At 33.4% G+C, this 72089-nt stretch overlaps 1 protein-coding gene and 2 pseudogenes across 1 annotated transcript; 2 read left to right on the top strand and 1 right to left on the bottom strand.

Annotated features, from left to right (window-relative positions):
* The first annotated feature begins 15534 nt into the window (after nucleotides 1–15534).
* On the top strand, nucleotides 15535–19725 carry LOC127904800 (uncharacterized; annotated as a pseudogene).
* Nucleotides 19726–28940: 9215 nt separating this feature from the next.
* On the bottom strand, nucleotides 28941–36751 carry LOC7453560 (protein TORMOZ EMBRYO DEFECTIVE-like; annotated as a pseudogene).
* Nucleotides 36752–57909: 21158 nt separating this feature from the next.
* On the top strand, nucleotides 57910–59162 carry LOC18108288 (inositol-tetrakisphosphate 1-kinase 1). The gene has a single exon (XM_024591861.2). It carries the CDS (start codon nucleotides 57983–57985, stop codon nucleotides 58979–58981), a length of 999 nt encoding a protein of 332 aa, XP_024447629.1. The 5' UTR covers nucleotides 57910–57982; the 3' UTR covers nucleotides 58982–59162.
* The last annotated feature ends 12927 nt before the right edge of the window (nucleotides 59163–72089 follow it).

Genomic DNA, 72089 nt, shown 5'->3' with positions numbered 1-72089 from the left:
GACTTAACTTGATTGTGTTGTTCAATGTTAGAGCTAACCATTGGAACATTTTCCACAGAAGAACATAGAGACATTATGGTAGCATACAAATACTAGAGAGAACAAAATTCTAAGAAGATAAACTGAGTCCAAGAAGCAACCTAAACTCAGAAATAACAGCAACCTAACTCATAAACAACAAGATGCAGAATAGTTCATGAAGGAAGGAGAGAATTACATAATTACGAGGCCAATATCTCCCAGCACACTGATTATAACAATGATCCGTTCGGTCAAGATGTAGAGTAGGTTCCGAAGAACAACATACTAAAAAATGGTAACAATCCAACGGTGAACAAAGGAGATCAAGCTATGACAAACCACTCTGAAACTAGCAAGAAAAAATGAAACTTTTTCCAAAGAACTGTGATTTAATCTTCACATATGGCAAAGGCCTTCATGTCTATGACAATCCATTCACTATGCTGCAACTTCACCACTTCTTCATAGTTCCAGAACTGAAAATGCAGAATAGTAGAAATATTGCGAGATCAATATCTCTTACCTCGTTGTTTGGATAACAAATCCGTTCGGTCAATGTTGAGAGAAGGTTGGAAGGAACAACATAGTCAGAAATGAGAACAATCCAACGGTGGACGGAGTAGATGTAGCTCCGACAACACCACTCTCTCTTTCTCTATTCCACGTTAAATCTCCTAGTTCTACAAGGATCTTTAATGGGCTGCAATATAGTTTTCAAGTGTAGCAAGGATTCATAAATGTTTTAGAATCCTTTTCTTACAAGGATTCCTTATTCATCCTAGCTACAACAAGGAAAGAAGACTTCAGAATTAATTCTACCTTCAAATCAGATTTTCTAGTCTATCTGGAACTTCTTAAGGGTGACAACTATGATTCTAGCATATTGAGGATATTAATTTTTGGATTTTTATTATTTTCTTCTTAGTCTTTGGGTTATTATTACTTATTTGGGTCAATTTTAAGAAGGCCTCATATAAGTCCACATAAGGGGGGGTCCATTAGAGTCTATTTAAGTCTAGAGTTAGTATAAAAAAAAACATAACAAGATATGTAAGTTAGACAATTCAGATTAATAGAACTTCTTATTTGTCGCACTTTGTGTGTGTGTTGGTGGGATAATCTCCCTTTCTTGGTTCTCTAAAGAACTGAAAAATAACTTATCAAAGAACAACTAGCTTCATGGCGTCATCCTTATACTTCTCGTTCACGAATCAATATTCGTTGGGTGGGGGGGTTTTTCGTTTCCAATAGTGCTTGTGTGTACAAGTTATGTTTGTGTTCACACTCCTATCAAACTTGATTTACTTGGCTTTTCAGGAATTGATGTGTTTGTGTGTGGGTTGCATGATCACGAGGTTATCATCACAATTCATACGAATTTGTATTGCTACTCGCGAAGTCATAATTGTAGTTTTGTTTTGCTTTGTTTTTAGTATATTTATTGATTCTTGAGTCTTAAAATTATAATTGGAGTGCATTGCAAAAGCTATTAACTTTGATTTGTTGATTCTAGTTCCTAAAGAACCAAATGAATGCAAGTGGTGAGGTAAAAGGTGTCGTGAGCTTATTAGAGTGAAAAACCTTAATTGTTTTTTTGGTGTGATACACGAGAGGTGTGAGGATATATTTTGTGCCATTAACCAAATTTTTTAGATTCAAATAATGTCTAAAAACAATGACTCAGCGACACAAAACACTGACGTCGCTTTCCAATTTCGAGCTATAGGCCAGCAACTCGAGCTGTTGTCTAGGATGTACAATGATCTGAAAGATAAGGTGAATTTGATAAAGCAACATAATAGTGGGGTTGATCGCCGAGGAAATACTGTTTGTATGGCCGTAATGTCAGATCTGATTTTGAAGAGTTTGTTGACAAAAACATAGATGCGGGTGAATATGACTATGATTGTGCATCTGCTGACCAAGAAATCAGGTCTGGATTGAACAGGGTTAGGAGGAAAGTGAATTTCCATGGCATTGGGAATTATGAAGATGTGGTCGGGGACCTGGACTTTTAATTTTCAAGGTAAAAATGATCCCCAGGCTTATCTAGAGTGTTAGAAAAAGGTAGATTGGATTTTTTTATTGTCATAGCTATTTTGAACAAAAGAAGGTGAAATTGGTGATAATTGAGTTTACGGATTATTCATTGATTTGGTGGGATCAGATTGTAATCAGTAGGAGGAGGAATGAGCGACCCATTCAGACTTGGGGGAGATGAAAATCTTAATGTGGAGACGATTTGTTCCTTAGGTAGATATCTCTATGGACTTTATTTTAGGTTTACCCAGGTCAAAGAAAGGTAGAGACTCTATTTTTGTTGTGGTTGATAGGTTTTCTAAAATGACGCATTTCATTGGATGTCATAAAACAGATGATGCATCTCATATCGCAAATTTATTCTTTAGGAAGATTGTACGTTTGCATGGCATTCCTATGAGAATAGTGTCAGATCGTGATGTTAAGTTCCTTAGCTATTTTTGAAAGATTTTATGGGGAAAGTTGGGAACTAAACTCTTATTTTCAACAATATGTCATCCTCAAACAGATTGACAAACTAAGATAGTGAATATAGAACATTATCCCAACTTTTGCGTGTTGTTATTCAAAAGAATTTGAAAAGTTGGGAAGAATGTTTGCCTTTTGATGAGGATCAGCCCAACACCAAGTGTAATCATGCCAACGACCCATTGGAGGTGACAATAGGACCAATTACAAGAGCTAGGGCAAAAAAGCTTAAAGAAGCATTGAATGAGTTTGTTACAGAACATATGGAGCAAGATGGACCTAGAGGGGCTTAGGACATTTTAGGAGCGTGAAGGACAACCTTTAATTCATCTAATTCAGGTCCAAGAAGAGTCCAATTCATGTGGAAAAAGGGGTTGATGTGTCCGGCCCCGTACCAGCCTTGTTAGGCTTGTTTTTTCCTAACGCTACAAGGATAGAAAATCAGCAATTTATTCTCCAAATTAAGTAAGGAAATTGACCAGATCTTGTTCCTAAAGAAGGGAGGATTATTTAATGCTTTTCCTAACCTAGGAAGGAAAGTAATTAAATCAGCAACAAAGGAGAAAATTTGTTTTTTTATTTGTCCAAGTTAAACAAGAAAATCCAAGCTAATCAAGGACATCAAAGGGGGCAGCAACACAAATTTTCCAAATCAGATTTCTCCTAGTTTATTTGGGACTTCTTAAGGGTGAAAAATCTGATTCTAGCATATTTAGGATGGTAATTTCAGAGTTTTATTATTTGTATTATTTTCTTCTTAGTTTTTGGGTTATTATTACTTATTTAGGTCAATTATTAGTGGGCTTCATATAAGTCCACCTAAGGGGGCTCCATTAGGGTTTCTTTAAGTCTAGAGTCAGTATAAATAAATGCATAACCAAACATGTAAGATTACGTAATTTTCAGATCAAGAAACTTCTTTGCCGCACTTGTTGTGTGTTGGTGGGATAATCTCCTTTCCTTGATTCTCTAAAGAACTGAAAACGACTTATCAAAGAACCACTGGCTTCGTGGCGTCATCCTTATACTTGTTCGTGAATCAATATTCGTTGGGTGGGGTTTTTCGTTTCCAATAGTGCTGGTGCCTAGTTACAAGTTATCTTTGTGTCACAATCCTATCAAACCTCATTTACTTGGCTTTCCGGGAATTGGTATCTTTGCATGTGGGTTGCGTGACTATGTGATCACGAGGTTCGTATTAGTTAGTATCAAGGCTAGGCTCCAAAGCAAGGTCATATCCTTCTATTATTTTTGTTTTTTTTAGTGTTCCTTTAAGTTTTTCAGTGTTTGCGTCCATCTTCTTGTTCTTCGTGTCTGCGTCATCTAAACAAAACAAAAAACAAAAAGCGTTATATTTCATCTTGTTACTATCTCTAATCATATCAGTATATTAAAAAGAAAGAGAGAGAGAGAGAGAAGGATTAGTTGAAATTTGAAGGATCATTCAATTTTTACCGCAAAAACACAAATCTTGGTGAACCATAAGCCAACCACCTCAGAATCAATTGAAACTTCATATTCAGTCTATTGGGGGTGAAATCGCATCATATGTCAAATTTGGGCTTATTATGATATTGTTTGCCTGAGGTTTTAAGTCGAGGGTCAATTATGCCGCAGAAGCACTACTCTTAGTGAACCATAAGAAACCCATCTTAAAATCAATTGAAACTTCATATTCTGTGTATTGGGGATGATATCACACTATATAATAAAGTTGGGCTTATTTTGATATCGTTTGCTTGAGGTTTTAATTCAAGCTTCAATTCTGCTGCAGAAACACTACTCGTAGTGAACCATAAGTCAACCCCCTTAGAACCAATTTGAACTTCATATTCTGTCTACTGGGGGTGATATCGCACCATATATTAAAATTTGGCTTTTTTCAATAACGTTTTCATAAGGTTTTAATTTGACGTTCAATTCTGCTGTAGAAACACTATTCTTAGTGAACCATAAGCAAACCACCTTAAAATCAATTGAAACTTCATATTATGTTTATTGGGGATGCGATCGCACCATATACTAAATTGTGGTCTTATTTTGATATCGGCTTTTGAAGGTTTTAATTGGAGGTTCAATTCTGTCATAAACTGATCATATAAGGGGTTTGGGTACCTAGACATAAGAGAACGACCTATAAATTGAGTTTTAGTGTTTGTAGTATTAGAATACTAAATATTGAATTTGACATCATTTCAAGATCGTTTGGTTTGGGTTTCAATTATGTTATGTAAAAATTGCGTAACAGGTTAGATTTGCATCAAGTTTCAAAACATGATCCTTACTGTTTATTTTTGTCCAAATCTTTTTGTTTCTATTATATTTGGGTTATCTAGGAGTCAAGTAATTGTTTTCACTAATATTCACTTCTGTTTTATTTCGTGTCTTCGTTTCGTCCATAATTTGTACGAATTTGCATTGATACTCACGAAATCGTAATCTTAGTTTTGTTTTGCTTTGTTTCAGTATATTTATTGATTCTTGAGTCTAAAAATTATAATGAGTGCGCTGCAAAGGCCATTGACTTTGATTTATTGATTTCAGTTCCTAAAAAACCAAAAGAAAGCAAGTTGTGAGATAAAAGGTGTAGTGAGCTTATTAGAGTGAAAAGCCTTGATTTTTTTACGTGATACACGAGATGTGTGGGGATATATTTTGTGCTACTAACCAAATTTTGCAGATTTAAGGAATGTCTGAAAACAATGAGTCAGCGACACAAAACGCTGACGTAGCTTTCCAATTGCGAGCCATAGGCCAGCAACTCGAGCTATTGTCTAGGATGTAGAAGGATCTTTAAAATGAGGTGAATTCGATAAAGCAACAGAATAGTGGGGCTGATCGCCGAGGAAATACGGTTTGTATGGCCGTACGGAATGTCAGATCTAATTTTGAAGAGTTTGTTGATGAAAACACAGATGCGGGTGAAAAGGACTATGATTTTGCATCTGCTGCCCAAAGGATCAGGTATGGACCAAACAGGGCTAGGAGGAATGTGAATTTCCGTGGCATGGGGAATTATGAGGAAATGGATGGGGACTTTGACACCGTTAAATTGAAAATTTCTAGCTTTCAAGGTAAAATGATCCCGAGGCTTATTTGGAGTGGGAGAAAAAGGTAGATTGGATTTTTTATTACCATAGCTATTCTGAACAAAAGAAGGTGAAATTGGTGATAATTGAGTTTATGGTATGCATTGATTTGGTGGGATCAAATTGTAATCAGTAAGAGGAGGAATGGGGAGCGACCCGTTCAGACTTGGGGGGAGTTGAAAGTCTTAATGAGGAGACGATTTGTGCCAAACCACTATTACAGAGACTTATATCTGAAGCTACAAGGCCTGATTAAGGTTATAAAACAATAGATGAATATCACAAAGAGATAGAGATAACAATGATTCGGACAAATGTTGCTGAGGAGAAACCACCATGGTTGGATGTTTTAATGGGTTGAATCGGGACATTGCCAATGTTGTTGAGCTCCAGCACTATGTAGAGCTAGAGGACATGGTTCACATGGCTACGAAGGTGGAGAGACAACTTAGGAAGGGACATGTTCGGCCAACGTTTAATTCAGGTTCTTCATCATCTTGGAAGCCAAATCTAAAGAGAGAGGGTACTGTCCAACCGAGGTCCTTTGTTCCTTCTAGAATCGAAACACTAAAGGCTAAAGTTGATGTCCCTACTAGTGCCAAAGGTAAATCTCAAACTCAACCTAAATGTACTCATGATGTTACAATTTTCAGGTGTCAGGGACATGTTATGCTTCAGAGTGTCCAAACAAGAGAATTATGATGATTAGAGATAATGGTGATATGGAATCTGAAAGTGAAAAATCTGATTGTGAAGGCATGCCACCATTGGAGGATAGTGATGGGGATGAGTTAGCATTACCGGTTGAGGAGTCCTTAGTTATAAGGCAAACACTTCAGGTTCAGGTCAAGGAAGATGAAACTAATCAACAAAGGAAGAACATCTTCCATACGCGTTGTTATGTACAAAGCAAGGTGTGTGGTTTAATTATAGATAGTGGAAGCTGTGTTAATGTTTGTAGCACCACCCTTGTTAGTAAACTGAATTTGTGTACTGTTAAGCATGCTAAACTATATAGATTGCAATGGCTGAATGATTGTGGTGAAGTGAAAGTGATTAAACAGGTTGTGGTTCCATTTTCGATTGGGAAATATATTGATGAAGTTCTGTGCGACATGGTACCAATGCAAGCAAGTCATATTTTGTTGGGGAGACCATGGCAATATGATAGGAAGGCAATTCATGATGGGGTTAAAAATAGGTATACCATTTGTAAAAGATGGTAAAACCATCACTCTTGTACCTCTTACACCCAAACAGGTGTATGATGATCTAATAAAGCTAAAGAGTGAGCATGAGGATGTGTGTTGATTGCCGAGCCATCAACAACATAATGGTAAAGTATAGACACCCCGTTCCTAGGCTTGATGACATGCTAGATGAGTTACATGGATCCTGTATTTCCTCCAAAATTGACTTGAAAAGTGGGTACCATCAAATTAGGATAAAAGAAGGTGATGAGTGGAAAACAACATTTAAGACGAAGCATGGTTTGTATGAATGGTTAGTAATGTCGTTTGGACTTATAAAATGCACCTAGTATGTTTATGCGTTTAATGAATCATGTGTTGCGTGCATTCATCGGCAAGTTTGTGGTTGTGTATTTTGATGACATTCTGATCTTTAACAAGAACTTAACTGAGCATCTTGATCATTTGCGTAATGTACTTAGTGTGTTGCGTAGTGAGAAATTGTATGCTAATCTTAAAAAGTTTGCCTTTTGCATGGAGAAAATTGTGTTTATTAGCTATGTTGTAACTGCACAGGGTATTGAGATGGATGAGGAGAAAGTTAAGGCCATCCGGGATTGGCCTACACCCAAATCGTTAAGTGAGGTAAGGAGTTTTCATGGGTTAACTAGTTTTTACAGGTGTTTTGTGAAAGATTTCAGTACAATAGCTGCACCCTTAAATGAAGTTGTTAAAAAGTCAGTTAGGTTTAAATGGGGGGAGGAACAAGAATTGTCTTTTGTTCTCTTGAAAGAGAAATATGTTCTGCACCTGTTTTGGCTTTACCTGACTTTACGAAAGCATTTGAAATAGAATGTGATGCGTCTGAAATGGGAATAGGTTGTGTTTTGATGCAGGTTCGGAGACCTATTGCATATTTCAGTAAGAAAGTAAAATTGGTAGTCATCGAATTCACGGATTACGCACTGATTTGGTGGGATCAGAATGTGATTAGTAGAAGGAGGAGTGGAGAGAAGCCGGTAGCGTTGTGGGAGGAGATGAAAGTGTTGATGAGAAGGTGATTTGTGCCTAACCACTATTATAGAGATTTGTATATGAAATTGCAGGGTTTGAATCAAGGTTCTAGGTCCGTGGATGAGTATTTCAAGGAGATGGAGATTGCAATGATTCGGGCCAATATGATTGAGGATAGGGAAGCTATTATGACTAGATTTCTATATGGGCCAATATGATTGAAATATTTATCTTAAGGTTAATTCTTATTATTTTGCTTAATTATTTTAGGTACTTCACAATCTCAACAAGGATAGTCTTCCATAACTATATTTGTTTTCCCATCTAAGTGGGTATTGTACATGCACTAGACCGTAGTCTTATGTATGAAAAAAAAAAAAAGTGGATTTCCCTTTTGTTATGTTGGACAATTCACACTTTTGTATGTAAGATGCATGTTAACGACTTTTAATCAATGTATGAAAGTAGTATTGTATCAAAGAAACATGTATGTTTCGCATAGTATGTATAAACTCTTATTGTTTGTGAATTTTAAATCATATTAATTAGCAAAAAAAAAATAGAATTAATCTGAGGAGTGGATTGATAAAAAGTTCTGGATGACTAGACTTTTGATGATAATTGAGTTGCGAACTTAAGAGACATTATCGATAACATGAGAAGGAAAAGATGCAAGGGAGACTCTACTGAAGATTTTTTTAAAAAAAAAACTATTCACGGAAATCTAAATTAATGAACCATTAATCGGTGAATTATAAGGATAATTGATGCGACTCGTGATCATGTGGTCACGCAACCCACAATCAAGATTGAGATCTGATCCCGGAAAGCCGAAATAGGTCTGATAGGAGTGTGACACAATGGAAACCTGCCCCAAGGCACCAACACTATTGGATTGAGTAGAATGACGTCACGAAGCCAGTTAATCTTCGATAAGTCAGATTCAGTTTGTTCAAGAACTGAAGAATGCAAGAATCACTCTCACACGTTAAAACTGAAAAATTCAGAAGTAATTATCATCAAAGCTGCCGAAATTTTGGCTTACATGAGTTTAAATAGTTCTTGAAAAGTTAACCCTAATGGACCCCTTATGTGGACTTAAATGAGGTCCACTCAAAGCTGACCCAAAACCCTAAACTGAAAAGCCCATAACTTAATCCATACAAGCCTTGGATCCTAACTGAAAACAAAGTATTAATTAAACCCAAACAAGCCTTGGGCTGTAGCTAACAAAATAAAACAAAGCCTATAATATTAAATCCATGTTCTGTCATGAGAAGAAGAGAAGGAAGTAAAATATTATAGAACTGATTCAAGGATTATTTATAACCTTCCATGCAGCCCCTTAATCCTAGAAACAAAAGGAAAAGGTAGCCACCCATGTTGTTTCCAAGTTTTAGAAAGATTCTTTTGTTTCCTTTGCTGTCCTCACCTCATGGCCCAAATAAGGTTGTGTTGGACCCCTCTTGCACATGGATAAGATGTACTTGGGTCTCCTCTTGATACTCTAATGGACCTTTCAATTCTGACTTGGTTGAAACATTCAAAACCAATGCATTCAATGCCTCTTTCAATGCCTTTGTCTTGGACCGAGTCATTGGGCCATTTGGAACATGTAATGGGTCTTTGCTTGTGTTTCCGGGCTGGTCCACATCATCCCCTCTCTCCTCGAAAGGATTCGACCTCGAATCAAAATCTGTGTCAAACAATGTAAGATCAGCAACATTAAAGGTAGCACTAATACCATACTCACCTGGAAGGTCAATTTTGTATGTGTTGTCATTGATTCTCTCTAAAACCTGAAATGGACCATCACCACGAGGCTGTAATTTTGATTTCCTTTGGTTAGGAAATCGTTCCTTACGCATGTGCACCTAAACCCAATCACCGGGTTGGAAAACAACCAGTTTACGTCCCTTATTTGCTTTAGAAGCGTAAAGTCTGTTCTTTTTCTCTATTTGCAGTCGAACTTCCTCATGGAGTTGTCTCACTATCTTTTCCTTCTTTTCACCATCTAAACTTACCTTTTCTTTAAAAGGCAAAAGAATTAAGTCCATAGAAGTCAGTGGATTAAAACCATAAACAATTTCAAATGGAGAAAAACCAGTGGTCGAATGCACAGTTCTATTATAAGCAAACTCAACAAAAGGCAAACATTCTTCCTAACTCTTTAAATTCTTTTGAATTATAGCACGCAAAAGTTGGGATAATGTTCTATTCACTACCTCAGTTTGTCCATCTGTTTGAGGATGACATATTGTCGAAAATAAGAGTTTAGTTCCCAACTTTCCCCATAAGGTCTTCCAAAAGTAGCTAAGGAACTTAACATCACGATCTGACACTATACTCTTAGGAATGCCATGCAAACGTACAGTCTCTCTAACAAACAAGTTTGCGATATGAGATGCATCATCCGTTTTATTGCATGCAATGAAATGCACCATTTTAGAAAACCTATCAACCACAACAAAAATAGAGTCTCTACCTTTCTTTGACCTAGGTAAACGTAAAACAAAGTCCATAGAGATAGACCCAAGGTTCAGTAGGCACAGGTAATGGTGTATATAGTCCATGCGATTGTACTCTAGATTTTGCCTTTCTACAAGCAATGCATTGTTCACAAATTCGTTGCACATCTCTTTTCATCTTTGGCCAATAAAAATGCTTATGCAATACATCCAAGGTTTTCGCAACCCCAAAGTGACCCATTAAACCACTCCCATGTGCTTCACGAACAAGCAATTCACACAGAGAACTAGCAGGAACACACAATCTATTCTCTTTGAACAAATAACCATCCATCAAATAAAACTTACCAAAAGCCGAATGTCCACATGCATTATAAATCTCGGCAAAGTCAGAATCATTATCATACAATTCCTTCACATATTCAAAGCCTAGCAATCTAGTATTCATTGTGTGTAAAAGAACATACCTGCGCGAAAGTGCATCAGCTACGATGTTCTCTTTGCCTTGCTTATACTTGATTACGTAAGGAAAAGTTTCATTGAATTCAACCTATTTTGCATGCCTCCTATTCAACTTACCTTGTCCTTTCAGATGTTTCAAGGACTCATGATCCGAATGGATTACGAACTCTTTTGGCCACAAGTAATGTTGCCATGTCTCAAGTGCTCTTACCAATGCATAGAGTTCTTTGTCGTAAGTGGGATAGTTCAAGGTCGCTCCACTTAACTTCTCACTAAAATATGCAATAGGTCTCCGATCCTGCATCAAAACAGCACCTATTCCCATTCCAGATGCATCACATTCTATTTCAAATTCTTTCGTAAAGTCAGGTAAAGCCAAAACAGGTGCAGAACATCCTTCTTAGGCACAAGTAGCACGGGTACAGCACACATGCTCATACTCTCACGAATGTAGCCCTTTTCCATCAGCTCATCAACTTGCCTTTGAAGCTCCTTCATCTCCTCGGGATTGCTTCTATAGGCTGGTCGGTTAGGAATTGAAGCTCCGGGTACGAAATCAATCTGATGTTCTATGCCCCTTAATAGTGGTAATCCGCTAGGAGTATCGTCGGGGAACACATCATCAAACTCCTGCAACAAAGCAATAGCAACAACACTAGGCACAATATGATCAAGATCATTAGTATTAAAGTAAGCCTCTTTGTACACAAGTAAAATCATTGGCTTGTTAGTGAAAAATGCAGATCTGACGTCACTCTCTCTAGCATAAAAATTGGGTTGTTTCTTTAGTTTTTCCACACAATTCTCATCACCCTTGCTGACTTTCTTCACTCCTCTTGTCTTACCTCCACTCTCGGCTAGATTTGGGTGTTTTTGAGTTGTGGTCGAATGGTTTGATTTGTTTGGAGTGTTGGCTGAATATTTGTTTATGTTTGGATGGGTGGCCAAATGGGTTGTAGTGGTTTGAGTTCTAGCCAAATCTGATGGTCTTCTCTCCCCTTGTTCCTCACCTTGATTTTCTCTCCCTATCGCCTCATGCTCACTTTTTAGCTTTATTTGATCATCATACACCTGTTTGGGTATAAGAGGTACAAGAGTGATGGTTTTACCATTTTTTACAATGGTATACCTATTTTTAACCCCATCATGAATTGCCTTCCTATCATATTGCCATGGTCTCCCCAACAAGATGTGACTTGCTTGCATTGGTATCACGTCGCACAGAACTTCATCAACATATTTCCCAATAAAAAATGGAACCACAACCTGTTTAGTCACTTTCACTTCACCACTATTGATGCGATCCAACATCAAAGGATCCATTGGAGGTTCAAGTTGGTCCAGTTACTACTAGGCTCAGGGCTAAAAAGTTCAAAGAAGCTTTCAATGGACTTCTTCAAGATACATGGGCTAAGGTGGACTTCAAAAGGATTTGTAATAATAAAGAGCAAGCCTTGATTAATCTGATTCATGTTCAAGAGGGGCTTGTTGGTGGAACCAAGACCATTACACAAGGATTGGGAGAAGAAGACTAGATTCGGACAGTTTGACCTTTCATTACTCTTTTAGTCATAACTGGAGTTACAGATCGAATTTTGATGTGATTCTAGTTGGCCTGGAAACTAGACTTCCATACCTTTCCAACGGTATATGGCACGCCTTCTAATTCATTAAGACGAGAGAGAACCATTTGTTTTAAGTTGAGCCTTGCTGCTGCCAGACAGAATGCGGAAACAACGAACTTGTCTTATTTAATTAGTTGGGCTATCAAACTTTAATTATTTTGAGAGGAGACAATTTGTTTGGGTTTTAGACTTGTTTATTTTGTTTATTTTAATTAGTTTGGGCTAGTTTTAGCTTGGGTTGATTATTATTTAAATTGGGTTTATGTAAGACCCATTAGAGAAACTAGGGTTTTGGCTTGGAGTATAAATACTCTTTAGGAATAATTTTAGGTCAGACTTTTGATAATATTTTCAGCATTGTAGCCGACTTTTGGTTGCTCAATCTTGGTTCTTGATTGAACTTTCAACTCTTCAAAGAATTGACCATTCTTTGTTGTGAATATATACTTCCTTTGCTCATCTCCAGGTGTAGGCGTTGTGATCGAGTTGGTTTATAGTCTTGTTGCCTTGGAGCAAGTCTTCCATTGTGATAAGCTCATTCAAATCTCAACAAACTTGTGTTAGATTGATCTTGGGGTTGCGAATACCATTAAATTCCACTAGGGTTCGTATCAGTTGGTATTAGAGCTGATCTAATCACAGGTTATATCCTTCAATTTGAGTCTTTATTGTTTCTTGTTTGATTCTTGATAGATTTGGCCACCTATATATATAAAAAATAGGGATCTTACTTTTTATTGCTTTGTTGAATACTTAATCATAAGTTAGTGTTCTTTTGTTTATGCTTCCTTAATCAAAATCGGCATACACATAAGTTAGAGTCTTTATTGCTTTGTTGGGGCTAAAGTGGCTTGAGATCAGGTATGTCTTCCAAAAAAGGAGGGGGGGCTAGGAATAAAAAGCATAACAGAATGGAACAAGATTGCTTTGTTGAAACACATTTGGAACCTGTGCAATGACTCAGATGGCTCAATATGGTCTACTTGGATCAGATCCAATCTGTTACGAGGTAGGAATTTCTGGACAATCAAGACGCCACAGAATTGCTCTTGGGCTTGGGGAAAGATTCTAAAGCTCAGATCCTTAGCATGGCCGAAGATGAAGTACATCATAGGAGATGGAATGACAACCTCTCTATGGTTTGATAATTGGCATCCTCACAGCCCACTCGCGGATTCTTACGGGGAAAGATTCATCTATGATTCAGGTATGGCCAAGAACGCGAAGGTGAATGTGCTAATTCAAAACTCAGAATGGAAAACTCCTACCACCCAAGCTATTGGTTGGCACCCCATTATAGAAGCTATTCCTTCCAATTCTAATCCTAAGATGGGGCAAAAGGATGAGATAGTTTGGTTGGACTCGCCAAATCACAGATTCATGGTCAAAGTAGCTTGGGAACAACTAAGACGTCATCGTCAGATGGTTGAATGGCATGACATTGTGTGGTTCAAGAATGCTGTTCCAAGACATTCATTTCTTCTATGGATGGTTGTCCAACAGAAACTCACAACTCAAGATAAACTTCATCGGTTTGGTATACATGGTCCCAATAGATGCTCACTCTGTCTCCGCAACAATGAGGATCACAACCACTTGTTCTTTGAATGCTCCTATACTAAAGCGATCTGGTGGGATGTTTGTGACAGATGCGACATTCCAAGAATGACAAAAGGCTGGGATAAATGGATTCGATGGGCCACTGTCTCTTGGCATGGCAAGAGTTTCGTCAATTTTTCTCGTAAACTGAGTTTTGCAGCTACAGTGTATCATGTATGGCAAGAACGGAATGCAAGGATCTTTGCTGGAATGTCTAGAACTCCGAATTTGGTCCTTAATCAAATCGAATGTATCATTCGTGATAAGCTTGATTTGATGAGGAATGTCGTACCAACAAATGAAAACACAAGGATCCAACGAGCTTGGAGGGTGAATACCATAGACTCTTAATCTGTTAGTTAGCTGGTTGTATTGGTTTCCCTAACGAATCTAGTGAGGTTTCAGTTTTACGGTCGGTGGCTAGCCTGTAGCCATCTGTTGTTTTATGTTTCTGTTATCATTGTAAATCTGGGGTATGCCCCTTATAATGTTTGTATTTCTTTTAATACATACGTCAACTTACCAAAAAAAAAAACGGCATACACACCTAAGTTCTTGCTGATATATATATATATATATATATATATATATATATATATATAAGGAGGCTTGATCTTGAAATCTTGATTGTTGCCGCACAAAAAAAAATCACTTTTTTTGTTTTGGCCGAATCTTTTAGTAGTCTTGTTTGTGTTTCTTGAAAATTTGGGTAGTTTAGTTGATTTTCTTAAGTTTCTGGAATTTTTTTGAATTAAATCCTTAGTTCTTGATAATTCGTAATTGTTTATCTCTTTTCTGATTTTTTTTTCGTGTCTTCAAATTGTTATATTATTCGTACAAATTTGCATTGCTATTCGTGAATTTGTCATCGAGTTTTGTTTTGTTAGTTTCGTAATTTCTTGCTTCTAGAGTCTATATCAAATTTATAAATTCAATGTATAGGTGGTTGTTTTTTTTTTTTTCTGAATTGTTGCTAAGTGATTTCAAGAAATAAAGAAAGGCAATTTGAGTGGAAAAAGGCATAGGGAGCATATTCGAGTGAAAAGCCTATAAATTTGTGTGAAACATGAGTGTGTGAAGTGTTATTTTTATTGCTAACGATTTTTATACAGGTTTTTTTAAAAAAATGTCTTCTAATAGTGTGGCACAGAAGAATGGTGAAATCCAAGAAAATGGGCTTTCGAGAATACAACAACAGATGGAATTTATGTTTGGTGAGCTGATGACTAGGATTGAAAAATTAGAGACTAGGTCTGATGGAGGGCGTAGTAAAAGGGGTAGAGAAGCTAGGAAGGAGGAGAGTGTTGCTGGAAACTCTACAGATGAAGTCGAGGATGATCTTAACCGTGGTGGTGGGTTCCGTACACATGGGGGAGAGAGGTATAAGAATCGGTCAAGGAGGGGACATATTCGACCACATAGGGATTTTGAGCACAGAGGGGATTTTGATGATTTGGGAGATATAGACCGAAATTTGGGTAGTACTAAGTTAAAAATCCCAGCCTTTAAGGGAAAAACTGATCCGGAAGCTTATTTAGATTGAGAAAAAAAGGTGGAGATGATTTTTGACATCCATAGGTACTCTGAAGAAAAGAAGGTTAAGTTAGCTGTAGTGGAGTTTACTGACTATGTCATGGTTTGGTGGGAGAGATTGGTGGTAGAAAGAAGAAGGAATAGAGAAAGACCAGTTAGCACATGGGAGGAGTTGAACAAATAATGAAGAAGAGGTATGTTCCTAAATATTATTATCGGGAGTTGTTTAATCGTTTACAAATGATTACACAGGGTAATAAGAATGTGGAGGAGTATCAGAAAGAATTAGAGGTGGCTATGATTAGAGCTAATGTTAATGAAGATGGGGAAGCTACGATGTCTAGGTTTTTGAATGGCTTGAATAGAGACATAACTAATGTTGTGGAGTTGCAATCATATGTTGATTTGGAGGAGTTAGCACACTTAGCCATTAAGGTTGAAGGACAGTTGAAAAGGAAGGGTAATACACGATCTGGAGCTTATACGGGGTCTTCTTCGGGTTGGAAGATGAATTATAAGAGAGAGGGTAGTGCATCATCGAAGCCTTTGGTGACTTCTAAAGTTGCCGAACCTAACTCCATGAAGAAGCAGGTTTCGACCAATGATCAAAAACTTAAGAGAGAAGTTCAACCGAAGCGTAATCGTGATATAAAGTGTTTCAAGTGTCAAGGATTGGGACACTATGCATCAGAATGTGCAAATCGTCGAGTTATGATTCTAAGGGATGATGGAGAGATTGTGTCCACTAATGAGGAGTCTGATTGTGATGACATGCCCCCACTTGAGGATGCTAGTGATTTAGAGTATGTTGTTGGTGATAAAGTTTTGGTGATTAGAAGGTCACTTAGTGTTCACACTAAGGAGGATGATGTGGAGCAATAAAGGGAGAACATCTTCCATACTAGATGCCTAATCAACGATAAGGTATGTAGTATGATCATTGATAGTGGTAGTTGTACTAATGTTGCTAGTGTTACTTTGGTTAGAAAGTTGGGATTGAATACCATAAAGCATGAGAGGCCTTATCAACTTCAATGGTTGAATGAATGTGGTGTTGTTAGGGTGAATAGACAGGTGATGATTTCTTTTTCAGTAGGCAAATATAAGGATGAAGTGTTATGTGATGTTGTGCCTATGCATGCTACTCATTTGTTACTAGGGAGGCCTTGGCAATTTGATAGAAAAGCCAAGTACGATGGGTTTAAGAACAAGTATTCATTAGAAAATGATGGAAGGATTTATACACTTGCCCCACTCTCACCAAAGCAAGTGTATGAAGATCAAATTCAATTGAAGAAGGGGTATGAGGAAGAGCAACATGTTTCGGCCAAAGTGGAGGAACAAAAAGATTTGGCTAAAATGGAAAAACAAGCTGAACAACATGGTGAGGATGTGAGGAAGAGAGAAAAGAAAGTGAGCCATGAGTTGAAAACAAAAGGGAACAAAGTTTTGGCCCTTAGGACATTAGGGGAGGATCATGGCCAAAAACAAAGGGATGGAAAGAAGGCCGAGAGTGGAGAGAAAATGAGTGGAGAGAAAAGAATAGTGTGTAGAAAAAGTGGGGAAACACCTTAATTTTTTTTGCAAAATCTAATGATCTTAAACATGCCTATCTTTCTGACTTGCCTACAATTTTACTTATGTATAAGGAGGCATTCTTTAACTCAGATGATTTAGATTCTTGTGTTCCTAGTGTTGTTAAAGTTCTTTTGCAGGAATTTGAGGATGTCTTTCCGGATGACATTCCTAGTGGTTTGCCGCCAATTAGAGGTATTGAGCATCAAATTGACTTTGTTCCAGGAGCATCTATACCAAATAGGCCGGCTTATAGGAGCAATCCTGAAGAGACTAAGGAGCTTCAAAGGCAAGTGGGGGAGTTGATGTCGAAAGGATACATTCGAGAGAGCATGAGTCCTTGTGCAGTTCCCGTGCTTCTTGTTCCAAAAAAGGACAAAACTTGGCGAATGTGTGTGGATTGTCGAGCTATCAATAACATCACTGTAAAGTATCGACATCCCATTCCTAGATTAGATGATATGTTGGATGAATTACACGGTTCTAAATTGTTTTCGAAAATTGATTTGAAAAGTGGTTATCATCAAATTAGGATGAAAGAAGGGGATGAATGGAAAACTGCTTTTAAAACTAAATATGGATTGTATGAGTGGTTGGTTATGCCTTTTGGACTTACTAATGCACCTAGTACTTTTATGAGATTGATGAATCATGTGTTGTGTGCTTTTATTGGTAAGTTTGTAGTCGTTTACTTTGATGATATCTTGATTTATAGTAAGGAGATTAATGAGCATATAAGTCATTTGAGACAAGTTTTTGATGTGCTTAGAAAAAAGTCCTTATATGCTAATTTGAAAAGGTGTGACTTTTGCATGGATATGATTGTTTTTCTTGGATATGTGGTTAGTGCAAAAGGTATAGAAATGGATGAGGCTAAGGTTAAGGCTATTCAAGAATGGCCTACACCAAAATCCATAACAGACGTTAGGAGTTTTCATGGTTTGGCTAGTTTTTATAGGAGATTTGTTAAAGACTTTAGTACGATAGCCTCTCCATTGACTGAAATTGTTAAGAAAGCTGTGGGTTTCAGGTGGGGAGAAGAACAAGAAAATGCTTTTAGCTTGTTAAAATCACAGTTGATTTCGGCACCTTTACTATCTTTACCTGATTTTAATAAAGCTTTTGAGATTGAATGTGATGCTTCAGGAATAGGTATTGGAGCCATTTTAATGCAAGAAAAACGGTCTATCACTTATTTTAGTGAGAAACTCAATGGTGCGACTCTTAACTATCCCACTTATGATAAAGAGTTGTATGCAGTCGTGCGGGCTTTGGAGACTTGGCAACATTATCTGTGGCCCCGAGAGTTTGTCATACATACTGATCACCAATCGTTGAAACATTTGAAAGGTCAAGGTAAGTTAAGTAGGAGACATGCTAAGTGGGTTGAATTTATTGAAACTTTTCCCTATGTGATTAAATACAAGCAGGTCAGGAAAATATGGTCGTCGATGCCTTGTCGCGAAGGTATGTTCTTCTTAATACTCTTAATACTAAATTGCTAGGATTTGAGTATATTAAGGAATTGTATCTTGATGATCATGATTTCGGTGCTATATATGACACATGCAAGGTTTTGGCCATGGATAAATATTTTAAGCATGATGGATTTTTGTTTAAGGAAAATAAGTTATGGTGCCTAATTGTTCTTTACGTGAATTACTTGTGAGGGAAGCACATGGAGGAGGTTTAATGGGGCATTTTGAAATTACTAAAACTTTGGAGGTTCTCCATGAGCACTTTTATTGGCCTAATATGAAAAGAGATGTGCAAAGAATGTGTGATAGGTGCATAACATGTAGACAAGCTAAGTTTAGGGTAATGCCTCATGGACTATACACACCTTTGCCTGTTCCTAAGGAACCTTGGGTTGATATTTCTATAGATTTCATTTTGGGTCTACCTAGGTCTAGGAAAGGGAGAGATTCTATATTTGTTGTTGTGGATAGATTTTCTAAGATGACACATTTCATTGCTTGCCATAAAACTGATGATGCAATAAATATAGCTGACCTATTCTTTAGAGAGGTCATTCGGCTACATGGTCTTCCTAGGAGCATTGTATCCGATCGAGACTGTTAAGTTTTTGAGTTACTTTTGGAAGGTTTTGTGGGGTAAGTTAGGAACTAAACTTTTATATTCTACTACTTGTCATCCACAAACAGATGGGCAAACTGAAGTTGTTAACCGGACTTTGATTCAATTGTTAAGGGCTATCATTCAAAAGAATCTTAAAAATTGGGAAGATTGTTTGCCATTCATTGAATTTGCATATAATCGTAGTGTGCATTCTACTACTGATTATTCCCCATTTAAGATAATTTATGGTTTTAACCCTTTGACACCATTAGATTTGATTCCTTTGCCTGTTGATAAAAGGGTTAGTCTTGATGGTAATAAAAAAGCACAGGTGGTGAAAGATCTCCATGCAAAAATTCGGCAACAAATAGAAAAGAAGAATGAACAATATGCAAACAAAGTCAATAGGGGATGAAAATTAGTGAGATTTGAACCAGGTGATTGGGTTTGGGTGCATATGAGGAAGGAAAGGTTTCCTGAACAAAGAAGATCAAAGTTGATGCCTCGAGGAAATGGTCCTTATCAGATCATAGAAAGGATTAATGATAATGCCTACAAAGTGGATCTACTAGGTGAGTATGGTGTTAGTGCTACATTCAATGTTTTTGATCTTTCTTTGTTTAATGTAGGTGATGATTCGAGGTCAAATCCTTTTGAGGAGCGAGGGGATGATGCGATCCAACCATCAAAAGATCCATTGGAGGTTCCAGTTGGTCCAGTTACTAGGCTTAGGGCTAAGAAGTTCAAAGAAGCTTTCAATGGACTTCTTCAAGATACATGGGCTAAGGTGGACTTCAAGAGGATTTGTAATAATAAAGAGCAAGCCTTGATTAATCTGATTCATGTTCAAGAGGGGCTTGTTGGTGGAACCAAGACCATTACACAAGGATTGGGAGAAGAAGACTAGATTCGGACAGTTTGACCTTTTGTTACTTTTTTAGTCATAACTGGAGTTACAGATCGAATTTTGATGTGATTCTAGTTGGCTTGGAAACTAGACTTCCATACCTTTCCAACGGTATATGGCACGCCTTCTAATTCATTAAGACGAGAGAGAACCATCCGTTTTAAGTTGAGGCTTGCTGCTGCCAGACAGAATGCGAAAACAACGAACTTGTCTTATTTAATTAGTTGGGCTATCAAACTTTAATTATTTTGAGAGGAGACAATTTGTTTGGGTTTTGGACTTATTTATTTTATTTATTTTAATTAGTTTGGGCTAGTTTTAACTTGGGTTGATTATTATTTAAATTGGGTTTATGTGTGACCCATTAGGGAAACTAGGGTTTTGGCTTGGAGTATAAATACTCTTTAGGAATAATTTTAGGTCAGACTTTTGATAATATTTTCAGCATTGTAGCCGATTTTTGGTTGCTCAATCTTGGTTCTTGATTGAACTTTCAACTCTTCAAAGAATTGACCATTCTTTGTTGTGAATTTATACTTCTTTTACTCGTCTCCAGGTGTAGGCGTTGTGATCGAGTTGGTTTATAGTCTTGTTGCCTTAGAGCAAGTCTTCCATTGTGATAAGCTCATTCAAATCTCAACAAACTTGGGTTAAATTGATCTTGGGGTCGCGAATACCATTAAATTCCGCTAAGGTTCGCATCAACTATCATTCAGCCATTTCAATCTATATGGTTTAACATGCTTAACATTACACAAATTATAATGTTTGTATCTGGGGTATGCCCCTTATAATGTTTGTATCTTCTTCTTTTAATACATACGTCAACTTACCAAAAAAAAAGGTTTAACATGCTTAACATTACACAAATTCAGTTTACTAACAAGGGTGGTACTACAAACATTAACACAGCTTCCACTATATATAATTAAACCACACACCTTGCTTTGTACATAACAACGCGTACGAAAGATGTTCTCCCTTTGTTGATTAATTTCATCTTCCTTTACCTGAACCTGAAGTGTTCGTCTTATAACCAAGGACTCCCCAACCGGTAATGCTAACTCATTCCCATCACTATCCTCCAATGGTGGCATGCCTTCACAATCAGATCTGTCACTTTCAGATTCCATATCACCATTATCTCTAATCATCATGATTCTCTTGTCTGGACACTCTGAAGCATAATTTTTACGTAACAGAATTGAAACCCAGACCAAACGATCTCGAAATGACCTCAAATTCAATATTTAGTATTATAATACTAAAAAAAAAACAAAAATCAATTTATAGGTTGTTATTTTATGTCTAGGTACCCAAACCCCTTGTATGATCAGTTTGCGGCAGAATTGAACCCCCAATTAAAACCTCCAAAAGCTGATATCAAAATAAGCCCAAATTTAATATATGGTGCGATCTCATCCCCAATACACAGAATATGAACTTTCAATTTATTCTAAGGAGTTTTGCTTATGGTTCACAAAGAGTAGTGTTTCTGCGGCAGAATTGAGCCTCGAATTAAAACCTCAAGCAAACAATATCATAATAAGCCCAAATTTGACATATGATGCTATCTCACCCCTAATAGACTGAATATGAAGTTTCAATTGATTCTGAGGTGGTTTGCTTATGGTTCACAAAGAGTAGTGTTTCTGCGGTAGAATTGAGCCTCGAATTAAAACCTAAAGCAAACAATATCATAATAAGCCCAAATTTGACATATTATGTGATCTCACCCCCAATAGACTGAATATGAAGTTTCAATTGATTCCAAGGTGGTTTGCTTATGGTTCACCAAGAGTTGTGTTTCTGCGGCAAAAATTAAATGATCCTTCAAATTTCAACTAATCCCTATCTCTCTTTCTTTTTAATATACTGATATGATTAGAGACAGTAACAATATGAAATATAATTTTTTTTTTTTGCTTAGATGACACAGACACGAAGAACAAGAAGATGGACACAAACACTGAAAAACTTAAAAGAACACTAAAAAAAATGAAAATAACAGAAGGATATGACCTTGTTTCGGAGCCTAGCTCTGATACCAACTGATGCGAACCTCGTGATCACGTGGTCACGTAACCCACAATTAAGATTGAGATCCGATCCCGGAAAAGCCGAAATAGGTCTGATAGGAGTGTGACACAATGGAAACCTGCCCCAAGGCACCAATACTATTGGATTGAGTAGAATGACGCCACGAAGCAAGTTAATCTTTGATAAGTCAGATTCAGTTCGTTCAAGAACTGAAGAATGTAAGAATCACTCTCACATGTTAAAACTGAAAAATTCAGAAGTAATTATCATCAAGGCTACCGAAATTTTGGCTTACATGAGTTTAAATAGTTCTTGAAAAGTTAACCCTAATGGACCCCTTATGTGGACTTAAATGAGGTCCACTCAAAACTGACCCAAAACCCTAAACTGAAAAGCCCATAACTTAATCCAAACAAGTCTTGGGTCCTAACTGAAAACAAAGTATTAATTAAGCCCAAACAAGCCTTGGGTTGTAGCTAACAAAATAAAACAAAGCCTATAATATTAAATCCATGTTCTGTCATGAGAAGAAGTGAAGGAGGTAAAATATTATAGAACCGATTCAAGGCTTATTATATAGCCTTCCATGCAGCCCCTTAATCCTAGAAACAAAAGGAAAAGGTAGCCACCCATGTTGTTTCCAAGTTGTAGAACGATTCTTTTGTTTCCTTTGCTGTCCTCACCTCATGGCCCAAATAAGGTTGTGTTGGACCCCTCTTGCACATGGATAAGATGTACTAGGGTCTCCTCTTGATACTCTAATGGACCTTTCAATTCTGACTTGGTTGAAACATTCAAAACCAATGCATTCAATGCTTCTTTCAATGCCTTTGTCTTAGATCGAGTCATTGGACCATTTGGAACATGTAATGGGTCCTTGCTGGTGTTTCTGGGCTGGTCCACATCAATAATCAACTCAAAAAAATTTAGATTTCTCCCCGAGAAGTGGGTGTTACAAAAATTACTTGATTGCTCTTGGAATAAAAAAAATTTAAGTTGGTGTTAAGGGGCGTTTATGTCTTTTTATTTCAAATACACAACAAAATATCTAAATTACCCCCAAAAGGTTAATTCTTATTCACTAATGGTTAGGGGTATTTTGATTTTTTTTCCATTATGGTTTTTTATAGTAATATGTTGGTGGGCGGTGGTGAAATTTTGATTTTTAATGATAGTAAAATTACACTACTACCTTCGGGATAAAAAAATCTAAAGCTTCCTTACAAGGGCTTTTTGATGAGGATCAGCCCAACACGAAGCTTTATCATGCCAAAGACCCATTGAAGGTTCCAAGTCGGCCAATTACAAGAGCTAAGGCAAAGAAGTTTAAGGAGGCATTGATGTGCATCATGGGAATTATAATCCATCTTGTAAAGCTAAATCTAATATGCAAGATGATTCAGATGGTCCAATGACAAGAGCGAGAGCGAAACAACTACAAAGGGCCTTGACGAGTCAAATTGGAATGATTGAAGCTGTGTCGGAGTTAAAAATTAACAATCAGTTTGAAATTGGTTCAAAGATGTTTATTTGCCTACAATTGGAACTTGGAGATGGGAAAAGCCCTTAATGGTTCTTTTGATGCTGGGCTACTTGAATTTGGGTTGATATGCAAATAAGTGAAGGAATTGGTGCTGTTTATGGTCAGAACAGCAAATGAATTTGAACCCGAATTTGAAGTCATCCATTGCATGTGAAAACAACACTAATCTAGGTGGATTTCAAGTTCAGAACGTGCTCTTTCTAGATTGTCCAACCATGACTGCATTGGACTTTTGTGTAAGAAGATATGGTTGTTTTAAATTTGGTCTGTTTATGTTAGAAAGGTCAAAAAACGTGTGCTAGTTAATTTGTCTAGGTTAGTTTGTCAAAGTCTGTTTTTTGGGCTTGACTTCTGCCGTGTTGAATTTTTCCTAACTTTGGAGGGATATTCCAATTATAAATATAGTATCAGAATATGTAATAAAGGACTTTTTTGGCCAAGATTTGAAACTTAATTCACAGAATTAAGAGTTGTTCTTCCAAATTGATTTTGTGAAGAACCCTACCTGACTTATCACTCTTCAATCACAAAGAGTGTGGCGTCGAAATCCTAGATTGATCTTTGTGGCGTCCAGATCGACTTATCAAAGTATCATTCTAGTCTATCCTCCATCTTATTTACCTTGAAATCACTATAATCCAGCCTAAACACAAGAAAGACAACACAACCAGACCCATCCTTCATCCATTTTCGTCAGATTCATTGTTGCCGATTTTCGAATCATTCACGGCACATCAGGCATTGTATAGACTTGTTCAGAACATATAGGGTAAGATGAACCTAGAGGAGCTTAGGACGCCTAGGGAGCATGAAAGATAGCCTCTAACTCATCTAATCCAGGTCCAAGATGGGACCAATTCATGTGGATCAAGGGGGTGATGTGTCCGACCCCATAACAGCCTTGTTAGGCTTATTTTTCCTAATGTTACAATGATATAAAGTCAACAATTTATTCTCCTAAACAAGCCAGAAAAGTAATTAAATTAGCAACAAGGGGGGAAATTAGCTTTATTATTTGTCCAAGTTATACAAGGAAATCCAAGCTAAACAAGGAACTAAAAGGGCAGCAAATCAGGTTAGAATTTTCCTAGTCTACGAAGGACTTATAATGGCGATAACTACTCATGTGAATGCAAGGAAGGGTTATTCAGCTATAACAACTTATAAACTAAGGAAATTAGATTATTTAACTTTTATTTTCTTTCTTATATGCGGCAGCAATACCAGGCTTTGTGTTATTTTTATTTCTTTATGTTTTGGGTTATATTTGCGTTTGATTGTAAGTGGACCTCATATTAGTCCACATAAGAGGCCCATTAGGGTTTATTTCAGTATAGAGTCAGTAAAAATAAAGCCATAATTAGACATGTAAGGTTACGTAATCTTGAGATTAATAAGACTTCTTTGTCGCACCTTGTTGTATGAGTTGGTGAGATATTCTCCCTTTCTTGGTTCTTTAAAAAATTGAAACAACTTATCAATAAACAACTGACTTCGTGGTGTCATTCTATACTTCTCGTTCGCGAATTGATATTCGTTGGGTGGGGGTTTCCTTTTTCATTAGTGTTGGTATCTAGGTACAAGTTATCTTTATATCACACTCCTATCAAACCTGGTTTACTTGGCTTTTCTGGGAATTAGTGTTTTGTATGTGGGTTGCTTGACCACTGTTCAAGAGGTTCACATTACTTTTTCATCTTTTGATCTTGGTTTTTGTTATTCTCAAGAAAGCTAAAGAAAAAGATGATGGCACATGAATAGCACACGCAGCGAGTGGACGTTGTCCATGCCCTTCAAGCAATAACATGCAAAGATCAAATTCCACCTTCAAAGGTGGTGTTGGAAGTGCGTTGATGTCCTCTACATAGTGGTGTGGTGCGTGTGTAGGGCAAATCTCTGGTTGGGCCCTAGTGGATTTTTTTCTTTTACTCCATCTTTTTTATTTTCTCCTTATCAAAGTACAGGTGTGTCATATCATTTATTTTTTATATCCAATTTAGTCCATATTTTTTTTTTATTATTGTGTGTTTTGTTTTTTCATCTTATTTTGATTGATTTTTTCCTTCAATTTCATTCTTGTCATTTAGTTTAATTTGATTTTTCATGTCAAATTTGGTCCTTATTCTTTTGATATTTTTTTGCCCTTTTACTAATTAAGTTTTGTTTTCAATTTCATCCCTAAGCATTTGATTTTAATTTATTTTTTATCGAATTTAATCCCCATTTTTTAATTGTTTTTTGTCTTGTTTTATTGTATTTTTTTTCAATTTAATCCCATGGCTTTTTTTAGAGAGATTTTCTTCATTGTTTTTTTTTTTGCCCTCTTTTATAGGGTTAGTCTTGGCCTCATAAGGTTATGAGTTTCAAAAGTTAACACATGTTAAATTTGGTTTTTTCAGGTCCTTTTATAAAGTTGATTTATTTTCAATTTCGTCCTTTAAAATTTGATTTTTTTTAATTGAACTTTGTTTTTTTTTTTTTCACTTTCTTATATGCGGGGGTTATCTCAATCCCGGGTTAACTCGGATTTTTTTTATTATTTGTTTTAATTTAGTTTCATCGGTAAGCTTTTTTTTATTGAGAATCTTGCTTCTTTGTATTCTGGGTTTGCCTTCTATGCGGTTAATCTCGGTCTTATAATCATGGTTAAGGGTTTCAAAGGTTAGCGCTAGTAGACTTTGGTCTTTTTTTTGTTCTTTAAAAAAAAGAATTTAATTTCACCCTGCAACATATATTTTATTAGGAATCGATTTTCGTGCTTTTTTTTTTCACTTTCCTCTATGTAGGTTTGTCCTAATCATGTGCCCATAATAGCGAGGTTAGCGAGTTGACCCATTTGTTTTCATTATTTTTTTAAAAAAAAAATTCCAGTTTTGTCATTCAATAGTAGGTTGTTTGATAGTTAAGCTTCATAGTTTTGTTCAATTTGCTTTCGTTGATGACCTTTTTTTTTTCTTTTAATTGGTATGGATAATCATTTAATTGAACAAAAATCTTATCTTGAGAAACGAAGTTACTTGACACAATTAAGTGTGCGGTCCATTTGACAAGAAAAAATATTTTAATCTTAGTTATCTCTTGATCAAATATCAATTTATTTAATTAGATACGTGTATAAGTATTTTGATTTGTGATTAAGAATTTTTTATATTCAAAAACAGTTAAAAAACTTGTATATATTTTTTTTGTTGAAAAATAAATTATCTGACCTGCGGTGAAACATGGGTCACTTAGCTAGTTTGATATTTGTAATGTGTTATTAAAAATATATAACATTTATTAATATTATTTTTTATTCAAATGAATTTAAATAATTATTTTTATTTTTATTACTTTTTTTTATCAATTATATCTAGTTTTAGGTGCCATGTAAAAGATAAAAGAAAGGGAACAGAAGTTAGAGAAATTTATAAATCTTTTAATATTTTTCATTTCTAAAATTGTTTTTAAAAAATATATTATGGAAAAGAGTTACTCAAGGAAATGAACCAGGGCGCCGGGCTCACACATGTAGGCCTTGTACACAGGCCCGTACATGCACGGTGGCACCAAGCTCGGCCACATAAGGAAAAAAAATAAAAAATGAGAAGGGAAGGCTTCGTACGATGCGTCCATTGGTTTCCTCTACTCGTCGGATTCCAGTGAAATACAACCCTGGAAAAAAAAAAAATGGATTGCAAGCGTACATAATTTTTAATTTTTGTAGTTTAAAATAATAAAATTATAGTTTTTAAGTTCTTTTATTTTATTCTAAGGGAGCGTTTATTATGCATATTTTTAGATATTCTCTTGTAAATGTGATATTTGTGTTTAGTGGAAAGTGCAATTTTTTAATAATATATACTTATTATGTTTGGTTCATCATTGAAAATTAATGAGAACTTAAAATATCTAATTTCACAAATATATTATTTACTTAAAACAGATTTTAAGAAATTGGCGTCATGTAGTGTATCCTTAAAATAATTTAAAAATAAGATTTAATATTGGTTGAAACACGAATTGGCTTATGATAGTTTTGACAGTATAATAAACATTATATATATATATATATATATATATATATATATATATATATATATAGTGGGGTCTACTAAACTTAATATAACATTTGAGAGCATTTAAGTTTAAAGAAGAATAGAAAGATATTATGGCATGCCATCTTAAGTTCCTTTTATTTTAGATAAGAATCGGATTCCTAGCCTTGTAATTTTTATTCTAGCCTTGTGAACTATTTAAATTCCCAAAACATGCAAGAATTTCTAGAAATTTGAGATTCCTAGCTTACAAAACGCAAGGATGCTTGCGTAGGTCTTTCAGAAATTATTTTTGTAGTTTCCATATATAGTTTTCTTAATTATTCAATGAAAAAATCTCTATGGAAATTAAGGGAAATACTTAATGAATAAAAATATTATAAAATAAAAACAAGAAAGAACGTTGTTTTGCTAATTTTAAAAATAATAGAAATGGATATAAAGAAATTAAATAATCAAATGATACCTTATTTTTATAATAAAGAAATTTGAAAAACAACATTTTCAATAAAAGTTGTTTTCTTTATTTTTCCTTTTCTTATAAAAATAAAATTAAGAATACAAAGATTTCCCACTAACAAAAGCCACCTTAGCATCTCAAATTCTTTCCTGAGAAAATCTTGAATGTAATTATAGTCATACATAAACCCTCCTTGAAAAACATTTACTCTGTCTCTGAAGCTTTTTGTCTTTAGTGAATGCCCAGAAACACTGAGCAGAAAACCTTCCACAAACATCTATCTCTACCCATAACTTCAGTATACTCATTCTCTAGAAACGAGTTGCGTAAATGAAAGTGTTAACACTTCATTTTTCCATGACATAAAACTAAGTCACATCCATAACTTGACAAACTTGTGACAACAAACATGAATTTGGCTGACTATTTTCATATAGCTATAAGAACAGACATCGTGTGCAATTAAAATTAACAGAAACAAAAATCAAAATCGACTTCCAGGCTCCAGATAATAACGTTCACTACAGCAATAATATTAGCATTCCATCAGTTTAGGATGTGTTTGGCTGGTAGTTCAATCTGCTTTCTATTAAAAAAAATTAATTTTTTTAGATCGTTTTAATATACTAATATAAAACAATAAAAAAAAATTATTTTAATATATTTCTAATCAAAAAATAATTTTAAAAACAATTACTATCAGTCTTTCCAATACTCCTTTAAACTCATGCCCATGAAAGGAAACAAACACTTTCTTGTACCACCCTTACATAGACGAGTCAAAAAGCAATGAGTCAACATGCTCTCGTAGAAACTTGATTTTGCACACGTCTATGTTACAATGAGTGCATGTCATCTACAAAATTGAATTAAGCTAGTGTGGAATTTAAAACCTATTTTAAATTTTTTGAGGAAATATGGAACACATTCTCTTCAATTATCTTTGGTCAAAAATATTATCTTCAGTAAAAGCAAAACCCCAATTTGTAAGCCAAAACAAATAGATCAAAGTGCTGCAGCCATATGAATTGTGCTATGCATCTATACCTTCAACGGAATTGGAGCTAGACTTGTGTAAGCAGCACCCTTGACTTTCTTACGTGAAGTATCTTTAGATTTGTTTGGTTTCCGTTTCTTTGAGAGAGCCTTCTCTTTCAACATTTCTGAAGTCAACTCTTGCTCTTGATCACCTTTTTCTACTAAAAGCTTATTATCAGCATCATTCATTTCTGTTGCATTAGTATCTGGTTCAATAACTGACATTCCATGTAGGGTGTAGTCGAGCAAAAAGGTGCTTCTCACAAGCCTGTCAATCCTGCTGAAATGCCTCTGGGAATATGGGATAAGACCTTCAAGAAGTTCCCCAATGCCTCTTATCTAAACATTGTAAAAAGATTAAGTGATTTTTTATTGATTTCATTTTTATGCAAAAATAAGGCAAAACAGCAAAATGTCAGACCCCGTGAAGTTTTGAGCAGTAGAATTATCCCTTGCAGCTACCACTTAATTATGTTCCCAAAGCAAATTGTGGCACACCTTATTAGACTTTTCACTAAACCAAAGAAAAAACTAAATGCTTTTAAACAGACTTCAATATTTGGATTGTTCTACTTTCAAAATCTGGTGTATAAGAGTACCTACACAATGGGTGGCCTCATACTTAACTAGTAGTAACTAGAAGCCTATGATGTGAAGCTTGCTGTTAACCATCACTAGTTCAACTGAAATGGTTGAGCCATGAGAGCTTATTACAGAATCCAGTGAATTGCTTGTTATGCATGTGGGTGCATGCTTGCACAAAAAATTGAAATAAGGACAAGTCAGATAATCACCTCAAGAATCTCAGTGGGAGGAAAGATGTTGAAAACTCCAAACAAAACATATTGTGCAACATGACAAAATTTTGGCTTTGTATTCCACTCACGAATATACTCAAAAAGTAGATGAATTTCTTCCTTGCCAAGAGCTCGGAGGGCTGTCTCTATCTGATTGCCGCCATCCTTCCTGCAGGATATTTGAATAAGACAATGAGATAGCATGAAGACAATAAGTACAGGCACATATTTATGTAAAATCATTGCTAACCTGCAGAGTTCAGCAAACAACTCGAAAAGTTTATGAGGCCTGTGAAGTTCAAAAGCTATTTGGATAGCTTTATTGTAGTCAGCATCTAACACAGCATTTTCCAATTCTTGACCTCTTAATACCCCTTCCTCCTGCATAAATATCAAGTTAGATATATCCAACAAGTAGTATTATTAAACTATAAAAAAAAATTCAAGCGATCTGTCTTTTAGCAAACATCCAACACAGTTACTACATTAGGCATTGTATGACCAAGAAAATAAAACTTTACAACTGATAAGGGTCTACAATTCGTTCTAATTTGCCAAGTACAAACAAAAAGTGCACACCAAAACAGTTGGACATGCTTACCTCTTTACGGAAAGCTTCCGCTTTATCTGAAGCAGTTGAATCATACCACAGATTAACAACAGCATCACCACCACCAGTTGCAAACATTTCTGTCTTTCTTCCAATAGCCAAGGCCCAAACCTGCAAATTAAAATCTCATATGAGCAGATGACGAGCACCAGAAAACAGAATCTTTTAAGTATCTAAGCAGAAATGTGAAAGATAAATTTATAAATGAATGTTTTTGGAAAGAGATGGTTGTAAATCTAGTGCTGTTCCGTCAAAAATCCTATTCCTATACCTTTTCTTTTCTGAGTTCATGGATGTTTATAAATCAATCAATGAAATTCATTTATTATAAACATAACTACGAAGTGGCAATGGTTTAAGCACTCTTGCAAAAGAGATTCATCATGAATTAGCTGAGTTTGCTAACCAACCTTCCTAGCCCATCTAACTTAGATTTTCAAGGACCAGGTACTATTTTAAGATAAAAACTCAAAATCTAAGAAATGGACTTGGTATTTTCCCCATTCACACATCTAACTCAGCCCGTATCAATACACTTTTGTGTTAGTTTCAATTATCTAAAAGGAATATCAAAGCCTAAGGGAATAAATATTTCTTGAATAATCCCCAAGAATTATCAAAGTATAAGATTTAATTTCAGATCCATACCCTTTCCTAAACCAGCCATGCTCCCCTCGAACTCTAACCAGGTCAAGGCACGTTGAGTAAGTTACAAGAGTACCCTTTTCATTCATATCCTCCCATATCTCTACTTTTGAAAGCGCTAAAGGTTTAATGCATCAGTGCAAACCTGACCTTTAATGATTTCTAGTAAAATGGTAAAACCTGACCTCCGATATTGATGATCATTTTGCAGTCCTACTTAGATATACTTCTGCATTCTAAGGAAATACTGTATGAAAACAAATGAAATGAAGGTTAATATGATAACTTTAATCCTCTGTGGCCCAACAAATTGATCATCACCCAAGCAGCACATGCGATAAAGTAAATACTGATGCAGTTTTCCAACTTACTTCCCACTTGCATGCAGATAGCCAACACAAGAATTTTTTTACAGTTGTGCTGTTGTAAAATTCTAGAAAAATCTATGCTATAATATTTCAGTTTCTTTGCACATCAATATCCAGAATCATAAATGTAGCCAAAAAGAACTTCAGTGAGAGACAACTGGTTCAAAAAAATAAAAACTGATCCATTACCTTGTCCTCATGTTGATCATATGTAGCAATGCATTCATTTGTTTTGACTGTCCACAGCTTTACCAAACCATCAGCACCTAATAATATGTATTCAAGCCGATTAAAAATAAGATTAAAAAAAAACCACACCCTAAAGCAGGATAAATCTCATACCACACGAAACAAATTGAGTGCCACGAGTAAGAAATGATGCTCTTAACACACTTGATGTGTGTCCTTCAAATGTTTTCAAGCATGACCCATTAGCTATAGCCCACATCTTTATTGTTTTATCACCAGATGCTGTTATGACACACTGATCAACTGGTGAAAACTCTACTGACCATATTCCTCTTTTATGCCCTTTAAGTACAACTACAGATACCAGATCTGGCAGCCTCCATACACAAGCTGTCCGGTCCTGAAAACAAATCACCACTCATCATTTAACCAGAAATAAGTTATATAATCTGTGTAGAGAAGCAATGGTTTGAAGGTTCCTAACCTGTGAACCGCTACAAACTAAAGTATCATTTGGTGCAATAGCCAGAGAATTTATATCCTTGTCATGGGCTGCCACCACAGCTTTTGCTTTCAAATTTATAGGTTGGTCAGCATCATCTGAGATACCATCTATACTCCACACCTTGATGGTACGATCGCTAACCAAAGGTATAGGGATATTTCATGACATCCAAAATAAGAGATATTATCAGGTCTAGGAAAAAGAGAGAGATTATCCAATTATACTAACCAAAAAATAACAGAAAAGCATATAGAGTTATTGTCACATTCAGTCATTTATGAGTTAACTAAATGTCAGCATGAGTGTTTTAAAAAAGAAAAATCTCAGATTGGTTTAAATCAAACAGTGCCTGTAAAACAATAAGAAGATGGAGAAATTTAGGCAAGGAAGAAAACAAGAAACATGACAAATATGCCAACATTGAGAACCAAACCAAACTCCTATGTGCATCAGTCTAAGGAAAGAAAAAAAGGCCAGTATCCATTTAAGTCCCAATGAAATGGTGATCTGTTGGAGACAGCCCTACCCTTCAGTATTTTTACATGAAATGGCTGTTCCTTGAACTCAAGCCTGACTGTTGTGACATGTGGCTGAGGCTCAAGACCTCTATCATTACACTAGATTGATTTCTCAGACAAAAAGATACATATCAAATAGGGTAACATGATTTCTCAACAATAACAATTTCTCATTCTCCGATGTGGCCACCACAGAGTGGTTCATTGTGGAACTGGTGCATCATCATGTGAAATCCAAATATTGAATCAATAGAATGGCCTGGGGAAGAGCTAACCTACTACCACTAACAAAGAAATTCTTCCACTTCTTTGAAAAAGCAACAGCTCCAACACCTCCCATGTGTCCCATGCCAACACCAATGCAATTTATGCTCTCTGAATTCCACAATCTTACCTATTTAAAGAACAGAATCAGAGATTTAGCCTAAATTCAAATGAAAATAGAGACTACACCTAATAACTAGCTAGCATGTTGTTAAGATCAACCACCTAAATAGATACCTATCAACTATTTTAATGAATCAAAGCGAAGGGAAAACTACAAACATGTAATCTACAACAACATTTTGTTGAGGGGTAAGAAACTTACACTGTTATCCTTGCTTCCAGTTACAAGAAGTGGCCTTCCTGAGCTTGATACACAGGTGTCGAGGCACAAAACAATTTCAGTATGGCCTGCCAATACATAGGAGCATGACATAGATTCCAAGTCATACACTTGAACCTGCATTGTGCAAATTGAGACACATATTAGGAGCCAACACTTCAAAATAGAATTTCAAATTGACAGCATTATAGACAAACAAGCACTCTAATTTAACCAAGTTCAGTATGCATAGAATATCAAAAACCAGACAGATTCATGGACTTGGGAATGTTAAAGGAAAGGAGAGGGTGGGACGAGAAATATACAAGAGATACTTATAAGATCAATGTATCAAGAAACATCTATTTCTTTCTGGCCAATAACTTATCCAGTGATCATCCTAGGTATTTAGCATCTGCATACAGCAGCTGTTAACTACAAAATGTTATATACAACTCGAACTAACCAAACCATACTCCCAAGTAAACTACATTAATTGCTAGTCTCTGGATATCAGCACATAAAATGATCAGGTAACAGAAATTAACTAGCAACTTACCTGTTCAAGATTTGTAGCAACAGCGAGAAACTTTTCCTCCTCGCCCAGAAACCTCATGTCAAGAATCTCTTCGTTATACCCAACAAGCCTCTTGCTCAGCATTAACTTGAATTTCTCTTCCAGGTGTACAACTAGTGAGTAGAACAGAAACTGATGATCAACAGTCACACAAAGTAACCCTTGATCTAAGGGAAGGATAACAGCAGCAGTGAAGCCTCTCGGTGAATCATCTGTGTCAGAGGAGACAGTAACATCCGAGGACTTTTGCTCATACAAGCAAACTGCACTGTCAAATCAAACAAATAACAAAAATGAATTAAATTCATGCACTTCAATCTCAATAGCAGAATTAAAGAGAATTTATGCAAGGCGCCTAAAGCACCCAGTAGATTGATTTTACATAAATTAACTAAAAAGCATTCCTATATTACCGTTCAGAATCCCACATTCACACAAGTCCACGTTCACCAACTGTGATAAAATAAATTGATGATGATCTGTCTCTCCTCTTCCCACTTTGCAGATTGCATGAACCCAGAAATGAAGCTAACTCGGTCCCAGATTTAACTACACACAAACCTTCCAGCACTTCATAAGTTGGTATTGTCATCTTGAAGACATAGTCATGAAGATGCCACAAGTTTACAACCTAAAGCCACAAAGACATAGGTTTTTGGTTAACAGCTTGCATATGCCAATAATGCCACATGCAAGTAGGGACCTCTACAACATAATAAGCAAACCTAATTCAACATGATGCAAACTAGAGCACATCCAGCACTTAAGAAGTAATTTTACATGTTTCAGATGATGTTATCAAGATTAGTTGAGTTGTACCTTATCTCTTCCAGCAGTAAGCAATGTCCATCCATCTTCAGACACTGCCATAGAGGTCAGGGATGAGAAATGTCTTTCCAATGTTGCGAAACACTTCTTTGCTAAAAGATCCCAAACTCTTACAGTTGCATCAGCACTTCCAGAGAAAAGCTGTAAGAAAACAGCCAAAAAAGAACGGCTAATACAACAGGTAAGAGATAGACTCAATAACTAAGGGCATAGGAGTTGATGAAAATCATGTTTTCTTCATAAAGATTAAATCACTCAGTAATATAAACCATTTCAAGCTCTAACTATATAGACTATTTGATGTTAAAAATATATATATAAGAAAAAGTATAGACTATTTTAGCCAGCAAATTGCTGAGAGGACACATTCATATTGTGGCCATCCAGAATTTGGATTCAAGATCCACTGAAACACATACAGCCCAGCCAATTTAATAAAAAGGCCCAGATAAATCTTATGGAGAATCTGAAAAGAAATTCAATTAAATTAGGGTAGAATATCACATTACTCTACTCAGGAGCCAACTAATTCCGCTTCACACTTGTATATTAATTGGTCAAAAGATGTAGGCATTCGTAAAGATTTCAAGCAAGGAATTGTTACATCCCTATCTTTTCTGTGGTCTTTGCTCTGTTGTTTTTCGTCCATGACAAACATCCCTATAATTAACAGTGGCATGACACAATAACCCAGTTTGCATTGCTTATATAACTTAAACTCTCCAACCTCTTTCATAGGGTTTTGTAGCGAGTTTTTTAATAGCATAGCTGGCTCTTTCAGCAAACCTCCCTGCTTCAAGATAATTTTTGGTAAATCCTCATTCTTTCAGTCCCCTTTCTCTACCAAGTTACTGCACACACAATTATACAGTCTCATATGGCTTCTCTACATTCCCTGAATCTAATTTCCGTGAAAAATCCCTTTGCTTTAAGGTTAGCAATAAAAGAAAAAAAAGTATTGTGCAGTGGTTGAAATCAACTATAAATTCTAGTCTTTAATTACCTCCTATATTCCATCTATATGTTGTCCAATTATTGCAAAATCAACATCAGACTTGGGACAAGTGAAAGATCTTGCAAGAATAAAGCTAAACAAAAACAACCGGGTAAGAAGTGTTGTCATAACTTGCATGGAACTTACCAGAGTTTTATTGGTATCAGGATGGAACATGAGAGTAGTTACGACATCTTTATGCCCTTTAAAGTAATGAGTACAGAAGCCACCATCAACATCCCAAACAAGTACTTTCCTATCAGCTCCTGCAGTTGCAAGCAATCCTCCAGAAGCATGGCAAGCCATGGCCATCACAGGACCATCATGGCCCTGCCAAATTGCAACAAAACATCAAACCAAACAAAACAACCAAAAGAAAGCCACTAATCTCTCATTAATCGAAGAAAACTCAATTTCTAACTTCAGTTAAAATAAAAATGAAGAATTCGAACATGCCTTCCAAGAGCGGACGCATTTGAAAGTGGACAAGTCCCAGACCCTTATAAGCCTGCTATGGCCAGCAGAAAAAAGAAATTTATCATCGGGGCTAAGAGCTAAGGCGGTGACACCCGCATCTGTATCGACCTCTATGCTGGCTTTTATCGATGCGTTTGGTGAATCCACAATCTTGATGGCGTCCCCGTTTGAGCAAGCAATGAAGGAACCGTCAGATGAGACAGCAAAAGGGCCCCCGCTGTAGAACTGCTGCAGCGAAGGGACTCACCTGTAGTTTTTCTTTATCTGTAAGGAGGACATGGGGAGTTGTTAAGTTCAAAGCAAGCAGAATTAGATTGATGGTTTAATGTTAAATAGAAGAAAGAAAGATTGGAAGAGAAATTTTTTGGTGAAGGAGAATGGGAGGGCAGGTTTTGTAATGGTAAAAGCAAAGAGAGGTGATTAGGGTTTAAGGAGCAGCTGCATGTCTGGTTGGTCCCACAAAAACTATTTTCCATTTTCATGAGTTACTTATAACTTAGTTCCTGTAGTTTATCAAAATAAAGTAATTAATCCCTATAATATCAAATATTAATTATATAGGCCCTTGACTAGTGTTCATCATACTCAATTTAATAGTAACGCCCTCAGCTGCCGATAGAATTATTTTTTTAATATAAAAAAATATTTAAGAGTTGTCAATTTATAAACTCAAATGATATATATTAGATGATGTTTTTTTAAAATAATAATAAGGAGATATATTGAATGTTATTTGTTTTTAAATACTAAAACAATAATAATGAGATCATAATAACCTTATGAAAAGCAAATCAAAATAAATTATAAAGGTAAATTTTTAATTAACTTAATGTTGAAAGATAAAATTAAAAAAATATTAAATCAAATGACAAAAAAAAACCTACCCGAGTGACACGATCCATGCAAGCATTGAAAAATCAAGTTCAAATTTTAGTATAATGTTATCTATTGTCTAGTTTTACACTAACAAACATAACTCTTAATTTGACTATTAAATTGAGCTAAAAAATTTACCAGAAATGTCCATAAGTATTGTTCTATATTGGATTGAAATCTTAAGTCAATCAGAATTCAGAAAAGCATCACAATACAGCTTAGAAGGTGTTGTATGAATTTTTGTTATATGTTGTTATTTTATTTGTGAACTTTTTATTTTGAAAAGATTTTTTTTCTAATGATACATATTCAGCAGCTTAATTTTTTGGAGCTTTCTAGTTCTACAAGTATCTTTGATGGGCAACAATATAATTACTGGGTGTGTTAAGGATTCCTTTAATATTCCTAAATTATTTTTTAAAATGATTCTTTATTTATCCTAGTAGACAATAAAATAAGGGTTAATGGTATTTAATTGTAAAATGTTTTGAGAGCTTGCATCTTCTACAAGGAAACTAACGAGCAGCGGCTATTACAAGGATTTTCATGTTTATTTAGGAGAGTTAAAGTCGGTTTTAGGCTGATTTTTTTTATTGCATAGTTTTACGCTAATAAGTATAATTTTTTATCCAATCATTCGATTGGGCTGAAATTTTACCGTAAGTTTTTGGAGATCTTGTTTTATATTAAGTAAAACATTTAGATCAATAAGACATGGGAAAGGCCTTGTAATAAGCTCTAGAAGATACGATTTGAAAATTGCATTTTTTTCAATTTAGGATTCTTTTTACTAATTGATTTAAGATTCTTTTTCCTATTTAGCTTAGTACTGTTTTATTATTTTCCATACTTGTTTATGATGTTTATATCTCGTATAAATAGGATTATTTAGCGTGTATTTAGATTTGCTTTTTCAGCCATGGATTAATGAATAAAATTAGTGTTTTTCTTGGAGCAACACGTTTTTTTCTTTATCTAAACAAAGAACAATCGAACTTATCAAAGTATAATTGATTTTCCGGTGTTTTTCTTTATACTTATCATTTGTGATTTGCTAATTATTGGATGGGGGTTCATGTTCCAATAATGTTGGCGCATCAGTCAAAGGTAATTGTTGTGTCACACTCTTTTATTAAAATTGATTTTTAGCTTTCTAGGATTGTGTTAATCCTGCTTGTGAACTTGAGTTAACCTACCAAACTTGCAACCTAGGTCATGAAATCGGGATAACTACATAAAAACCAAATAAAAAAAATTCACAAAACCCAATTTTCAATCAACCCTTTAAAGGATGAAAAAAAACAAGTCAACTTGACTAACTTATTAAACTCATGAAAAAACATATTAAAAAATCACGAAGCTCAATTTCCAACAAATCTAGTGTTGAAAGTTAAAATCAAGAAAAATAACTAAATCCATGAGGCCGGAATAACTCTATAGAAAGAAAATTGAAAACAATTATGAAGCTTAATTCTCAAACAACCTAATATTGAATGATGAAATTGAAAAAAAAAATATTCAATTAAAAAGGGCCCAAAAAATAAACAAAGTCAACCCAAACCAATGTACTAACCCTGCGTCTAGGTCATAAGATTGGGATAACCTCATAAAAATCAAATAAAAGAATTATGAAATCCAATTAAAAAATATTCAATTAAAAAAAGGTACAAAAATTGAACAAAATAAACTCAGGTCAACCTGCCAAACCCACGACCTGAGTTATGAGATCGGAATAACCTTATAAAAAGCAAATCAGAAAATATGACGAAGCTCAATTTCCAACCAACCCATATTGAATGATGAAATTGAAAAAAAAAATTAGAAAAAGCAACAAAAAAATGACCCAAGTCAATTTGGGTTAAGCTGTTAAACTTATGAGTTGGGTCATGAGACCGATGATTTTATAAAAAGCAAATAAAAAAAATTACAATGCTCCATTTTCAACAAATCCAATATTGAAGATTGAAATTGAAAAGGAAAAAAATTTCCATGAGGCTAGGATAATTCCACAAAAAGCAAATTGAAAAAAATAATGAAGTTCAATTCTTAAACAACCTAATATTGAAAGATAAAATTAAAAAAAAAACCTTCAAAAAAAAGATTAAGTTGCTGGAGGGTGAAATTATATATATATTCAATTAAAAAAATATATGAAAAAGAAATCAAGTCAACCCGGACCAACCTACAAAACTTGCGACTTGGATCTTGAAATGGGATAACTCCATAGATACAAATAAAAAAACAATTATGAAGCCCAAAATTTTTTTTTAATTAGAAAGGAATAAAAAATAAACAGAGTAAACACAAGTCAATCCGCCAAACCCATGACCCGGGTCATGAGATTGGGATAAACCTAAAGAAAGAAAATTAAAAAAAATTACAAAGCCTAGTTTCCAATCAACTCATGCTGAATGATGAAATTGAAAAAAAAAATCAATTTGAAAAAATAATTTGAGTCAATTTAGGTTAACCTGTTAAACTCACGAATTGAGTTATGAGACTGAGATAACTTCATCGAAAGCAAATAAAACAATTTACAAAGTTCCATTTCCAACATATCTAGTACCGAAGGTTAAAATTAAAAAGAAAAAAAAATAAACCTATGAGATTCGGATAACTATACAAAAAGAAAATTGAAGAAAAATCATGAATTTCAATTCTTAAATATCCTAATGTTGAAGGATGAAATTGAAAAAAAAACTAAAAAAAAATAAGTTGTTGGAGGGTGAAATTGAGGAAAATAATTATTCAATTAAAAAAGAATCCAAAAAAATAAATCAAGTCAACCTGGATCAACATATCAAACTCGAGCCTTGGATCATGAGGTCAAGATAATCTCATAAAAAGCAAATAAAAAACAATTATGCAGCACAATTTCCAACCAAATCAATGTTAAATGATGAAATAAAAAAAATCAACTAGAAAAGGTAGTAAAAAAAGACGACTTGAGTAAATCTAGGTTAACTTATTGAACATGTGATCTGGATAATAAAATCATGACAAATTCATAAAAAACAAATTAAAAAATTATGAAGCTCGTTTCTAACAAATCTAATGTTGTAGGTTAAAATCTAGAAAAAAAAAATCCATGAGACTGATATATAATCTAATACAAAGAAAATAAAAAAATATTATGAAGTATAATTCTCAAAACAATATAATATTAAAAAGAATAAAAAAGAAGAAGAAGAATGAGTGTTTGAAGGGTGAAAAAACACTATTTCAAATTAATAGTGTTTTGTGGGTGTGGTTATAGTAATTTAATCATACTCTTTAGTATTTTGCTAATATATATGGCTCCAAAAAATTATATATTTATTTTTAAAAAATAAAAAAAATAAAAATGATGAAATTGATTAAGTTATAAATTTACATGAAAGCATATTTAATTTCTGAGATAATGAGTCATACTTTTTAGTTTTTTGCTAATATATATGGCTCTAAAATATATCTGCTTATTTAAAAAATAAAAAAAATAAATTTATGAAATTAATTAAGTTATAAATTTACAAGAAAGCATATTTAATTTCTAAGATCATGATTACTAATTAATTATTTTTGATAAACTACAATAATGAAGTTATATTTAACTATTTTGTTTAGAAATGGTAAAGAAAGTTACTCACTAGTCCTTGTTAATCCATACGAAGTTTCTTCTATAATTTGGTTATTGATCATGCGAAGTTAATTATAAACAATAGAGATTTTGAAATTTTTTGAGAATCTTCACATTGTTATATTCAATGCCCTCCACGGGTGGAAAAGTTACTTTTGTATGTTTTTGTATTCTTTATGTTATATTTAACACTGTTTTTTTATTATTATTATTTTATAACTTCTTAAGATTACATGAATCCTTCCTTTCTTTAAACAGAACAAACAAAAATAAAATCAGACTGATTTTCTAAATATTTTCTAGATATTTTTTGATATTTTAAAATGATATAAAGTAGATTAATAATCATATGTTTTTGAAAGAAATCGAATAATTTATTAGAAATTCTACAAGATTCATTCATTCTTTTTTATCTTATAAATGACCAATTATGACAATGTTAGGATCTTCTATAGCCTCTTATAATGCTGACCTATAAATAGATCTTTTTAAATCTCTAAATCTCTAAAATATCTTCTATACTATCCTAGTTAGTTTTGACTTGCTACAATAGCTAAATGATAGTATCTAGATTAGCCATAAACTCCCTGTTCCTGGATCTAATATTCTATGAAATTAAAAATTGACACATGTCATTTACTTACAAAATATTTTTTATAAGTTTTACTTTGATCCTTATGTTTTGTTTTTGTTATAGATAATTCCTAAATTAAAATTTTTTTTGGTCATCACATATTATATTAAATGCAATTTAGTCCCTAGATTGAGGTGTTTTTAAAATAAATTCCCTACATGTTAAATTGTAAATTTGGTCAACATTAGATGAATAATTTAAATGGGTTGATATGAAAGTTACTAAGAGTTAAATACGCATGTAAAAAAGTACTATTGTTTTTTTGTAATATCATATATTTATTATTAAATTTTACTTCTTTTGTTTTCTTAATTTATTTTTCTAATTCTTTGAAAAAGAAGTTCGCAGCGCGTTGTTGTTGTTTTTGTTAGGTTATTGAATTATTTTTATTTTGATTTTGTTTTTATTTACCCATATTATCATAGATATATATATTTCTTCTATAACATCATATATGTATTATGAGAATTTGATTACCGTTCTCTTTTTTTATCTCATTTTTTTAACTAGAAAAATATTTTAAAAAAATAAAAAAATTGACCATAATATATGAACTTCTTTATGTTCACCTTGCTAATACATTATCCTCAGTATATTCCAGATTTTCTAATTAACATTTGCCTTTCTTATTAACTCATTTAAATTATTTAATTAATTTTGATCGAGTTTATGATAAAATTAAATTCATTCAAGTGCAAAATCCTATTTATTGTAAATTATGATGGAAAAAATAACTTTGAATAGGCTTATTTTTAATAAAAATAAAATATAGGGATAAAAATAAATTTTTCAAAAAAATTTAAAGACTAAAATATATATTATTGAAAATTGATGTAGGCATGTGTGTAAAAATATTGAAAATATAATATATAAAGATGATATTAAAACAGAAAAAATAGAAAAGAAAAATCTTTTAAACAGATAGAAAATACAATAGGATGTACAATATAATTAACCCTCTAATATCAAATTTTTTTACTTGGATGGCAACATTTTGCTTTAAATTACGTACCGGACATGTTACAGAGCGTTTATTAACACTGATAATTATGTCGCGTTAAAATATGATACATGGGGTGAAACCCAATAAACCCCCGACTCAAAAAGCCCATGGTGCTTGGTGCTAGTCCAACCACAAACCAACCTAAACCCTCTACTGTTTTCCGATTTAAAACCTAGTTCTTCTAAATCATCCTTGGATGCTACATCATCGTCCCCCACTAATAAGAAGCAGATTGTTGTGATTATTGAGGAAGGAAAGCTTCCCTCTCATGTTCAAGTTAATGCTAACATGGGGTCTCTGAACGACTTAAGTGAAGCAGATGATGTCTTCATGAAAATGGGGTTTAATTTATAGAAGGATGATCAAATCCCTTTTGACATTGTTATGTCATCTAAAAAATGCTCGGGTAAATCCTGATAGCAAGATTATTGATGAAAATGGAATTTTTGATGACTTGGAGAGTACTAATATCGATAATATTACCACTGGTAACTAATGTTAAATTAATACGTCCCTAATCCCTTGTTTAGCTCCTTATTTTTAACACTACAAGATTTCACAGTTTTACCGACGGAAATATTTCGTAGATCTGTGATTCAGAGTTCGTCGGTAATATTTTTATCGACAACATCACCGACAAAAAACTTCTGTTGGCGTTCCTTTAGTCGGCAATACCTCATTCCGTCGCTAAATTAGTCAGTAAAAAAAAAAACATTTGCCGATGGTTTTACAGACGGAAATTACGCGCAAAAAAAAATTCCTGCTTGAAATATACCATCGGATTTATTCCATCGGTGAGTGTGTGAAATACCGACATATTATTTCCGTCGGTAAGATCGTCGATGATTGTGAAATTTGCACCAAGACACTGTGAAATGCCGACAGATTAACGCTAAAATTGAAATTTCCCCGCTCTCTGTCAAATGCCGACGGATAAATTCTGTCGGTAAAACCCTCAGTGAGTATGTTTAAATATTTTTAAAAAAAGTTATTTAGAATAAATAATATAAAAATTATATAAATTAATAGTAAAAAAAACCAATTATGCAAATAAAATTTTTATTAAACATAAAAAAAAATAAAGTTAAATAATATTCATTACAAACTGAATGTGTTTCAAAAAAAATATTAAATTAAATAATATTCATTAGAAATTAACATAATGGTAGAGCTGGAGGAGGAGGAGGAGGAGGCTGGTTGTTATACGGCCAAAAAAGAGGAGGCACACATGGATCACCACTCTGTGATGGGTTCATGACTATTTGGAGAAGCTGTTCATGATTTGCTTTGAGTTCTGTATGCTCCGCCGATAGGTGGTTGTATTTTTCGGTGAGCTGAGCCGTGTGTTGCTTCAAGGCCACAAACTCCTTAGATTGGGTGCTCGATACTGATTGGGAGCTCCCAACGGTTGAGACACTACGGGCCGCCTCCAAGTTCTAGGCCGTAGTGTTGGAGAGACCGTAAACCCGATTTTTATCGGGTTCACCGGACGATCCAACCTCCATCCACAAATCCGGATTGAATTTCGGATGGGTCAAAGGATCGTCCCCATATCTCTCCCTCAATCAGCTATTATAGGTCTCCTGAAAATGAAAAAAGTAATCATCATATTCAATTCAATAAAAATAATAACTTACAAAATAAAATGGTTGAACAAACATACCACAAAGTGTTGAGCACGGTTGTCAACGAACTGTTGCGCCCCCTTTTGGCGGTCTTAACTTCGCACGTGTGTCTCAACAAACAGCTCCATCGGGCTCGGCTCACGTCCAAAAGACGTAGCCTATAATTAAAAAAAATTAATTAGCAATAAATTAATTTAACGATATATTTCATTTAAATTAATCTTACCATCCATTTCGCATGTGCAGCAAACGGAATGGAGCCGCCAGTGTGTGTTGTCATCGAGCCATGAATTGGCCGATTCCGGTTGCCAGCACCGGACTGTGAGCGTTGTGTGAACCGCTCAGACATCACGTGCTCAAGATAGAGCGGCCATATATCTGCTGGGATGTATATCGGTTTGAAATCCCTCCAAACCGCCACCTCGTTCCAGCCTTGGAGACCCTTATCTCTCGCGGTTTTTTTTGTCTTTTTTTGTGCTTCATACCAAAAATCACGCGACCTACTTTCATAGCCAGAAATTAGATTTTGAAACATAAATTTTTTTCTAAAAAAATCTTGTATTGTTTTTTATGTTACCTAGTTGCCGCGTGATTTTCCCACACCCTCCTCACAACTTTGTCATGCGCACTGTCCCAGGCGAATTTGTCCTGTGTATAAATAATTAGGTAAATAAAAATAATAATTTATTTAAAATTATATTAATAAATTATTAGAAATAAGCTGGAAATTAGAAATTAACATCAACCTCAAATCTGTCAAACCATGCATCGATTTGAGGTATCCATTCAGGATGTCTGGATACCTGACTCCATTGAAATAATGGAATCTCCATCGACAATTTAAACACCGAGGATATTACTCGAGCGGCCTCAATGTTTGTGAACCTGAAAATAAATTAAATTAATAAAATATTGATTAGTTGTTCATAAATTATGTTATAATTAAAAAAAAACTAAAACCTTAACAAACTTACATTGAAAGGTCGTACTTCTACTGTGCCTCGTACTTGCGGGTGAATTGATTTCGCTGCGAAGGCACGCCGCCTCTGCGCTGTGAAACCGCGCTGGAAGAGGCAGCATCGGTTGACGGCGCAGGTGGCGTAGGTGCCTCTTCTTGAGAGGCACCTAAGGATATGTCATCCTCGCTGCTAGAAGAACTAGCTACAACCATACGTGAGCGACGAGCTGTGGATTTTGTTCTACGCATCTACACAAATTTATACGAATAATTATATAATTAAATTCGAATGTTAAAAAAAATTTGACAGCACCTCCCCTATACTGGATACTACCCAAATCCACAAATCTGCAAATATTGACAATAGCCACAACTAATTGACCTCATCTATACTAATATTGTATATAACATAACATCTATACAAATAACATTCATACTAATTACAAGGTAAATTCAATATTAACAATTACAATTCAACAAATTATTCAATTATTATGGAAATACAAACAATAAAATATATTCAATAAATTAAAAAAAAACTCTAGACTAACAATTAAAATCAATGAAAATAATTAAACACAAATCATGCAAGAATAGATTAAAATTACTAATTATTCCAACATATTCAATTACTAATTAAAAGGTAAATTCAACATTAACAATTACAATTCAACAAATTATTCAATCATTATGTAAATACAAACAATAAAATATATTCAATAAATTCAAAAATAACTCTAGACTAACAATTAAAATTAATGGAAATAATTAAACACAAATCATGCAAGAATAGATTAAAATTACTAATTATTCCAACATATTCAATTAATAATTCTAAGGTAAATTCAACATTAACAATTACAATTCAACAAATTATTCAATTATTATGCCAATACAACAATAAAATATATTCAATAAATTAAAAAAAAAACTATAGGCTTTAGGAATGAAATATGCTTACCTTAATAATGTATTTATTTCAAGACTTTATCTACATTATAAAAAAACACCAAAACAAAAAACATAACAAAAATAAAAATAGCTAAAACAAAAAAAAATCCTTAAAGTAAAATGAAATAGAGGAAACACATACCTTTTAATTTGATGAAGATTCAGAAGAAAACTAGTTAGAGATTGCAGGTAAAAGTCTTGAAGAAATGAGAGGAAAAAAATCGAATCTGAAAGGTGAAGAACGGAGCAGATGAAAATATGAACTGAAGGGGAGGTCGCTGGGATTTATAGCCCAGTTTTACCGACGGATTCACCGACAGACATAAAAAATAATATTAATTTAATTTATTCCATCGGTGGAGTGACGAAAATCCGTCGGTAATTTTTGAATTTCGCACCAATGTTTTTAATTACCCTCCATATTTTTCGCGGTCTGTCAGTAATTTTGTCGGCACCTAATGCGGTCAGAGATGCATTTAATGCACCGCCCTTTGGAATTCGCACAGTCCGTCGGTGATTGTGTCGGTAATAATGACCCGCCGACAACATACCGACAGACTGGAATCCGTCTGCAAATTCGTCGGTGAGTGTGGCATTTGCGGTGATTATTTTTCAACTCTATGTGAAATGCCGACGGACTACCGTTCGTCGGCAAAGTTGTCGGTAATGGTGGCATTTCAAGTAATTATTTTTCAACTCTCTGTGAAATGCCGACGGACCTTAATCCGTCGGTATGGATGTCGGTGATAGTGCTCAAAACAACATTTAACTCCTCTACGTCAACATCAACAAGACTATCATCGAAAACATGAAAGTTTGAATTTTCTTATAATTCAATCGAAGGAGCAACTCTGATACGATCCAGGAAAGGTTAAATTCAGATTTTGACGTAAAATGTGCAACTATCCAGTTTTACGGCAATAGTCATAATTCTAAATCCGACCATTGGATCAAGCTGAAATGTTACGTGGAGTCTCCTGACATGTTGTCCTACCTTGGTTTAAAATTTCAGATCAATCGGAGTTCGGGAAGGTATCGAAACACGGGTCAACAGAGGTTGTACGAATTTTGTTATTTACTTCCTTTTGACTTGTGGACTTCCTATTTGGCTAGGATTCTTTTCCTAAAAGGATGTGGCAACTTATTTTGGAAATCTACTAATCCTACAAAGATCTTTAATGGGTTGCAACATAGTTTCCAAGTGTGGCAAGGATTCATAATTATTTCAGAATCCTTTTCTTACAAGGATTCCTTATTCATCCTAGCTACAAAAAGGAAAGAAGACTTCAGAATAAATTCTACATTCAGATCAGATTTCCTAGTCTATTTGGGACTTCTTAATGGTGACAATCTAATTCTAGCATATTTAGGATGGTAATTTTCGGATTTTTATTATTTTTATTATTTTCTTCTTAGTCTTTGGGTTATTATTACTTATTGGGGTCAATTGTAAGTGGGCTTAATATAAGTCCACCTAAGGGAGGTCCATTAGGGTTTATTTAAGTCTAGAGTGAGTATAAATAAAGGCATAACCAGACATGTAAGTTAAACAATTCAGATTAATAAAACCTTTTATTTGCCGCACTTTGTGTGTGTGTGTGTGCGTGTGTGTGTGTTGGTGAGATAATCTCCATTCCATGGTTCTCTAAAGAACTGAAAAACAACTTATCAAAGAACAACTGTCTTCGTGGCGTCATCCTTATACTTCTCCTTCGCGAATCAATATTTGTTGGGTGGGGGTCTCCATTTCCAATAGTGTTGGTGCCTAGGTACAAGTTATCTTTGTGTCACACTCCTATCAAACCTGATTACTTGGCTTTCCGAGAATTGGTGTCTTTGCGTGTGGGTTGCGTGACCATGTGATCATGAGGTTCGCATCAAACTCGATATGGTTCAACCAACTCACTAACTTGAAAGACTTTATCTCGCACACTTGTGTCTTCGTTCTCATCCTGAACAAGCTCGACACGACCCCTGGGTTTTGTTTTTAAAACGGACAACCAATCCACTCTTGATCGATCCTTTCTTAAGGAAGGGGTGTATGTGTAATAAACTTGTTGACATTGCTTTGCGAAAACAAAGACATCGTTTACGTTGCGGAGTCTAGCTTTTGAGTTGATATCGACCAGACCATAATGCGGATTAACTCTGATTCCTCTGTTAGTCGTGTCATACCAATAACATTTGAATAAAAACACTCTATTCTGTTCGCTATGATATTGCAGTTCGACGACCTCTTCTAATCTACCATAGTAGTCAACTTAAAACTCACTACTGGTCGATCCCTTGACACAGACACCGTTATTGTATGTCTTTCTTCCATGCCTGTATTCTTCAGTATGGAAAACATATTCATTGACAAAATACCCGTTGTAGAACTTAACTTTTCTTTCAGGACCCAGGCTTAGTGAAGACAATGACTTAGCACCACTTCTTCCCATTTGATAAACCTTGTATGTAATGTACATCAATGAACAGTAAACGAGAATCGCGTAATGACATGCATACAATAATTTTGCAAGTGAGAATGAGTTTGTGATAGTGCTTACATGTGTTCTGAACCACGTGGCAAATTGTTCATCTTGTAATTGAAAGATCTGGGATTCGGTCAGCTGTGAGTTATTGGACAACAAATGTTGTCGATGTTGCTTGCATGTGATAATGAGTGTATGATATTACAATATATAATTAACAATATATTATTGACAAAGTTTAATTAGTATTACACATATATATACTTACTGAATAAAAGGTCTCAACTCATTACAGTTAAATAGAACATAATTGTGTGCTTGTTTGAACTCTATTTCTGACAAATATCTTCCTCTTACCGCATTTTAAGGATTGGAGAATATTGACAAGTTCCCACTGGAAGGCACTTCACCGCCATCATCATGCCACGGAACGCGATTGATTCTCGTTCTCAGATGAGGTTCGAAATAGTACGAGATAAATGTTGAGATCTCCTTAACAATATAGGCCTCACATATCGAAGCCTCAACATGCGCCTTGTTCTTAACCTTTTTCTTGAGATTGAACAAGTACCTGCATTAAATTAATCAAATATTTTCAATTAAGAAAAACAAAGAAAATACTTTTATATATGAATTACATTGCAACTGTAATATCTAACCGTTCGAATGGGTACATCCATCTATACTGGACCGGTCCTCCAACTTTTGCCTCGAACGGTAGATGTATGGGGAGATGCTCCATTGAGTTAAAAAATGATGGAGGGAATATCATCTCAAGTTTGCATAGTGTCTCGACGATATTCGTTTCAAGCCTCTCAATGTGATTAACATTCAACTTGCTGGAGCATATATCTCTAAAGAAATGACTGATCTCCGTGAGTGCATCCCATATCCCCTTTGGCAACAAATCACGAAAAGCTAATGGGATGGGTGTTTGCATAAACACGTGGCAGTCATGACTCTTCATTCCATACAATATGCATTCCTCCATATTAACTAGCCTTGATATGTTCGAGACATGTCCATTCGGAAAACGCAAACTCTTAAGCCATTTGGAGACTAGTAGTTGTGTATTTTTCTCTAACACGAAGCTTGCTCTTGGTTTTGCGACCCGTGACTCATCACAAACCAACTCCATATTTTTACGGTTACAGAACAAAGCTACATCCAATCTAGCCTTGATGTTGTCCTTGGTCTTCCTCTTCACATCCATGACGGTGTTGAAAATGTTCTCAAACATGTTCTTATCAATGTGCATGACGTCAAAGTTATGGCGGAGAAGATTGGTCTTCCAATAAGAAAGCTCCCAAAAAATACTCCGCTTTACCCGATTATAGGTCAAACCAAAACCAGGAAACTTCTGCTTACCTGATTGGAGACCAAACACAATGTCACCATACACTGATACAACATCATGCAATTCTTCACCAGAAAAACGCGGGGGTGCAACATCCTTTTCAACTCTGCCAACAAAGAAATCTTTTTTGTTCTTTCTGTACCTGTGATTATGTGGCAAGAAACGACGGTGACAGTAAAAAAAAGAAGCTTTACCTCTGTTTGTTAGCGTGAATGCCTTGTTGTTTTCGATGCAGTATGGACATGCTAGTTTCCCATGCGTGCTCCAACCAGAAAGCATTCCATAAACTGGAAAATCATTGATAGTCCACATCAAAGCCGCCTTCATAAGGAAATTTTGTTTCCTCGATATATCGAAAGTCAAAGCTTCGAAGGACCACAACTGCGCCAACTCATCAATCAACGGTCGAAGACAAACATCTATATTCCGGCCCGGGCTGCTTGGACCGGGTATGATAGTAGATAAAAACATGAACTCCGGCCTCATACACATTCCCGGTGGCAAGTTATAAACCGTGAGTATGACCGGCTAACAAAAATAAGGAGTAGCAAATGACCCGAATGGGTTGAATCCATCTGTACACAACCCAAGACGCACGTTCTTTGATTCAGCTGAAAAGTGAGGATGCACACTGTTAAAGTGTTTCCATGCTTCGCCGTCAGAAGGATGCACCATCACTCCATCAATCGCATCATGTGATTGGTGCCATGTCATGTGCTCAGCAGTCCTTGGTGACATGAATAACCTCTGCAGTCTAGGTGTGATTCAGAAGTATCTAAGTTTTTTATATGCCACTAGAGTCTTTCCCCTGCTAGTTCTGGGTTTGTAACGGGAATGTCCGCATGTCATGCACTCGGTCATCTCAGCATTTTCAAGGTAGTATAACATGCAGAAGTTAGGGCACATGTCAATTTTCTGGTATCATAAACCGAGGTGTTTCATCATGGACTTCGCAGCATAGAAGTTCTCTTTCAGCCTGTTCCCTTCAGGTAAAATGCTTCTCGTCCATTCAATAATCTTGTCATACCCGGCCTCACTCAACTCGTGATCTGACTTGATGGTGAACACTTGTGCTACGACCGATAATTTATTGTGGTTCGTGCAGCCATCCCATAATGGTTTGTCAGAATCTTTCAACAAATAAAAAAACCTAGCTGCATCTGTGTTAGGTTCTTCTTCTACAATTGGACATTGACAAACATTACCTTGATTCATTCTCATAGCATCCATAACCATATTCCTGTAAGGATTAGTGTTGTCATTTGCTGCTTCATGCACATTGCTTGCACTAGAAGGTGGGCAACCACCCTTTCTCCCATTCTCCTCTTACTAACAAATACTTCTCCGTGTGCATACCAACACTGGTAATTCTCCATAAACCCTTTGTGTAGAAGATGCATCATTACAACATCTGGATGCAGATACTTTTTATTTTGACACTTCCTGCATGAACACCTAATACTGCATCCAGTAAATTTTTTGGGAATAGATGTTGCGAAATTAATAAAACCCTGAACCCCGTTACAATAATCCATCCTTTGCAATCCTTGGGGTGAATCTCGATACATCCATGAACGATCCATGACTTTTATCGAACCTCTATAAAATTATGATGACAACATGTATTAATTAACTATGTTAGGTAAATAAATTTGCAAAAATATTGGTTTACCTCGAGATTATCCAACAAACCAATTACAACTTCTCATAAATATTAAATATTCATTATCAATTATCAACGTCTATACAAATTAATACATATAAATGTATGAAAATTACAACTCCGCAATACTATTGATAAAAATTAAAACGGACCCATTAAATAAGCTATTAATTATTTCAAAACAACACGTGTAATTCGGTAATTCAATAAAGTTTCAACAATTTACAAACAAATACAATCTTAGAAAATCCAAAACAAACCATAACAAGAATAAAATTATACATTCATATACTGCAAGTTTGTTTGAGAAATAACAATAAAACATGTACTTCTACTAACAAAATACATATACTAAAAAAATAATAAAATTGACATTTAAATGTTAAAATTTAAAAAGATAGAATTACTTACAAAAACCGATAAAATCCGTTGGTAAATCAGAACATGGATGCTGTGACCACAAAACTTCAAGAAATATGACTTGTTGTGCTGAGAAGAGGGAGATTTTTTTTTGGGGGGGCTGGTTGTTTGTAGTTGGGGAGAGTTGGGATGGGAAAAAAGAAGGTGAAATAGGGGAGGAGAGGGTCGGCAGAGTGGGCATATATTAACTTTTACCGACGGCTTCACCGACGGAATTATTTCGTCTGTGATTCCGTCGGCTATTCTGACGGTAAACAGGACACGTCACCGTACGGAGCTGTTGTTTTGAATCCCTCGGTGATTTCGTCGGTGATTGTGTCGTTGAATCGGTCACGTCACCGTACGGAGCTGCCGTTTTGAATCCCTCGGTGATTCCGTCGGTAAAAATCACCCACAAAACCCTCCACGTCAGCGAACCACCTTTTTTTTTTTTAATTCTGAACATTTCGTCCATAATTCCTTCGGTATATACCGACCGAATGTTTCCGTCGGTATATACTGACAGAATTACGGACGGATAAAATTCCGTCGGTAATGGCGACCTCAAATTACCGACAGAAGTATTCCGTCGGTAAGGCCGTTGGTATTAAGCGAATTTCTGGTAGTGTAATAAGTATAACGCTTTGGAATTGCGAAGGAGCTGGCTATAAGCTCTTCTTAACCTCGTGTAATTTTTTCTTCTTTTTTTCTTATGAGCATACTGCTCTTGTTTTAGCATAGCCCATATAGTGTTGTCCAACCTTCTGAGGTTATTAAGGTCTCATCGCATTAAGGCATTGAGTATCTTCGGGTGGCATGTGGTTTTTTTTTAAATGAAGATTGCATGGTTGTTTCTGTGTTAGAGAATTATAGAGAATACATGTGAAGTTTTTCTTTGTAGAGAAGTCCTTCCCTTCTACTATGGTTTGTGCTGGTCTAAAAGCCCCTGATATATCGCAATTTTTATGGGATGTCCTTATCAAACTTTCCAAGTCATTTTCTAGCCTTGGGCAATCGAAATGGATTTTAACGCAATCTTCAATAAGGATGAATAATTGGGTGGGTGTAATCCTGAGGTGTGTAGTTCAACTGGTCAGATTTTAAGTTTGCTCCTTAGAAGTCACCAGTTCGAGTCCCACAAACCTCAGAGCCACTGGAGACTTACATGATCGTTAACTTCAGGACCCGTGAGATTAGTCGAGATGCGCGTAAGCTGGCCCGGACACCCACATTAATAATAAAAAAAAGTGGGTGGGTATAACTCTGATGGGGTATAACTCAACTGGTTAGACTCTAGATTTGTTCCCTATAGATCACCAGTTCGAGTTCCACAAACCTCAGGGTTATTAGAGGCTTACATGCATGGTCGTTAATTTCAGGGTCCGTGAGATTAATCGAAGTATGCGCAAACTGACCCAGACACTCACATTAATAATAATAATAAAAATAATTGGGTGGTCGTGGTTTTTCAACTTTTCTATAATTAGTGTTGCTTCCCAACGCAGTGCATTGATCAGTGTATGATTTGAAAACCCCAGACTCCCCAAAAACTAACCACCGTTGCTCAATGTTCTTGTTAACTTCAAATTGAATGGTACCTATATATGCTCAATATAAGTACGTTGTGTTTTTCTACCGTTACTGCAAATGATAGACAGATAGAATGTCGACCATCAAACCATGTTGCAGACCCAAAATTGTAGTCATTGGAAGCCTCCTTCCCATAAAATATAAGACTTCGAAGGAAACCCTTGTTAACCCTTCGATAAAAGCAATCTTCTTTAGGGAAACCTTCACCTCTGATTCTTGGGCAGTTGAAGTTTGTCTTGGACATGGATCTTATGTTTTTCTTTGAATATCCATAATAAAAAAGGAATTGCTAATAATCTTCAGAGGTTGTTTCAAATCCTGTATTAAGAGCTCTGAATGGGTTTATTTCTTCAACCCCAACTTCATAGGGATTTGCTAAGTGATGTGAGCTGTTTTGTAAGGTTTAAATCTGAGAATTGAAAAACCTAGATAGGTATCCACCTCATGCTTAAGAATTGTCAATGCCACAAAAAAATTTGAGACGCATCAACCTGTTGAACTGAGAGAGAATAAATTGGATGAAAGATTTAGACAGATTTTGTCCTGTTTTTGTATTTTAAAAACTATTTTTTTTACTTTAATTTTTTTATATATTTTTTTATGTATTTATGTATAAAATAATTTTTTAATATATTTTTAAATAAAAAATATTTTAAAAAAATTCAAAAGATTTTTGAAGGAAAATAAAGTTGAAGAGAGGTGAATGGATGTTGAGCTCACAGAGAGAACTGATGCCAGGAGCTTTAAACCCCAAGTGAAGATCGAGATGAGGAATAATAATACTTTTGTGGGCTAGAGCGAGTATCTGTTTTAGAGTTAAAATGGATGGAAAGTCATTGTATTTTTTTCTTAAATAAACGGTGGAGAGATCATGATTCGATAGAAATTTAATCCGGGATATTTGTTTTTTGAGATCTAAGTTTAGATTAGGACGGTAGTGGCTATATATGTTTTTTTTTTATTTTTTAAGTCAATGAAAAATTATAATATTTAATATAATGATTTTTTAGTCATTATATAAAATATAATGATAATCTATTAAATAATTTAATTTTTATATTGATTTTTTTTTTGTATGTATAAGTGTTATTAACTTATTAATTCCAAGATGCAAAATAATATATAAATAAAGGCAATATAAAAAAAAACAACTAAATTATGAGATGTTCATAATAAATTTTTTTTATAAGAAATCATTTAACTAGTCAAGTTTTAGATTTGTTTTTTAAACGTTATTAGTTTGAGTTTTATAAATCTTATGGCCACTAGAGGTTTACATGATCGTTAATTTTAAAACTCATGGAATTAATTGAAATATACACAAGTTATAGTCCGGATACTTATGTTAATAAAATAATAATAAAAAAAAAGTAACAGAGAGAGGCGCGTTAGTTGACAGTGGTTGCCGGCAGCATCTTGCAATTTGCAAGGAATGATTCCATCAGATCAGATGTTCCATTACCATTCAAGAAAGTAATGTTCTAAAACATGTTGTGCGGTTCAAACAGCCACAGAACATTGGATGAAACGTGTTCGGAGCTTGTTAATGTAATCAACACACCTTTATAAAAAAAGCTTTGTATGTAATATCAAAATGTGTTTGTTGGGGTGGGGGGTGTGTCGGCGGCTGTCTGATATATCTACTGATTATTTTAAGGTAGTTTATAGTTTGTTTTTATATTTTAAAAATATTTTAAAAAAAATTGAAAGTTTTTTATATTTTTATTTTAAAATAATTTTTTATTATTTTGATGTTTTAATGTTAAAAATAAAATTTAAAAATAAAATAAAATTATTTTAATATATTTATAAGTAAAAAACATTTTAAAAATTAATTATTATAACAATATCAAACGAGCTTTTAGCCTGCTTTTAAAGAGTTGGTTGAAAAACATAAAAAAAATATGCTTTATAAAAGTAAGCTGAAAAGGCTAAGACAAATGTCATGTTTTATTGTCTTCTTTCTATTTATTTGAATTGTAATTTTTTTGTTTTTTCTAATATATATATAATTTCAATTTCATTTTTTATTATTAGATTTATTAGTGATTTTATAAGGTTGTTATAGATTCATAATTTGAACTGCAAGTTTGATGAGTTAACTTAGTTGATTCAAGTTTGTTTTTCTTTTTACTAATTGATTTTTCCCTCAATTTCATCTTTAAAAATTGATTTAATAGAGAATTATACTTTGTGATTTATTTTTGTCTGCTTTCTATGAAGTTATCCATATCTCATTACTTGAGTTACAAGTTTAGCGAGTTAACCCTAATTATCCAAATCATTTTTTATGTTATTTTTTCAATTTTATCATTTAACATTAGGTTGATTAAGAATTGAACTTCATAACTTGTTTTGATTTGTTTTTTATTAAGTTGTCCAAATCTCATGATCTAGGTTGCGAGTTAATCAGGTTAACCCGAGTTGACTTGGGTTTATTGATTTTGTTTTTCAATTTTATCATTCAATATTGAGTTTATTGGAAATTGAGCTGTGTAATTTGTTTTCTATGAGATTATCATAATCTCATGACTTGATATGCATATTGACAAGTTAATTTGGGTTGACCTAAATCGATTTAGTATGTTGTCGCCCTAATTTTTATTAAAAAAAATCTCATTTTAAATATTTATTTTAAGTCAAATTATATTTTTATTGGTCATCCGAGTTATTTTTAGATCTGTCAAAAAGACCAAGTTGTTGAGTTTCCTGATACACATATATGCAACGGAAACAGAAACGATAAATTTAAAAATTTTCAAGGACCCCATGGATCCCGTTAAATAGATTTAGAGTTGTTTAGAGTTTATGCAAAGATTACTTGAATATCTGAACTTCTTTTCAGCTTTGAATATATGCTTAAAGGATGAGTTATCGCAAACCACAACCCATCTAATTGTTCAATTTCTAATGATAATCTACACGAACCACTAGTGAGAAATCTTCTAAATCCTTTTAAAATAAAGGGATTGTTATACCTTATAGCGTTAACTCTTTTTATTTGTGTTTAAGTATTTTTGTATTATACTTTTCTCATCTTAAATATCACAAGAAATAAGAGGCATAATATTCTATTAGTAGGGAAATTTAAAAACCTTATAAATGGTAAAATATCAATTTGCCCTTAAAATAATATCACATATATTATTTTAGGCTACTTTTAAAAATTTATTCAATCAAGTCACTACTCGATTTTTCTAGTTCTAAAATTGTAATTCATTGTATAATTTACACTCTAGTTCTTAATTTCTAAAACTTATTTAAAATCAAGTGATACTAGATTAATCAACTTATTTTAATGATTCTTATGTGTATGATTCATTAGGTTTCCTAATAAGTTGGCTCAAATATAAATCACAATTCTAAATAAAATAGGATTAGATAAATTAAATAAATTAATTTATTATCAATTCAACATAATATGTATCAGTCTTAACAACTCTAATTAATAACTAATCTTAACAGAGACTAGGAATATTTTAGAAACAATGCTTTGATGCAATAAAAATCTCATAATTATAACAACTTTATAATTTTTTTTGCAAAACATTTTCGTCCCAGGAACTTTATCTTTACTCTATATTCATTAATCAAATATTTGATTACTATTAAAGATAAATAAGTCTTTATTAATAAATTAAATATATTTACATGAATAAAATCAATGTTATATATAACCAACTGATTGACTATATAGTATATACATTAAGAGCATCTCCAACAGGTGTGCTAAATGGAAAGCTAAATATTAAAAATAATAATATTATTTTGGCTATTTTATGTTTATTTTCACACTCCAAAGGAAGTGCTAAACAAAATGCTAAAATATCTTTTCTCTCCCACAAATGTTATTCCTACATATCTCTCAAAAAAAGCCAAAACCAACAAAGTGGGGCCACTAAAAAAATAAATCAATTACATGTAACCATGTGGAAAAAAAATAACATCAAACTTATTAAGAAATAATAAAACATTTGTTTCTTTCACTCCAATATAATTTGCTCTTCAAATGATTTTGTTTTTCCATTGGAGTAGATATGGTAAAAAAAGCTATATTTATACTATTTAAAATGCTATTTTATTAATTTAGCTCTTCAAAATAGCATTTTTCATTGAAGATGCTCTAACACAAGTCGCATCAAATCAATTCTCATATGTTTTTTTTTCTACTAGAAAAACTTTAGCAATATCAAGATATTTTTTTATGTTAAAAAAATTAGAGTTTGTTTGATATTATAATAATGATTGTTTTTTAAAGTATTTTTTAATTAAAAATATATTTTTTATTTTTTGATATCAGTATATCAAAATAATATAAAAATATTAAAAAATTAATTTAAAAAAACAAATTAAAACTCCTTCAAAAATATTTTTAAAATACAAAAAAATCATGCGGCGCGTTACAATTATGGAGGAGTATCTGATTCTCGTCGCTCTTCTTTCAATTTCATATTTCAATATATATACACACACACACACCTTGTCTTTCTATTAGTATTTGAATTAGAACCCAACACTGAAGGCTTAACCACCACGACCACCCCCCTAACACCCATGTCATCGTTGACCCCCTCAAAACGCCACCGCGTAGGCTACGCACTGCCACCCAAAAAAACCCAAACCTTCATCCGACCCTCCCTCATCCACCACGCAGACCAACACAACATTGATCTCATCCCCATCGATCCTTCAAGACCTCTTATCGAACAAGGACCCTTGGATTGCGTCATCCATAAACTCTACGGCCCAGATTGGATGTCCCAGCTCCTGCACTTCTCCTCTCTGAACCCTGATGCTCCCATAATTGATCCTCTTGATTCCATCCAGAGACTCCACGATCGGATTTCGATGCTTCAAGTTGTAAGTAATTTAAAAGTTTCTGAAAGAAATCAAGTTTTAGATGTGCCTCGACAACATTTTTTTTCTGATTCAGAAACCATGATGAAGAATTCCGATGATTTAATTAAGAAATTAGGGTTTCCGCTGATCGCCAAACCGTTAATGGCTGATGGGAGTGAGACCTCTCATAAAATGTATTTAGTTTTTGATAAGGAAGGATTAGACAAGTTAGAGTCGCGGAGGATTATAATGCAAGAATTTGTTAATCATGGTGGGATTATTTTTAAAGTCTATGTGGTTGGTGATTTTGTGAAATGTGTCAAGAGGAAATCGTTGCCCGATATTAAAGAGGACAAATTGGTTACTTTGAAGGGTCTGCTGCCGTTTTCGCAAATATCCAATCTGGAGGAGAAGACTGATTGTGGTGATGGTGGTGGTGGTGGGGAGTTTGACAGAGTGGAAATGCCGCCAGTGGATTTTGTTGAGGAAGTAGCCAAGGCAATGAAGGAAGAAACTGGGATCAGTTTGTTGAACTTTGACGTGATTAGGGATGCTAGAGATGCTAATAGGTATCTTATTATTGATATAAATTATTTTCCTGGGTATGAGAAGATACCCAATTATGAGTCTGTGTTGACAGATTTTTTATTAAATTCCATGGAAAAGAACAAGAGTGGAGATGTCAGCATGGTGAGGGAGCATGATGATGATTGACTTAATGGGACCGTTATAAGTAAGCAGATGTATGTCCGTTTCTTCTTCTTCTTCTTCGCGATTTCATGCTTACTTTGTTTTATCTCCTGCCAAATGTAGCTACTTTTTATCAAATACTTGGTGTTTCAGTATAATAAAAAGCCTTGCAATTATATATGCAAGAAACAATGCAAATATGCCATATCGTTTCTATCTAGTTAGATAAACTTGTATGTCTGTTTGTTTTGGTATGCGTTTTGCCTCAACCATAGATTTGAAGTGTTTTGTTAATCAATACCCACCACAGTTTTGCACGGGTTCTATTAAAAAAACCTTGATTAAAAAAAGCTACAATCTATTTTTTCAAACCGCAGTTGCAAAAGCCACCTAATGCCAAACAATGGTACAAAAATGTTTTTTTGAGATCCTGAAGTTTAACTTTAGCCAATACCTTTTTGCTCAAAAGTTATTCAAAATCACCATATATATTATCTTGAATCTCTTTAAGAGGGTGTGTTGTTTACTAATTTAATTTACATCGGTTTCCTTTTCTCTCTGTGGCCATTGTTTAACTTTTATGTTGCTAGAGGTGCAATTAGGTATATTAATATAAATAATTTTCTTGGGATATGAGAAGATGCTGAATTATGAGTCGACGTCGACGGTTTGTTATTAGAGGTTGTGGGAAAGGAGAATTGAGAAATGAGTCCCAGGAACATCGAGTAGGGTAGCGATATTTGTGGGGAAAGGTGGAAGGACTATCAAGTTTTCTTGATGAATTGTTTCAATGTTTTGAGACAAATACTGGCAGCGTTTGGTTCAACTGTCAATCTTATGGAGGAATGTCTTCATTGAAATTTGTGCTTGCTTTGTATAACTGCAAACCTGCAAATGGAGGTACTTTTGAATATTTGGTTTCAGAATGTGCTGCCGTACTAAACAAGCCTTTTTCAATGTGTGCAGAATTAATGCAAATTGTCACCTTCCATATATTCTGTTACTTGCTCTGGTCATGAAAGTAAAAACGTCCATGTTGATCTCTGCTAATGCACTTTGCAGCTCTTCTAGTCTTACATATATACAGAGGTTTTTTGTTGTTTTTGTGCTTTGATTTTGTTACGGATTTTTCAGTATTTATGTTCATATATATATATATATATGAAATTTGATTTGTTTTTTCAGTTATTTTTCTTATTTTTTTGAGCCATGTACATGAATTTCTCTTTTTTTATATAGATTTTGTTGCCTTACAACAAAACATAAACCATTGTTCCTTAGCCAGAAGAGCTGTATTGGAGTGGTAGCTAGGCACTTGGAATTCCCACTTAGCAAGATAAGGTCAAGACATGAGGTAGAAAATTAATTATCTGGTATTATGTGCAAATGAATTCATTAATTATTATCATTAATGCATGAAGAACTCAATATGAATTACTGTTTGATAAAAAAACCAGAAACATGAACTCGCTGGTGTGTAACAGAGAAAGGTGTGCAATATATAATTCCTTGGGAGTTGTGCTTTCTTCTTTAATGTGATGTTGAGAACCATTAATAATTTTTATGGTAAATATTATTTATGTGGAAGATGAGCCTTTTCCCTTTCAAAAAAAGGTTAAATTGATAACCTGTATCAAAATTTTTTGAAAGTTAAACAAAATAGTTTTAGAAAATTATGATGATGATGGTCAATTTTACTTAATTTTTTTTAAATCTTGTTTTAAAAATTTTGAAACCATAAAGAGAGAAAAAACTGCAGATGATACTATATATATATGGTCCGTTGGATGACTTCAAATCTTCAATGCAGGACTATTGAAACTGTTGTCGTCAATTGAAAATCAATTTATATAAAAATCTGAAATTTTTATCATTATCATGGGTTTTTTTTTTTTTTTTTACTTTCTTTCTTTGAAAAAATTATCATGCTCTTGATTACATTGTAGGAGCTTGTTAGAAACTTTCGTTGAAGTGTGGCATTTAGTAAGAATTTAATGTTTTATTATAAAAAAATATTAATAACATGGTTTAAAAAAATTATGTCATGATCCATTAAGTTTATGAATTAGGCTCTCTTGATGTATTAAATTAGCATACATTTATTTAATACAAGGCATTTTATTTTTGAGCTCCTCAATAACAGGATCAATAAGGTTTAATTTATAGAGTTTAGTTACCTTTAGTATCCAAAATATAGGATATAAAAATATATTCTTATGTGGTATTTTATATCAATATTGACCATAAAACTACAATTTTGAAATAAGGGAAGATAACTAACTGCGACTGTAACTACAACATCAATCAATATATAATTTATAATAATAAAATAGATAAAATTATAAGTGTATTTTATGATTAAAACACATGAATTACTTACGTATCAATATATTTAAATTTTAACAAAATAATACTTTCTATATATTAGAAAATTAACTTACAATTTGGATCCTTTAAGCCACATATGTAAATAAAAAAAAATTAAACATTGATACCAAGTTAAAAGAAAAAAATTATGAGAAAGACTTTTAACTAAAATCTTGAATTATAGTTTCCTAGCATAAGTTTATTCTAAAGTATTTTTACTCAAGTTAATATCATAAAATTCGATTTAAGATGCATATTGAATATTTTTTAATAAAATGTAAAAATAAAAAAAAATATGAAAATTATCTCTTAATCAAGATCCTTAAAGTCATTTAAATTTTATAATAGTACGTGGGTAGAGTTATGTATTATTTCAACCCTTATCACTTTGCAACTAAGTCCTTGTTCTTAATAAAATTACAAATCAAGTAATATAATAGTATTTTTTTTAAAAAAATCGACATTGATCAAGTATTTAAATTAATATATATCAATAAAATGAGAATATATATATATATATATATATATATATATTAAGATTTCTATTATTTTTGTATTTTAGTTTTAGAATAGAAATTTTATAAATTCAATTTCAATTAATAATACAAAATTAAATATTGATACCAAGTTGAAATAGATAAAATGCTATAGAAAATATATAAAATTTGGGATACGCATTTTTAATTGATATGAGATATATATTACTATTCTTATTTAAAATTACTAAAAATAATACAAATAAACATAATTATAATCATTATAACAACACACACATGAAATTATGATAATATAATAAAATAATTAACTATATTTAAATACTCGAAAAATCATATAACTAGTACACTGATAAGGCCATAACTTTCCTTCCTTCATTTATTTGCATGTTTGTATTTATACTCAATTTTTATCTTTATGGCATAATATTAATAGCTTCTCTTTATTTTTTATTGATGAATTTTAATGATATAATTACATTAACTTATAACAACACACACCTGAAATTATGATAATATAATCAAATAATCAAATAATTAACTATATATAAATACTCGAACAATCATATAACTTGATGTGCATCATGGGAATTATAATCCATCTTGTAAAGCTAAATCTAATATGCAAGATGATTCAGATGGTCCAATGACAAGAGCGAGAGCGAAACAACTACAAAGGACCTTGACGAGTCAAATTGGAATGATTGAAGCTGCGTCGGAGTAAAAAATTAGCAATCAGTTTGAAATTGGTTCAAGGATGTTTATTTGCCTACAATTGAAACTTGGAGATGGGAAAAGCCCTTAATGGTTCTTTTGATGCTGGGCTACTTGAATTTGGGTTGATATGCAAATAAGTGAAGGAATTGATGCTGTTTATGGTCAGAACAGCAAATGAATTTGAACCCGAATTTGAAGTCATCCATTGCATGTGAAAACAAGACTAATCTAGGTGGATTTCAAGTTCAGAACGTGTTCTTTCTAGATTGTCCAACCATGATTGCATTGGACTTTTGTGTAAGAAGATATGGTTGTTTCAAATTTGGTCTGTTTATGTTAGAAAAGTCAAAAAACATGTGCTAGTTAATTTGTCTAGATTAGTTTGTCAAAGTTTGTTTTTTGGGCTTGACTTCTGCCATGTTGAATTTTTCCTAACTTTGGAGGGATGTTCCAAATATAAATATAGTATCAGAATATGTAATAAAGCACTTTTGGCCAAGATTTGAAACTTAATTCACAGAATTAAGAGTTGTTCTTCCAAATTGATTTTTGTGAAGAACCCTACCTGACTTATCACTCTTCAATCACAAAGAGTGTGGCGTCGAAATCCTAGATTGATCTTTGTGGCGTCCAGATCGACTTATCAAAGCATCATTTTAGTCTATCCTCCATCTTATTTGATAATATAATCAAATAATCAAATAATTAAGTATATATAAATACTCGAACAATCATAAAACTAGTATATTGATAAGGCCATAACTTTCCTTCATTTATTTGCATGTTTGTATTTATACTCAATTTTTATCTTTATTGCATAATATTAATAACTTCTCTTTATTTTTTATTGATGAATTTTAATGATATAATTACATTAACTGCGTATGGTACATTAAGTGGTATATCGTTCCTTGAAAGCTAAAATATCACTAAAAATAAAATAAAATAAAATAAAATAGCTATCTAACTCACCCTTCGCTGCAGGTTATAAATTTTTTCCTCATAAAAATATTGGGTATATAAGTTACTTCGATATGTTTTTTTTACATAAAAAAATAAAAATGTAAATTGAAAAGCCTATACAAACATCTAATTAAATAAATCGATAACTTTTTATATAAATAAACTAAAAAAAGTCATTAACAATTACAGAAAGAGAAATTGAAACAAATTAAGAGATGAAAGTAGATTAAGATATTCAATCACATAAAATGAGATATTTACCCGACCGTGTTCATTAAACTTATTTATTTAAATCAATAAAAGATAAATCCACACTGTAAAAATCTGTGACCTAAAAGATAACACAAATAAAACCAACTGAATAAATCAACACTCCAAAATAAAAGATTACGCAAGGCCAAACACATCATAAATATTATTTAAAAAATAATATTTTTTATTTTAAAAAATAATATTTTTTATTTTAAAAAATAAAGTTCATTGGTATAAAAACAATTATAGATGATTGAGAGTAATATCTTGAAAAATCAAACACAAACAAAACAATTAGAAAAAAACTTATATTTTAAAAAGACATGCAAAACCAGTGATCTAAATCATACGCGTTGCTTGAATGATGTAAATGCCACCACTCATTGGCGTGTACTCAACAAGTTCCAGCAATGTTTTTGATTAAAAAGTCAACATGAGAACACCAAAACGTCCCCATGACATGGTAATTACAAAAAAAAACCTGTGTGAAAGTACAAAAATATCCAAAATGCAAACCTTATTTTTTATCCTTTCTAAGGCAAAAAATGTACTTTACTATACATGAATAATGGAAAAACAAAAAAAACTCTTATTCAACAGCCCAACAATTTTTTTTTTTGATTCAAAGGGTAAAGAAGTATTTTTACTGTTTACAAGTTTATGAAAAGTAAAAAAAGCCTTTGGTCAACAACTCTATGTTTTGTTGACTCCGGGAGTAAAATAATATTTTTACTGTGAAAAAAAAAAAAAAGACCTAGACACCCCATAACAATTTTTTAATGACCAACGAGTAAGTAAAAAAGATCAAAGTACCCTCACCCTCAAGGTTTTTTTTTCCCTACTCAAGGGCAAAGAAAAAATTTCATTATAGCAATCAACATTAAACTATATGTATGGTTACAATGAAAAATCCATGCCCTATAATGTTTTACACACACACACACACACATATATATCTCGAATGATGGTATTTGATATTATGGTCCAACCATGTTTTTGAAAAAAAAAATTAGCTTCAATTTTTTTTTTGTGTATTTAAATCGTTTTAATGTATTGATATAAAAAATAAATCTTGAAAAATAAAAAAATTATCTTGATATATTTTCAAATAAAAAATATTTAAAAAAATATCTACTATATTTTGAAGGAGGTATTAGGGATTTTTCTTCTGTAGATGTTAATTTATATACCTAAAACGGGTAAGAGACTATTTAAAATTATGATTGGGGTTGCATTTTCTCTCATCCAAAATTTTTAGCATGTTTGGTTACAAAAGGTAATTGTGGCACTTTGCATTTCAACCATAGATAACATAAAACTACAAGGTTTTTGAAAATATGATAACAATTATTTTTTAAAATATTTTTTTGCTAGAAAATATATTAAAATAATATTTTTTTATTTTAAAAAATTATTTTTAATATAAACACGTCAAAATAATATGAAAATACTAACAAAATATTAATTTAAAAAAAAATAATTTTTTTTTGAAACATGAAAATAAAAGTTCAAATGGTAGCTTCTCACGCGAAGGTTTGTGACTGCGTTTTGTCCTTGTCATTTGGCCGTTAAAAAACCACAAATCTTGACAAAAATAACCATTACAAGCAGTTGTTTGTCCAAAAACATAGATTTTATCGCTGATCTGCAAAAACCATGGTTATGCAAGCACCACTGTAACCCATTCCCTAAACTCATCTCCCGACTCTCACAGTTGAAACATGGAAAATGTAACTAATTCAACTTTAACTTGTTGAACTTCCTACCTTTATCATCTTTGGATTGATGTAATGAAATTGAACCCAACTGTTGGAATTTAAATAAATGCCCTTAAAGAAAATCGACGACTCTCTCGTCTCTCTCTCTCCCCTATTATTTTTTCCTTGAAATTTGAGTGTGTGTGGGCGTCCGTGTGAGTGCTAAGAAATTGGTAAATGGTAAGAGCATATCCAAACAGGGCAGCTAAAAAATTAGATAAAATGAAAAAATTATACTTTAGGTTTTATATTTATTTTTAAACATTCCAACCGGTCAGCCAAATAAATAACTAAAATAATTATTCAAGATAAAAAATGTTATTTTTATATTTTTCTATAGAAAAAGCAAAAGTAAATGAAAATACACTTTCTCTGTTGATCAACGTTATTTTCATTTGTTATATATCCGTTGGCCAACGTTGTATAATTATATTAAAATTAATTTACATAAAATATATTAAAATATAATTGGTTCTTCTAAATAGCTTTTTATCATTGAAATGTATATAAATAAAAAAGCTATATTTATATTATTTAAAAAATTATTTTATCAATTTAACACTTTCTTTAATATAGTATTTTTCTTTAGAGATGCTTGAAGTGGGAAGGAACAAAATGACAGGGCTTCAACAGATGCCTGATATGGGTTCAAGGGGAAGGGTTTCAAATTGGATATGAATGTTAGCGGGATTTGGATTGCAGTGTATTAAAAAGAACTTAATGAAAGAGAAAAGAAGGTTAGAATCATATACAGAGAAAAAGAGAAAAAATTGTTTTTCATTAATTAGATGTCTTCTCTCTCCATTCTCTTACGAATATAAAATAGAAGTTCTATTACAATAGTGAGAGATCCCTTTTAAGGGTGGACATTTGGACTCTTATTTTGAGTGCTAAAAAAAAAAAGAGATAAAACAAGTGGAAAAATATTTTTTTAGTATTGTTGTTACCTAATGTATGAAACATTTAAACTAGAATAGCAATTGGTACATTTATTACTTGGAACAATTTTGCAATCGTTATATTTATTATTAGTTTTTTTGGTTAAATTATCCTTTTCAAATTGAATATTTCACTACATGTATAAATAATAATAATATTTATATTCTTCTTTGAACTAACTTTTTAATTGATACAATGATACACTCAACAACAATTTTAATTGAACACATTTTAACTATTTTTTACTCGACATCAATTTTAACAATGATTTTAACTAATTCTTTTTAATTCAACAAGAAACAATTAAAAATACTTTTTAAAACTTATTTTTTAAAACCGTAATCATAAAACCTATCACAATATCTAACACACACTAAGATACTATTTGAGAGTGCAGTTGGATCATATTTTTCTAAAGTTTTGAATTTTTTTGAAAAAAATTAAAATTAATATTTTTAATATTTTTTATTATTGTTTTAATGTGTTGATATTAAAAATTAAAAATATTAAATATTATTTTAATATAATTTCTTTTTAAAAAAATATTTTAAAAAATACGGACAAAGCTTATAGGCCGGCTCCACCAGTTACCAACTTCTTTTTTCTTTTCATTTCCCATTATCCCATTCTTGTAGAAGTATATAACAATTAAATGAATTGCTAGTTTTTTAAAATATATATTCTACAATTAAACGATTCTTTATTTATTTATTGTGATGTACTCCTTGTAAAATATTTTTATATGAGAACTGGCTGTATGTCCTCACGTTTCTGCTTCGGTTGATGATAACTCTATATTTCAAAACTATTTTTCAGTTTTAGTGATTTAGAGAATTTAATTCTCACCATAAATCATGATATATGATGATAATTTTAGAGGTTTCATGAACAAGAGGTGGCAATGCAATAATTTTATTTCCATCAGATTGACATGAAACCTCATATAAAAAAATTGAAGGAATATATAACATTATCATTGGCTCATGTGGTGGGATACTGATATTGGTCTATGGTTCTCACAATCTCCCAACATAATGAAAAGGAAAAAGAGAAGGAAAATAATGAACGAAAATCTAAGGTTACGTCAGCAAACAATTCATTTTTGCAAGTCTTCAGGAAAATAATCAGAATGAATTTTCCAACCCACCCTTGAAAACCAAACAATGGATGCAATACAAGTGTCATATCTTAAGTCTTCAGGTAAAAGCTGAAATTTCAAGAGTCTTGATGCCCACATGTGTGAACTCCATGCCACCACACGGCTTTTTTTGCTTATTACCTTTTTTATTTTTTAACTATTGACGAAATAATATACTTTTTTTTTTTTTTAACGAAATACACATAGTTTGTTTCACAAATGTGCTGATTGTAGCACGCTCATTGCCTTTCTCTAATATCCTCTACGAACATTCTTAGCCGAAGTGCTCGAGAGGTTGCCAAACGTACATTCTACTTTCGCAAAAATTTGTGCGCCTAATTGTTCCTTATTAAAACACCATGAAAACATTCTATTTTGAAGTGAAAGAGTCATAGCTTGAAGTTCTCTTCATTTCATCTTTTCACCCAATCTAATTGTTTATTTTCATTGTGAGCTAACTTATTTAAAAAAAAGAAAAGAAAAGAGAAAGAAAGATTTTGGCTAAAAAGTGAGAGAGTAAAGAAAAAATATGTTATTTATCTTCGTGTCTTAATTGGAAGGTGATTTGTTATATGATTAAAAAATGGATTTTGATATGTTATTTCCAGCGACGAGCTCTTCAACTTAGAGGTGTGATCATTGAGAAGTTTCCACCTTCGAGTATTTTTAAAAAACCTTATTGGAGATATCTAACTCTTAATTGGAAGGTCATTTGTTATTGTTGATAGAATTCATCATTGTAATGATGAAATTAGTGACTTGATGTATATTCTTTAACTGAGCTAGGGAAGAACCTTGTGATCCTATTATTTGAATTAGTAGAAGAGTTTAAATGTAATATAATCCCTTGTTTTTTCCCCCATCGAGTTTTTTCATGTAAAAATTTCTTCTATTATGTGTTTATATAAGTTTTGTATCTAACTTTTGTTGAATGATTGACTCTATTTTTAATTGTCAATTGTTTTTGAAACTTGTGGATTGAGAATTTGGTTATATTGACGCTTCTTCCCAACATGAATTGCCTTTACTTGATTTGTCTTTATAGGTCTAAAATTGTAATACGTTATATTAATTACATTCCAGTCTTTAATTTTTAAAATTTATTTATAATCAAGTCATACTTGATTAATTATCCCGTTTTAATTTCTGACATGTGATTCTTATATGTATGACCCATTAAGTTCCTTAATAAATTAATCCAAATATAAATCATAATCCTAAATAAAATAAGATTAAGTAAATTAAACAATTTAATTTATTATCAAGTCAATAATTGATTGATTTATATTTGAAGATCAAGTATAATGTCTAGCATGGAGTATGTCTAGTTTGTTAAATCACTGTAGTTCTTAACATTATAATAATTGATTCTTTGAATAAGATTTTGAAAGTCTTTTCAAAACTCATTCTACCTTTGTCAAAGATTTCACAACCAATACTATTTGAGAACAGATAAAACATTTTCTCTAATTCATCTAGGGTGATGAATCCTTTTTTGATTACTCAAATACCTTTATATAGTTTATGTTATACCCAATATTTACCTATTTATTACCCTTGATTAGAATAATATATAGTCAAGATCAAAGCATAACAACTATAACGAGAGCCTTTTCATAGACATAAATGATCTTTTCTTATAGAATTCTCTTACGGATCAGTTCAATGTACATGTCATCTGATAAACATTGCATATTAGTCTTATGTATCCCTTATACCTCATTTTATGAGAGCAACTGCTTTTTTTCATAAAGGAAAGAATATAATAAGCACCAATCTAAAATTTTTTAATTAATATTCAATCTTAATAGAACATTGATCAGGAACATTTAAGAACAATGATTTGATACAATAAGAATCTCATAATTATAACAACTTTATAATTTTCTTTGCAAATCATTTTTGTCCCATGGACTTTATCTTTACTCTATATTCATTAATCAAATATTAGATATATTAATCAAATATAAATAAATATTAAAGATAAAAAACCTTATCCCTTATATCTAAAACCAATATGGTGATCATGTTTATGTTAGGACAATGCTTTAGTAAGAGGATTTGCAAGATTCTCTTCAGTGAATACTCGTTCTATCTTTATATCTTTCCTCTCTATGATTTCTCTAATAAAATGGAATCGTCTAAGTACATGTTTAGATATTTGATGAGACCTTGGTTGCTTTGCTTGAGTAATGACTCCATTGTTATTATATTACATGGTTATTGGATCAATAATGCCGGAATCCATACCTAGTTCAATGATAAATTTCTTGATACAAACAACCTCTTTTGTCGCCTCAGATGCAGAGATGTATTCAGCTTCAGTTGTAGAATCAACTGTGGTATCTTGTTTGAAACTCTTCTAGCTCACACCACCACCATTTAAAGTAAAAACCTATTCTGACTGAGATTTATTGTCATCGATATCTAATTAAAAACTAGCATATGATAAACCATGAACTTTTAGTTCATGTCCTTCATAGATCATAAAACATTATTAGTTCTTCTTAAGTACTTAAGAATGTTTTCAACTATCTTCTAGTGACTCTTATCTAGATTAGATTGGTATCTACTTGTTATACTCAAAGTATAAGATACATTTGGTTTTATACATAACATCGCATACACAATAGATCCTTTAGTCGAAGCATAAGGGATATTTTCCATCTTATCTCTCCCAATCTGTGTCTTTGAACACATATATTTGGAGAGGCATATTTCTTATGAAATAGGTAAATATTATCTCTTGGATTCTTCCATACAAAATCATTGTAGCATCTTGTCTATGTACGTGGACTGGAACAATCCAAGTAATCTTCTACATCTATCTCTATAGATCCTTATTCCTAATATACTTCTCCTATATTCTTTATGGAGAAATTCTTGGAAAACCAAAATTTTACTAATTAGAGTAAAGGAATGTCATTTCCTATTTGTAACACCCAATAAAAATTTATATTAGGCCAGCTCATGCTAGGAGGGAATTAGAGGTAGCATGCCAACTTGCTCTAAGAAAAATGCTGGGGAAAAACCGACCTATCCTAGATTAGGATTTATGGTGGATAAAATAGCCCTAAGATAACCCAAAAGAGAGATAAGAACAGCCGTGACCAGCACCCAAACACCCCTACCTCATTTAAGAGGGGGGTATAAATGCAAGGAGGGAGAGAGAAGGTGAGCCTTCTTCTCCCTAAAGTCTAGCTGCAACCCTGCTAAAACAACCTCTCTCCACAAAAAAAAAAAAGCTGAAATCGACTAGCTGCATGTCAATCTCCTTGGGTGCTAAGTGAGAAGATAGTTAGAGGGAAAGAGAAGTGACCAAAAACATGGAGGAAAAAGGGGCCTAAACCTTTTCCTAGAACCGGCAACAGCCATTACTAGAACACACACACCCTTTCTCAAGGTGAAAACCGAACCCAACCAGCCTGCATTTCACCTCCTTGAGTGTGTGAGAGAAGGGAGAGTTAGAGAAAAGGATGGATAACTGAAAACAAGGAAGAAGAAGGAGCCTAGGACCGATTGGAAAATAGGAGAAGGAGGGAAGAAAACCGAACAGAAAAAGAAGAAGAAGAAGAAACCACTAAACCTTACACTAGGGCTGTATAAAAATGTGAGGTAAGACTAACACCATTCCCTTGGATGGTTGTTACCCTAAATTTTGGAATAGAGAGAAGGACTAACTTAAACTTAGGGTTCTTACATTCTAATTCCAAACAAAACAACCAAATATAAAGAACCTAAGTAGAATAATGAACAAGGGGAACAAGTGCAGATTCTTACAAAAGAAAAATGAATGAACATGAATGGTTTTGAATGCACAAACTTGGACAGATGGCCGACTATAGTGAGGGCTGGATAGAATATAAGTTACAGGGATAAAATGCAAAGATGATGACTGTGAAAACTCGATAAATTATAATCTGAACAAAATAAAATACCGAATAGGTTAAATAAAAGGATTTCAGGTATTATAAATGGACAAAATTGAATAAAAGGTAAGGTGTTGTGGTGTAATTAAGTAAAAAGAAGAATTAAGTGACAAAAATAGAAATAAAAAGTAATGAGGGCCAATGTGTAAATAAATATAACCTAGAATCCAATTTTTCTCTCTTTTAGCTGAGAGTTTGAAACCAAGAGAGGGGGAGAAATTGTGTGATCTGTCTACACAAATTCTTGTTAATTTCACCAATTAAAGTGAGTAATTAGAGTGATTAACTTAGTTAAACATCAAAAGAGGGTGATTTTAAGGTGGTGAGTGCTTTGGAAGAAGAAATTCAAGCTACGGTTTGAAGAGGGAGAAGAAGAAAACTTGATTTTTTCTTACATTCTTTCCTTAAATCCTTATCAAAGTGAGGTAAATAACATGCTCCAAATAATTTATTCCTCTAATTTTATGTTTGATGAAGGTTTATGTAGAATTGTGATTATGTGAAACTGTGGGTTTATGTTATAGATTATGGGAATGATGCAAATTATGATTGAACCATGTTAGAATACATGTATTA

Source organism: Populus trichocarpa, chromosome 19, assembly GCF_000002775.5.
Source record: "Populus trichocarpa isolate Nisqually-1 chromosome 19, P.trichocarpa_v4.1, whole genome shotgun sequence".
NCBI lineage: Eukaryota > Viridiplantae > Streptophyta > Magnoliopsida > Malpighiales > Salicaceae > Populus > Populus trichocarpa.
Note: the sequence above shows the minus strand (reverse complement) of the source record. Positions and strands in the feature narration are given on the sequence as shown.

Coding starts and splice junctions, on each gene's coding strand:
- LOC18108288 (XM_024591861.2), top strand. CDS start 57,983: ATGTCATCGTTGACCCCCTCAAAACGCCACCGCGTAGGCTACGCACTG.